The sequence below is a fragment of the Nilaparvata lugens genome, chromosome X (genome assembly GCF_014356525.2).
Source record: "Nilaparvata lugens isolate BPH chromosome X, ASM1435652v1, whole genome shotgun sequence".
NCBI lineage: Eukaryota > Metazoa > Arthropoda > Insecta > Hemiptera > Delphacidae > Nilaparvata > Nilaparvata lugens.
The window spans coordinates 24,522,511-24,594,599 of record NC_052518.1 but is presented as its reverse complement, the minus strand read 5'-3'; the positions used below and the strand labels follow the sequence as shown (position 1 = coordinate 24,594,599).

General features: G+C 33.4%; 1 long non-coding RNA gene across 1 annotated transcript; it reads left to right on the top strand.

Annotated features, from left to right (window-relative positions):
- Window positions 1-14,631: 14,631 nt before the first annotated feature.
- Window positions 14,632-59,817, top strand: LOC120354922. The gene is made up of 3 exons (XR_005573304.1): window positions 14,632-14,816; window positions 52,311-52,372; window positions 59,336-59,817. It is a non-coding gene; the product is annotated as an uncharacterized LOC120354922 (long non-coding RNA).
- Window positions 59,818-72,089: the final 12,272 nt, after the last annotated feature.

Genomic DNA, 72,089 nt, shown 5'->3' with positions numbered 1-72,089 from the left:
TTGGCAAAAGTGAAAATTTTAGCCACCGACTACTGTCAATTTTCACAAATCTCTCTTTCTCAAACCGAGAAATTTTGGATGAAAATTATTGTTGTTTAGGCCTATGTCTAGACTAGACGATTTTTGTGAAGAATATGAACAACATAATAGAGGATAGCTTTTGAAGAAGTTTCACTTTTTGTGTTGTAGTTGAGGTGATATTGTAATAGTAATCCATCTGTATTTATGAAAGTGATATTGAATAAAACGACTTGTAGTACAATCATTATTTATCAAATTCGCCTTAATGACTATACCAGAGATTGTCAATGGTCCAATAACCGAAACCGGTATTTCGTTATTTAAATAAACTTGTGCTAGTGATAATTTCCTAGTTTAATCCAATTCACAGTTTCATTTTACTGTATATTGGATGTAGATGTCGTTGCAGATTAGTATATATTATGTAGATGGTCAGTTACAGGAAAAATCTTGGAATTGCAGCGGCGTAATGACATCTAAGCTTGTATAACCCATGTATAACTCAAAATGCTCTTATCAACTTATCAACTGATAAACCTATTTACGACTGATGGTGACGGTGATTATGATTACTATTGTATATTAATTGCTATTTTATCATAACAATGAATCACAATAACATCACCAAACTTCATATGTTAATAATACTTTTCTTTTATTCGTATTTATATGAATCGACTTTGTAATGAGAATAAATGTTAGATTATCAAAATTTTCCAAAGAAAACGACTTTTAATAGAGTTTAAATAACCGACAGATTCCTATAATGATTCTAGAGATGCCCTTCATGAACTGATAATATTAAAGAGGTTTCATGACCGTTTAATATTGAAGAGGTTTTGAAGTGACTACAAAAATGAAGTTACTAGTTATGTTCTATAAAAAGGTATAATAAAACATTCAAGCTCTGGCCATTCAGTGAACAGAAAGGCTGTTAGTGAAAATAATAGAGATTACTAGGTTTCCTACAACTCCTAAACTCATGTTATATGAGTTCATGGACAAATTTCGAGTGAACGGGTGGTTAGTAAGAGGGTGTGGTACAGGACACAAGCCATTACAGGTGGGTGTCAACAATATTTTTCGCCATACGTCGACACATTGTCTGGATGACAACTGAAAAATAAGACAGCTGTCTTACGATGTGTCTTTTGTTGAGAATAAAACGCAAGCGACTACAACACAACATTCGATCAAACTGGTCTTTTGTTGTCATCACAAACTGACACTATCAATACACGTCATTCAACCTCTCACTCCTCCTAAACTGATAATACTAGTGCTCATCAAGTGAGTTGACTTCCACCTTTACATTACACTATTGCTTACGTTTATGCTAATTATAGTGCTATGATAATATCCCTCAACAATTGTTTGACTTCGTACACGTCTGTGGTCACCTGAAACTCGAAAAAAACAATGGATTATTCTCCAATTAGGAGCCTGACTCAAGAATATTATAAAAATTCAAAAATTGGAGCAGTCGAGGCAATATTTAAGTTCACGTCCGATATTCAACACATAATTTTCAATGGTGATACATACACAACTACATTCAAAAACTGGTTCATTATGGCATTGCTGGTAGCAAATTAAATAAAATTTTCGCCTCTTTCCTCAGTGACCGAAAACAAATTGTTTGCATAGGAAAGGAAAAATCTCAAGTGAATGAGATAAAAAGTGGGGTTCCGCAGGGATCGGTCTTGGGTCCATTATTGTTCATATTGATAATGAATGATCTGCCACTCTGTACAAGCAATGCTGATACTATAATTTATGCGGATGATACAACTTTTATTAATGTAAGCTCAAATTTCGAAATCCTCCAGAATGAAGCTAAGAACAGTTTGTCTGAGGCTTCAAAGTGGTTCAGAGCCAATGGTTTTTCACTCAATGAGGATAAAACTCAAGAAAATATTTTTAGCTTGAAGAGTTTACCTATGGAGAGCCGTTTGGGTAATGTCAAATTTCTAGGTGTTTTTATTGACAGCAAATTTTCATGGGAGCCTCACATTAAATATATTACTTCCAAATTATCCAGAGTGGTATACTTGCTGAGAAATTTGATAGGCTGTGTCCCCACGTCTTATGTCAGATCAGCATACTTTGCTTTTTTCCAGAGTGTAATCGCGTATGGGCTTTTACTCTGGGGGAATAGTCCACATGTTCAAGATATATTGATAATTCAAAAAAAAGTTATAAGAATAATCACAAATTCTGAAAGATTGGCTCATTGTAAACCGTTATTCGCTCAAATAGGTATACTGACAGTAATAAACCTGTAAGCTTATATTTTTACTTGTCTCCTATATACGAAAAATAACTTGCCTAATAATCTGCTAAGGAGAAATATACATTCCCACAACACTAGGAGTAACGGAAATATAGAAATACCTTTCTGTAGGCTGACTAAATCTCAGGATAGCTATGAAGTTGTTGGAATGAGAATGTTTAATAAATTACCACATGAGTGGATAGAAGCTCCATTTCAATTATTCAGAAATAGGCTACATAGCTGGTTAATTAGAAATCCTTTTTATAGTGTGAAAGAGTTTTTCGAATTTCAACAAATTATTCTTTAAGATGAACTATTTTATACTATTATTTCTAGTATTCATGTTATTTCTTCTATGTAATATTTTACGTGTATGTTATTTTGACTGGTGTTTCTTACATTAACCCTCCATGTTATAATATAGGTTGACTATGTTTGCTAAACAATAATTTCTGACGTTGTCCATAACTATTTGTAATGTTGAGCGGCAATAAAATTATATTTATTTATTTATTTATTTACAATCAGCACATTCGAAATATCATGACAAGGAAGCTCATTTTTTCAGTGTGACAAAAATTATTTTCAATTACATATAATATGTTAACTTTCTAGAGCAATAAAGGAGGCAGTTGTTAAGTGTTAACCAGTTGCTATCGAAGAGACAGTAAATTTATTGATATACTAATATCTTAAGAGATAACTTACTCTATCTTTTCTCTTCGATTAAATTCTCTCATCTTCTCAATAGTCCATGAATTCTACTACGTATTAGGTTGAACATAATCTAGAATATAGATGATTCAAAACGCGTTATGAGCAAGTGAAGATTGTTTTGCAACTGTGGAAAGCATAATAAAACGCAGATGATAAGTAGTCTGATGGTGGACATGACAACATACAGCTATTAGATGATGAATGTCATCATGATGCCAGAGCTAGCAAGGCTAAACGATTTACTTCATCATAACTTTAGTTGACATATTTCAACTCAAATCCACATACATAAGACTCGTTTATACCACTAAATTAATGTTTAGGTTATACATAAACATACATTTGAATAAAAGTTACCTTGATTTTTCAATTTTCACATAAAAATGTGTATTTTTATTGATTTGATATTGATAGATTATTATCAATATGAATGGAAATGATTGAACAATATTCAATTAAATAATGCTAAATCAATTGTGTAGTAGTGCGTTTGTTATTGAATTTAAAATTTCAAGTGAAGATGGAAGTGCAAGTTACAAAGTTGAATGCCGTCACTTTGAAAAAGTATTCACACAAGATAATGTTACATGAGCATGATAGTGTTCTCAAAGATGCTTACTTTTGTTCTTATTCAAACAGCCTACCAAATTCTATAAATATTGAAAATACTTGGGACTCTGTTAGACACTTCAATCAAATTAATTTATTCAAATAGGGCGTATTTCAATAAATGGATGTAATAATTCAAAATCATTTCATCCAATACATACCTCTATCATAATATCCGTCACTACGAGTAGACTACATAATGAAGTGGTGATCAACATTATCTTGCAGCAGCTATTTTTTATAGTTGTCATGGAAACTTTTGGCCATTTTGAATCGAGGAACCTTCCATCTCAATATCGATTAGTTTCAGTTTATAGGTTTTAGAATTCATAGTGTATTGTTATCTAACATAATATTGTGATATGTCTCCATGGAGCTGCAGCAATTGATAGGAAAATGAAAATATTTAAGTACCCTTTTGAAATGTTTCAAAAACACCAACCAACCTTCAATTCACCAATCATATTGGAAGAAAATTATTCTTTCGAAGACCTTATTGGTGGAAGTGAGCGGACTCAGGTGCAGAATAAACCCGAAATGTTGCTCAGATAGTCGGTATATTGTCTATATATACATAGTCTATAGTCGGTACATTGCAACTGTAACGGTCATAAGACAAAACAGAGGAGTATCGACGAGTCCTTGGCTTGCACGTTCTATTGCCATTATAGTGAGATTGTCGTCAAACTGCCAGCACGTTTTGTGAATAACATCAATGTCTAACATTCAACAAATTCTGACCGTTCGAAGTGAATCTCACAATAGAAAAAGAGAAGCAAGCAGCGAGAGAGTCAGGTTTTACAATGTAATAAAACTCCAGAAGAATACGTCGGCCGGCAGTCGTCGGTAATGACAAAATAGCAAGGCCAGCCTATTCGAAATGGGTTGGTTGGCTACAAAGTATATGTGTGTGGGTGTGTGTGTGTGTGAGCCTAATGACAGCCTACGAGGAACATCTCTGTTGTTGGTAGACATCCTCTAGCGAGTTGGCACTTACCGGGAGCCGGGCGTCGGGCGTCTTCGTGTACTAAGAAGCCGAATGTCGACCATGTCTCTCTCGAGACCTCTCCGTCGCCCAAGGGCTTACAAGCTTCTTCACAACATGCATACATATTAATGACTCACCTTATCGACCTTCTGTTCAGACCGCTGCTGCCTTTTCTGGTCCAAGGATTTCTTCTATCTTTTTTGTCACGTACTATCGGCCGGGAATAGTATATTTCGCACCTAGGGCCGAAAATGAGATATTTCCGGCTCGAAATCGGTTTTTAAGTCCGAGGCCGTAGGCCGATATATTTTTTCGCCACACCAAAAAAAACTTCCCAATATATAAGAAATTAAAAAATAAATAAAATTCAAACAGCCTATTTTGATAGTTTGAATCTTGGTTATGACAACTTTCACTGTCAATTAATTTCAATATTACTAATTAATAATTTACAATAGTGACAATATTTTTATACTATTAATATTTCAAATAATTGTTTGAATTTTTATAGCTCGCGCTTTGCGCCTGGTGCAATATCTCATGGATAGATGGATGAATAGAATTTTCATTACTATTTTGAAAGAATGTGATTAAAAAATTAATATAATTGCATATTTCACAGTTTTGTCTCAAAATATATCTAAAAAATTGATTGAAATTTAAATTACAGTGACTAATATAAAAAGTAGCTAATAAAAGTCGAAATTCATCGACAAAAAAAAATGTCACTGACCGAGGTTCGAACTTAGATCATGTTTGTAATTCACTGAGCTTTGAGTTCTGATGTATTACGCCTTTACGCTCTCGGCCATTGCATATTTTTGATCGAAGAGGCCTGTAAGTCAGGTAACGTATGTAGGCTACTATAATATAGTGTATAGCGGCAAACTTGAAGCCGGTTTGCCGGCATTTTCACAACAAAATATTGCTCTGAAAATAGTTAAATCATAGAGAAAACATTCGAAGATTCAATCTTGAGTGGGCCTAATGTTTTCTCTATATGGTTTGATATTGAAGAAAAATTATCTAAAAGTTTTAATAATGAATTACGGAAAAATTACTAGGAATTTTCCAGTCAAGGCTGAGTTTCACCAGTAGGCTTACCTTAAACTTTAGATCTCTGCTGTATTTTCCTATTATTATTCTTGATTGTATTGCATTAAGAAGTGGAATTCGATAATAAAAAAGAAAAAATTATTACTCTACCTCACTTTTAAATATTGATACAATTATTGTACTTTGATTTCAAATTTGATTCTTCACTTTTAAATACTTGTGATATGTACCTTTCTGACAATGGACAATGCAGCCAACATTATATTGTTGAGGCTATGGAGATATCATCGTATTCTATTGTTTGATATCAAAAACACAATAATAAATATTAAATTATGAAACAGTAATTCATAAAATATATTATAGACATGATACCGCGATTCACGATACATAATTATATAGATTATTACAGTCGTTATGAGATTATCTCTATGATTTTTGTGAGATCGGACACGATCAGCTGTTATTCAAGGTCATTTTACAGCCCTAGGGCCGTAAAGTTTTACCGGCCTGGTCGGAAAACAATCACTTTCGGCCACCATATGACGCACGTAAACCAGCTCATTACATCCAAGTGTGGCGAAAAAATTTTTCTGCACTCCAGATTTGCAACATGGCAACGCAAAATACTTAGTAGGTTATATGGAGCAACAGTGCAGCAAAATCAAAATGAAGTTGGTAACAGTGACTGCTGTGGCTGCTATAGTGAGCAGAGGTGCAACGAAGCACAACGCGCTAATTATTAAGTAGATATTATAACCAAGGACAACGAGGACTTTAGGATTTTAGGATTAAGGTTTTTATCAATAATAAAATTACACAGAAAAACATTTGATGCATTTCAGGCAATTTTTCCCATAATTACCCACTTTTCATATTCAATGGTAACTGTAGGAAAAACTTAATGTGAAATACGTGCGCAAAGTTCCTCTGCTGCACTCAAGAAACCATTCCGGTTTCGTTTCTTTCGGTGCAGCAAACTGTCACTTTGCGCACTAGTTGCACAAATAACTATTTTGCCACACTTGGATGTAATGAGCTGGTTTATGTGCGTCATATGGAGGCCGAAAGTGATTGTTTTCCGACCAGGCCAATAAAACTTTACGGCCCTAGGGCTGTAAAATGACCTTGAATAACAGCTGATTCTGATTTGATATGAACGGGTTTACGAAATAGTTTATGAAACAGAATCAGTTTATGCTTCTAGAATTGAATAAAGTATTTTGCAATAAGATACTATCATTTCATTTGGATGAATGAAATACAAATAAGATATTATAAACTACTCAAATTCAATTTTCAGAGTATAATAGAATCTAACCTCAAACCTCATAGTACTGCGTTTATCACAAAACCTGGTGGATAGTTTTGGAACTACTTGGGCAATATCCATGGTGCTGAACGTTTTAACAAATAGTTTATGAGACAGAATCAGTTTATGCTTCAAGAATTGAATAAAGTATTCTGCAGTAATATACTATCATTTTATTTGGATGAATGAAATAGAGGTAAGATATCTTCTTCTTCTATATAATAAGAGAGAGTGGGGTTGTGTTTGTTCGCATCAAAACATGTCAACTTGTGGATTGCATACCGGAAAAACGGGAATGATTTAGATCTCCAAATTTTGAACATAGATTCTAAAAATATCAATCTCGTGCACCTGGAAGCCCAAATTTCTATTTTCCTTCTATATTTTTCAGAATATTAATGTTCAAATTCATCTATGCTACCGTAGGCTAATTGAAGTTCCATAGCCCAAAGTCTCATTTTCGGCCCTAGGTGCGAAATATACTATTCCCGCACTAGAGCGGAAAAGTGATTCTTTGCGTTCTGTAATCAGTGCAGCAATGGCCACTTTTCAACGTAACTGTAGGAAAAAAATTTTCCCGCACTAGAGCGGAAAAGTGATTCTTCGCGTTCTGTAATCAGTGCAGCAATGGCCACTTTTCAACGTAACTGTAGGAAAAAATATTTTTGCGGCCGCTGAGTTCAACTCGAGAGACCTCACAAAAAATATCTCTGAAAAATGACTCCTACATTTGGATCCAACAAAGGAAAAAAGTATTTTATACTTTATAATATTATGAAACATTATATATTCTGTTTATGAAACTAAAAAATATACATTATACATATTAATAGTGTATGTTCTAACCCGTACATGTTTGCCTCTTTTCAAGACATTCTGCAACTTTTGATACAGCGTCTATCAATCAATTTATTATATTATCAATTATATTATCCATTTATATTTAAATTTATTTTCATCTATAACATTATTCACCTATTGATATTTATATTTCAATGCAGGGGTTGTCACCCCTGTGGGCAGGGGGGAAAAAGTAGAGTCGAACAAGGTAGACTCAGTACTCAAGTTAAAGGGAAGAATTCACCCACAGTATCTTCTGCTTGTCGTAAGAGGCGACTAAAAGGGGACCCTCTTCTTCCAGAGCCCTTACTCTCACTCCCCTCTTCTTCTTCAACATGCTCTGGATTTTTATCTCTTTGGAATGAACGTTTTCCTATTGACTTGGCTTTGTATCATTCTTTCTTTACTCATCTTTTATCTTCCTGTCTGGCCTTCCTTGGTCAAGCTCTTGCCTTTCAAGCCCTGGTCCTTAAACTACACGTTGGGGTCTGAGGGCTTATTTTTTATTTCGCATCAATTTTCTAACATGCTAGGCTATCAACCACATGTAGTGTAGTCGAACAGCTACATGTATGCCGCTATATGTATGTCCTCTATTACACACTCCAGAGCGGACAGGCAAAATAGCATAAGCCATAGGACACAGATCTGTTTCTATACCCTTTTGTGTCCTTATAAACGCTTGGCGGTGGGGATGGTATTGGTTAGTAGATTAGTAATGATTGCATAAATAAACGAGGTACTTCCAGAGAAGTTTGTACACTGTCTTAGTTCGGTTGGCGACCAGACTAGCTTTGCTCTCCTGGTCAATATTAGAGCACACACAAACACAAGAAGAAGTAGTGGAATGATTTTTAGAAACAGCTCTTATCAGAGCTACACAAGGAAACTAGGGCCTATAATTCGAATCTGCCAGATTAATGTCGAAGGTATTAGCAGACCAACTTGGACATTCAAGTTTGACTTGATTCTTTCCTATTTCCTTGTGAATATATACACTTTTCTTTGTCATATATTTTTGTTTGTATTCTATAACCTAGATAGATGGTTTTATATATATATTTTTTCAAGCTGACAAAGGTCAAAGACCTGCATATTTTTGTGAATTCATGTGTGTGTATGTGTGTGTCTATGTGTTTGCCATACGCTAATAATATATAATTTCAATGTTGTATTATTTCTAATATAACTGTGTTTTTTAAAAGTTGAGGAGCTTCGTGATAGGAGCACCGAGCGCTCTACAAAAAGTTGATTTATTTGAACTGAAGAGAGGGCTGCGATCATATTTCCCAATTGGTGCTATGCACAATTGCAGATACATAAGTAGGCCTACGCTTCTGAATCAGGAGAAAGTTTTGAATCAAGAGCACGACACCTTCATATTATTGCATCTCATCTTCTCGTCGTTGAATGTTTCAGCAATGTACCAGTTTTTCTTCCTAATAGGATTGTTTTGTCTAAAAAACCATCAACAAAACAAACTTTCATGAATTATTATAGTAGTGGTATAAACTCTAATTAGAGTGATGTCTAAATTGTTTATTGGAATGAATAATCCAAAATTTGATTTTGATATCTGATCAAAAACTTCTTAAAAGTTAAATATTATGTTTGAGCTGCGATCATCATTTTCTAGAAACTTGAGAGTCCTCGACCCCATAAGTTCAGTGAGAAATATCATAGTATCTTGCTTTGTGATGTTCGCTATTTGGGGCCAAATCTACAGCTGAAATCCTCTAATCGAACTATACATACAATTCATTCACATAATAGTATGAAATATATTGTGTTTATTAGAAATATATACGCTTCAAGAAGAGGTATTACCAAGTGTCTTGGATAATAAGTGTTCCAAAATAATAAGAAATAGTTCCAAAATAGAATTCAGGAAGAGAGTTTCATAAATTATTCACAATAACTTTTCAGCTATTGACCAGATTGTATATAATACAGCTACTGCTGCCCTCTACTGGTAGATTTACAAGTTACAGTCAATTCAGATTTTCAACCAATTGGAAGAGAGTAGGCGGAGTCAAGAAGTGTTTGTCGGGTTGAGCTTGCTTTTAATTTTTCGATCGGAGCTGAATTTGTAGAACCTTCATGAACACAAGATGTTTTGGAGATCTCTCATGATAAATTCAAATGCAGAAACAAAATAATTGTTTTCATACAAATCATTGGATCACTTATTTATCAAGGAATCACAATTTTCTGTGGAGGAACACGATGCTATGAATTCTAAACTTTTTTCTCAAATTTCAACAACAAAGTCATTCCTGAATATTCGGAATAATATTCCAGATTCAACATTAGTTTCTCTACATATTTCAATATTTGAAAACATGAAGCCTATTTAATTCTTCAGTCCATTCATTCCAAATGTATATTTCCTATTCTAGTCTACATGATATGGTTACTTCGAATTTAGATGAGAATCTCAGCTTCTATAAAACTATTTTTCATAGAATATTCAATACTTTTTCATTTAATACTAAATAATCACTAGTGTGAAAAAGGTCAATTTTCCAATCGATTAAATTAATATGGAGAGAGATTATGTCTAAAATGAGATTATGTTGAGAAGGTTTTGAAGCGGAGCTCAATTCACTCATTAACTCAATAATATTTCACCAAAAAATCATTCTATACAATAGCAATGAATAACACGATGAAGGATTCAAATTTTGAAAGAATTCTTCTTAATATTTGTTTCAGGCTGAAGTTTGCAATATTCATTCGTATCATTGCGTGCTGCAATGTTCAGAAAAAGGTGAATCAACGTGTGCCGTCATCTTAAATATTGTGTGCATAGTTGTGATTTTCTATCTCAGGAAAATTGGCTCTGGAATCGATGAAATAAGAACCTGAGAAAGATTGGTTGTTGTTGTTGTTTATTATTTCTCTGTCCATGTATCCTCAAACCTCAGCACTTCAAGTTTGGCAACAATAATAAATAATGATGCTCATCTAATGCATATCCCGGGACAAGCGAACGCTGTGTTATTTACACCATCTCAAGGTTCTTCCCTCAGCTCGATGTCATTAATTACTTACATAAGTCATGACGCAATCACGACCTGGAATTAAAAATATCTACGAATTACCCAGTGGTTTTTGCAATCATGTATGTACTGGCAACAGGCTTGATTAGAGGTTTCAACGAACAAGTTGTGAAAATTATGAAAAATAAAAAGTGATTTGTCGAATCCAATAATTGTAGGAATCGAAGAAACAAGTATTATTCTGTCTTTGAGTTGGCTTCCAGGCCTCAAATCTGACCACCATGGATCAATCACGTGCTGTCATTAGAACGTACCGAGATTATTGATTATACGTTTAACTTTCACGTGCCCATAATACTATTACTACTATTGTTCTGTTCAAGGGATTTCTAATTATAAAACATGTACTTATAGGGATTATTGTTTATCAAAGCCCCCCAGTTACTAAAAAAATTAGTTTGTACTCCATGTAAGAAACATCGAAGATAGTCCGAATTCAATCTTGTCTAAACGTATTTTCACGGACGATGAGAAAAATCTATGTACAAATGTAAGCCTAAGAATTATGACGGTACAAATATTTTCAAGGGTATTTGAAATGAATACGTGGAAACGTTAACAATGTATAGTTCTTTATAATATGATATTTTTAATAAATTCATTATAATAGGGTAGAATATTTGGAATTATAGTAGGACACTACTGTATATTTCTTTTATTGTTATTTTGAACTCTAATTAGACTTATCATGTTTTTCCAAATGTAATTAGAATGTATCGTCAATGCGAAATTTCAACTGAATTCACAAAACTTGTGCTGCCCAATGTTTATGATATACAAGTTTGCATCAATGTAAGTTTTTGCTAATAGGCCTATTCATTGAGTATTATTTAAAATGCATCAACATGTTCTTTATATGTGCATTGACAAATTCAAGAAAAGCTTACTCTTTGGTGATCTACAAAGAATAATTAAAATATGCTCCGTATAAATAATAAACAAATTAAAACTTCCATTGAACAATACATGATAACTTCCAAAATACAGTTCCAATTGAATAATTTGAGAAGTTATTTAAGCATGTTGTACTATTGCAGTAAGTTGAATTGGGTTTCACGTTTTTTATTAAATCAGTCAATGATGAACATATCTCAAAGGATAAGTGACATGTATAAGCATAGTTTAACTTGCATGAAGTGGAGACATCTGCATTGCAGGAGATCCGTTTGAATTGAGGTATATTTGAATCTTACCATTCACAATGGAAAAAATATTATAACATCGATTTTTTCCATTAGTCATAGGTATATAAAATCAGTTTATGAATTAATTAATATCGTAGGGTATTCCATAGGTATTGAAATTTGCACTGAAGTACCACGTGAATATTTTCTCAAACTAACATTTGTATGAACAAAATAAAATATCACTCTTTCGAAGATAACTTGGAGTTCTATGATAACCTTATCATTATTTGTCCTCAATTTCCTTTTATATGACATATGATAGATGTCATATGGATATCAAGGTTTGGAAACCTCCTAGATTCATCTTATAGTCGACTCTTTACATTAATGACACTCTAGAATTCATAAAGGACGTCATTCACAAGCAAAAAGAAAAGATTTCACGAGAAGCACATAATAGCTCTACACATCACAATCCTTTTTTTCATAAATTTAGTTTTATTGGATGTTTTGTTTTGTCATTAGTCTATCTGACGCAATGCCAGGAGCATTGACAGGACAGATGTGAGACTATCAATTGCAAGTGTATTCTCAAGTATAATTTCAAGAGCGGAAGGAAAGAGAAGGAGTGAGAAGAGGAGAGAAAAGGGTAATTATGAGCAGAGAAGACAGAAGACTGGCTTCTGTGTTACACCGTACACGCCATTGAGTGCGTGTAAGGCCTGCAGGCTTTTTGTCTACTCAGCATGCCTCTGTTTCTTGTGCCTTGTGCCACTGGCAAAATGCCTAATGTATTACGGTAGGATTGCTTTTACCTTTTGTAGCTCCAACATCGTCAACACTAGTTTAATTTGAATAATTTCTACATATAAACCCTCGTTCCCGTAAAAAATAGAGGAGACAGAACGCGAGCGCAGTAGTCCTTCTTTTCTCAGGAAAACGACGGAATTATGTTGACTTGTAATGGTTAACAGGAAATTTATGCTAACTCTGATGAGGATCGGTTGGCCTCCGGCGTCTTGCCTCAGTCTCACTCAGCACACGTTATTAGCTTCAACTCATTTTCATTTTCGTTTTCTCACTTGGTCATTACTTTGCTACTGTTCAATCATCTGTTTCACGTTCATAGTATCTTTCCAATCACATTATGAACTTGGCCATTTCAACTTATTTCTCTTCTTCCACCAAGTGACATTACATGTGTAATTGCATTACTTGCAAAGGGTATTGTCCACACTATCTCTAGGATGAGCGTGGGTGATGAGAAGTGAGTGGACTTACAGCTTTAGGTGGGTCCCGAACCACCAGGAAGCGATTCAAAACTCTCAGATGATAAAACTAGAGGAGTCGGCTCTTCAAGTGGGCCACACTTATTACAATGAGAGTAGCAGGCGCATGCGCATCTAAACTTCTATTATCTTTCATCCTGTTTCATCTGCTGTGTCACGGCTCATGGATCTACCTAATAAACAATAATACAAACCAATACATTTCAATTTATTTCTCTTTTCTCACTCAGTCATTCCTAACATTCTGTTAAATGCTCTGTTTTACCTTTCTTAGTATTCCTATCTTCCCAACCATGACATTTTCACATCATATTATAGATTGTATGATGAAATAGATTACATGAAGGTGATAAGATTATTTTAAAGAAATTTATGAATCAAGTCTCACAATGTCAATACAAACATTACAATTCAAATTCAATTGTATTGATAGGCTCTACACGTGTCATACTACACTTGTTCATTTCTTAAATGAAAAATATCAGCTCTGATTGAAATTAGAAACAACTTAGAACAACTTTATTACCATGGCGTGAGACAAATTTGCAATAAATATATTTCAAAGAAGGAAAAGTTTGGAGAATATTATATATTTGTAATTCATTGGATGATGTTATAACAATAAACGACGCACGACGCGAAATAGTTGACCAAAGAAAGGTCAAACTATTGCTGTTATTATATTCACAATGATGGGAAAAATCTAGACAACCCTGTAACAAACTCCTAGACTAGTGGGTGGAAGTCAAAGTTTCGGAGACTATCCAGTTGCCGACCTATCATTTCCAAAGTTCGGCCACTTCTATCGCATTTTCCGACTATCATTATAGAAATAATAAACGTCATCGTCATTATTGTCATCATCATCGATTTTTTATCACATCATTATTACCTGCGCCCCCTACATCTTGCTTTGATGTGTTTTTTTTAAGAAATGTTAGTTTTTTCTTTGGGTTGCCGAAAGCGGTTTGAAGGGTAGGAGGAAATGACACGTAGTGTTAGTAGCCGGCTTAATGGGGCCGAGGCGCCGGGAAACAGCCCGCGGGATGCTAGGCTCCTACCGATCGTCACCCCTTCACATTAGCATCAGACATTGGCCATTAGGCTGCTACAGATGCCATCCAGCTACCTGAGTCCAACTCACCACGCACAAATTAACATTATAATAATAATTATAAACGAAACAAACACAGAACGTCCGTCTGTCGAAGCATGATTGCCGCCTCTCTTCATTTTCATTTTTCTCCTGGTCACTATAACCCTCAGTTTTCGACTCCTTTGATCTTCGACGTTTCAACATGTTTATTCATTCTTGTGCTGTGGAATCACCACCGATAATTCCTCGGGCAGTAGGTAAAAGAAACTGCCCCAGGCCAAATTACGGGGTCCAGTGGCTGTATGGAATTCATCGATTGCTTCAGTCTGGAAATACTAAAACTCTTTTATGAGACATTCTCCTAAGGTTTTACTGGCCGGTTGCAACTTTGAAGTATGAGATGTTGCTGTCTGATTATATTTTGGTAAGTTGAAATCTTGCCAGTTTCCTATTATTTTATGAATTAATTGTGCTTCTTTCAATGAGTGAGTATCAAAACAAGAATAATTAATTTTCTTCGAATACCCACATTTCAAAGTAACTATGTACCGCATGACAGAACATCAGTGGAAATCGTGTGTTTCAACTTTTTTATGATCAAAAATTAGCTAAAACTTGATCATGATGATGTTAGAGTAGAATCAGTAGTATAGTCTTGGCATGAGAGAAATATATAGTTACTCTATATTATATTCGTAGGATTGGAAAATATAATTTGTTTGGACCAATCCATGATAAGTGCCAATGTGAATGCATGTTCAGGATAATAATTAATCTCGTTCAACTCATATTAAAAGCATTTTTCCGTTCGGTTAACAATAATGTAAAAATTCCATAAGAAGCAGAAATAGAACAAGTTGCCCATTACAAGAATCACTAGTTCACAATGTACTACCAGAGACAAATAATCTAATTGAACGGTATCTTTACTCTATGGTACTACTTATTAGCATAGCTGCTATGTTACTCCATAGCATCGTAATAATAAACTCATTTTATGGCAGGTTCGATGTTTGGTGCCAGTTCGAAATTCATGCCGGATCAATAAGCCTACTGTTATTTCCGTTTTCAAGATGGCTGATGCTATTTCAATCTGTGAGAGAATCCTGTTCATGATAGCCTATATCTCTCTCCTCTATATTCAATTATTACTAGCCTGTCCCTGTAATATTCCCATTTCATAGAAACTTACAGCTTTCTCGATTGAGTCAGAAAATCCAAAGAAATACTGTGTATTTGTCATAATCAGGCCCAATTTCACTAAGGCCAGTTAAATTGTAATCATGATTAAATTCCGCGAGGACTATTCGGAAAAGGTATTTTTAAGAGGAAGGCTTCTCTGATTGATTCTCGTGGCAATTAATCGGGATTAAAGTTCAGACTTTTGTCCAGCTTGGTTTTAGTGGAATGTTTTTGGTTTGAAGTGATACTTCTAAATTGAGATACTCTCATTGGTTGATGCTCAGAAAGAAAGATTTTTTATTGTTTGAAAAATCGATGAGCTTCATGTTTTCCCAAGCTGTAGAAACTTACAACGACCAGCGAACAAGTATATAGCCGGTATAGATGGTTGTTTTTGCTTGAAGAACGAAGCTAATGCTAGACAGGCAACTACAAAGAGAGCTGAGAAAAGCGAAGCAATGAATACTTAGCACGGGTCTGCAGGAGGTGAGTTGTGGCTTTGTTGTTGTACGGGGGTCGGTACCTTTACTCGATGCATATTTGAATGGGTACCAGCACCGCCGTGCTGAGAAAGGGATAGGATAGCAGCTAGAAAAGGACAGTGAGCCGTACAATACCTAATTGCAGGCCAGAAAATTATAATGCGTTGGTGCCTTGACGCGCGAGAGGGCTTCATTTCAAAATGGTGGCCTGACTGAGTCTAGTCTGTATGAGAACACCACCATTTTCACCCTTATTGATCCCTAGGCTCGGCGATAGGAAGGGGGCCGCTGCCTGGGGGGTGTTGAGAGGGGGGAGATTTGCCGCCCCAACTGTCAATACACCAGCCACGAATGTCAAACGGATTCACTGTAGCAAAATCCACCCAGTACAAATAATAGCAATGCCAACGTTCAATCAATAGTTTGTCTCATTCGATGAATGGTGTAGCCTATCTGTTTGGAAAAGCTACCTCCCGACGTCGATGGAGTGAAATTTTAATGGCAAGATAAGGGTGCAACCTTCAACTGGCATATAATCATTAATTTAATGCTTGTCACTCTGTGTAATGTCTAACAGACACTGGCAACCCACTTTCTTTTGTTTTCAACAAAAGAGCTTCTCCGCCCCAGAATACAAATAAAAGATTACCGTCCAATAAAATATTTATTCACTGTCCAATAACAAACCGTGGAGGTCCAAAACTGTACTTCCCTGCTATCATGATTACTTATTGGATTTTATTTATTCATCTAATTTGTGCATATTAATACAAGGATAATAGAAGAAAATAGTATTTTTCCGATTATCATACATTCCATTCTTTTAGAAGTAATTAGCGAAATGGGTGTCTTATTTGGAACAATGAAGGCCCATATACATATTCGTTCAAACAGAGATTAATCAGTTGTTTGTTTAAATTCGGAATGTGTATTATTATAAATACGACCATATTTTCTAGTGAACCTAGATTAGCATTACACGTAGACAGTGCATATTGGCCTAAATGAGATTAATATGTGTCATAGACCAATAAAACCAATATGAATTTAAAAAATGAATAAGATGTTGTAAACATTTAGATTTACGACTCATGAATAGCTTGATAAATTATACAACCATGATTGGTCATCAGTTCTCAATGTTATAGTTAGCAATCAATGTAAAGTTTAATTTCAGACCGACAGGCGAACAGTGAGTGTCCTGTAGCAGCTGAAAGAGCACATAAACTTCTGGTCTACTGCACACTAACGCGAACGAAGTGACTGCCACTAACGTTCTAGTTCCCAACTGTACAGTCGTTTCGTACATGTGAAATGTTATATAAGCGACTAGCATAAGGAGTTGAATGAATTTTTTTCTTGACCTACCTATCAACCCGTATATATTAATATATCAACCCCTTGCATTAATTCTAAATTTAAAAAAAATGTCTGTGTAGATAATGTCTTAACCTGTTGTAAAGAAATGATTAATGAAAAATCATTCTCATTTCGGGGCAAAAAACAAATCGATCCATAAATGAATCACCATGCACTGTAAAAATATATTTTTTTACATTGGCGTTTCCCATTTTCAATTTTGAATCAGTTCACAAGGTATGACACATTTCTAACCTCAGTATCAACTGGTTTTGCTTGTGTTGGAGATTTCCCGCATATGCATAGGGATGGTAGAAAAATAATCAATTATCATAAAATTTGGTATAAATGAATGGTAGAAAGTAAATTGAGTTGTTTCAACTATTAAATCTTACATAAATATCTTGATGAGAAACCGAAATATGATTATGAATATAATTCATGAGTTGTAAAGTCGCTTCCCGGCTCGAAACCCACCTAAAACTGTAGGTCATTATCATGTTGAAGTATTTCAAAAGTAAAGAATCTGATTCATAAAATGTAACACTATGCAGTGGGAATATTTTTCAATTTACAACTACCACAACACTATAAGTTTGTATTATGTTTGTATTATAAATACAAACTGATCCATATATGAATCACTATGCAGTGAAAGGTTCAGCTCCGGGCTTATGTGTGGGTAATGAGGAGATGACAATATTAGATCAGATTAGATTAGAGTTCTTTATTCATGTATTTTACAATAGGGATGAGTGTGTGTGATGTATGTGAAGATAAGGGATAAGTGTACAGCGTGAGGTGGATTCCAAACCACCGGGAAGTGCTTTTCCAACACATGAATGTCATTGAGCGAAATCAGCTCCAATTTAGTCAGCTATCCAATCGGTGTGGCAGGCAGGCGCATGATTGATAGGTTCAGGTGGATTGACATTCTAAGCGACCATTTCAACTTGTATTTTCAAGTGCTATTTGAGCCTTGAACTTATTCAACTCTCCTTCAGGTTTTACTTGATGTTTCCAATCAACCTCATCACACAAACTTAACGAGAATCCATCTACAAGGAAATCAAGTTGCTTGTGGTGAGTTTTATTGTTGATGACCCTCTGATGGATGCGACGCAAAAATTAACTTCCACCTGCAAATCACTTCAATAAGTTGTATGTGTTTCCTGATTAATCCGTAACGGAAATCTCGATCTGTTTATTTGCTGCGCTTAGTAACGAGTACAAAATCGTCTATGCCATTAGTGGAGTGTACAAACCAAGCTATGCAACTATGTACTTAACTGAACATATTTCTACTCTTAGTTTTGCGATTTGAAATTCAAGTAGGTACTCGTTATTTTAAAATAATTCTGCACAACTAATGACAGTCAGTGTACCTATCTATTGAATTTCTTCTTCTCCATTGAATGATTTTTCATTGTAGCATTTTCATGTGGGTTATGCAAAACTAAAGTTAGCGTTCCTACATGACGTGTAAGCTCTACATAGGTTTTTAAGTTTTATATGAAATTAGCCCTCTTCAAATTAGACTTGAATTCCTTTCAGATTCTGGTAGAAGTCACGTTGTTTTATCAAAGAATTATTAATAAACTTTCTTTCAGATTCTGGTAGAAGTTGCGTTGGTATATATATATATATATTATATATATATATATATATTATAGATAATAATCTATAATTATGATAGAGGAAACAACTGGCTTATACACGTACGGGTTAGGAAATTCACGAATCATCACGTCTGAACTACTGGACTGATTAAATTGAAATTTCACATGTAGATTTTTAATTCACCGAGGATGGTTATAGGTTCGTTTTAAATTCTTCAAGTTTTCAGTTTGTCAAGTTTTTTATTGGACCCTTGCAAAGTACAAGTTGCCTGCTAGTCTATAATAGGCCTATCATAAAGGAAATAATTGAATATACTTATACTTATATATTAAGAGTAATGCTTGAAATTAATTTTCTAAATCGGGCTTTGGTACGACTAGTATTCAATTATCAACTTACACGGTTCACAGACTTTCCAACTACAGTAGGCTCTATATTTTCAAATAGAGTATTGACCATAAAAGTTTCAAAGTGGACAGGATTTTCTAAAAATACTCATCGACTTCCCAACCGACTATCTCACTCCCACCCATAGATGCAGGAAAATAAAATCTATACAGATGCAATATCAGACAAATAACAGTAACAGATATTTCAAGACACATGTAACTGATTAACAGTTGAGTACAGGTAGCAGTTCTTCGTAGGAAACGCCACGTTTAATGAAGGGTACATAGGAAACGCCACCGTAGGAAGTGCCAAGAAGACGGATGAGGCTGGATGATACTCTCTCGAAAATGATGAGGTGTTCTTTAGCAATTTCCTCTTTTCTCAGAATATGAATTGTGTCACTTTTCAGTTTTCAATAGTAGATACTTTGATAATCAAGTGAGATTCATAGCAGGTATAATATTGTACTGAGAATATAGATATGTACTCACATACATGAGAAATTAATGAAGAGAAAGTATAGTAGTCTTTCCAATTTTTCTACCACTTCAATAGAATTTAGACTAGCTCAAGAGATATTATATGTGATCTTTTTTTATATTCAGATATACAAGATATCAACAGAACTGAATAATTTTAGATTGTCAAATGAGAATATCGGCTATTGGCTTTATAACTATGTCTTCTGAAATTGAGTTCATTAGTTCAATTAGAAAATCATTTTATGTTCCCCCATGGAAAAAGTCACATGATGTTTTGTCCCTCCACCTCGGTATGTCGATGAAATGAGAAATACAAAATCAGTGGCAATATATTCAGTGGAAAAAGATAAATTGAGAGAAGCATGAATTAGGCTATTCGGCCACTGCATAATGTTAACAGTGTTGCTGGTGACAAGCTTATTGAACATTTGCTATGAATTTTCTGAAATTTTGTTGGAGTTCGCTTACAGTCTTGTTATTTAATTTTTAATCTGCAATCAATAAATCTATTTGAAATTGAGACATCTTTGGTAAGAATTGAAAACAAAATATGATGTCAATTCCCGCTAAATACTATGCTAAATTAAGTCTTGAAGGTCTATGTGTAATAGAGGGATGATGATGTGAGAAATAAAATTAAAATGCTTAAGGAAACATGAAACTAGACAAAATCCATGTGAAAAACAATAAACATACGCAGTATACGAATAATAATGTAATAATACCACTTTAAAATAAGTTTATTTATAATTATATTATAATGACTGAGAATCGGAAGGATCAGTTTATGAATTTGAATAATCTTTTGGATTTCGAGTTTGCATAAAAATGCCTCTTCGTAATTGAGAGAATATTATAATTTTTTTTCGACAATTTCTTAGTATTTTTCATATCATATTATGAAAATAAACAAGTTAGATAAATAATACTCTCCCACTTTGGAATTCAAGCGATTTTCACAAATATCTTATTCAATTCTACACAAATTTACACTATAATCATCCTGTACTTATTTTGAATACATAGGCGATTGAAGTTTGGGAGATCTTTTAACATGCTTTTCCATCCTCACAGCGGTCCTCCAGACTCTTCACATTTCCAACTCAAGGATTTACAACCCAACAATTTATTTATTTTATTGGAAATTTACAATGATATTCCATCATATTCTGATATACTCAGTAGTAGGCCTTTCACGAATGGATGTTAATATACATCATCCACTTCTGAACATAGTAGAAATTAGACTATAAAATTAAATCGAAATCAATCAGCTGTCACCTGAATTATTGATTATCCGCAATGCTATCCAGATTGATTAATTATGCTATCCATAACTGATTATGATGGCAGTGGCAGTACTTGATTAATTATGCTATCCATAACTGATTATGATGGCAGTGGCAGTGGCAGTACTTGATTAATTATGCTATCCATAACTGATTATGATGGCAGTGGCAGTGGCAGTACTTGATTAATTATGCTATCCATAACTGATTATGATGGCAGTGGCAGTGGCAGTACTTGATTAATTATGCTATCCATAACTGATTATGATGGCAGTGGCAGTGGCAGTACTTGATTAACAAGAGTGTTGCTATAATTCGACAAAACAGATATCGCTATCCTTTTCTAACTCCGCAAAGTTGCCACATAGTTTTCAAAAGTGTAGTTATATAATTGATTGACAGAATATTTAATCTCGATTATGAAAATGCTATCCTATAAAGAAGGCAGTGGCAAGGCAGAGAATCAGCAACGCTGTTCTTCTACCTTCCTCCACTGCCGTTATAACGTGGTCCTCACTATAGGACATGTAATTTCATTAGAGGAGGCTGAGGTCTAAAGTTAACAGAGTTTCTTGTGCATTCATGGTGTTTATATGAGTACTTGAATGTTTCAGAAGAACAATAAATCTTTATCAATTCGTTCATCCTCATAGACTTTCGCCAAAGAAATGCCTATCAATGAATCTATATAAATATAGATCAATGAATTATATAAAAGCGAAATGGCACTCACTTACTGACTGACTGACTGACTGACTGACTGACTCACTCACTCGCAGAACTAAAAATGTACCGGACCAAAAACGTTCAAATTTGGTAGGTATGTTCAGTTGGCCCTTTAGAGGCGCACTAAGAAATCTTTTGGCAATATTTTAACTCTAAGGGTCGTTTTTAAAGGTTTAAAGTTCGTCTTTTAGCATGTATATTCTTCTTCCCCCAATCTCTTAATAATTATAATTGAAATTTCCATATCATATGTTACTATAGAACTATAATCTAGGTAGAGTAACTCTTCGAAACAGTTGTTAACTGGCAACTAAATTAATAATTTTGTCAGGTTGGCATTAAGTTGAGTTGACTTTTTTAGGTTGGCACCAAGTTGAAGATTTAAATGCATTTATCGCGGAAAAATTGATTGGGCACTGCTACTTCAATCCTGGGAATATTATATTACTAGCCGTCATGTTCACTTCGCTCGCCATATCCGTTTAGCCAGACGTTTAGTCTGGACCCCCGACTGGATTGTCCTAACATAATATTTATGATAAAAATGCTCAAATTGAAAATGCAGGCGAGCGAAGCGAGCCTGCTGATCTCATTCTTGGACGATCCAGTCGGGGGTCCAGACGGATATGGCGAGCGAAGCGAGCCTGACGGCTAGTCAGTAATATTTGGTTGATTTTCAAGCTATTTGTGTTAAAACAAAGATTAGCTTTCCAGTTTATGGAGGTTTAATGTCCACCTGGGTAGTTCCAGTAGCGTATCCAGGGGGGGAGGATATGGGGATGTATCCCCCCCCGCGAAATGGAACCTGAATTTTTTTATGAATTTTTTGATCAGCCACAAAAATTAGCATCCAATACCATATTTCCGTTATATTGTACTATGTAAGTTGAGAAATATATAAGGGATGAGAGAATAGCATAGCAATGATGATAATAATAATAATGAGATATTTTCTTATAGACAGTGATGAGTAGTCTAGTGCGTAGGGACTAGATAGCAGGGGATAGAGGTCATACAGATAGCACTTCAAAGTTAGATCACTTTTCACCATCTACTCTATTATAAAGAAATTTAATATAGCTTATATTGCTCTAGTGAATTATAGTTTATTGAGTTCCATGCATAACCTTGAACAAAGCTACAGCAGCTTCTACTAGAGAGTACCCCCAAAAATTTCAGTTATGATGAAAGGGCGTAGTTTCTATTGTGGACAGGAGGGACACGTCCCTCTAATATTTGAAAAGGATGTTTTATCCCCCCCCCCTAAAACAATGTAAGTTTGAATACTCAAGTAAGAATCAAGTGAATTTTTAATCAAGTTGAAACTAAGCTTATAAAGTTGGTTGAAAAAGTGCTTTATTGGAGCCAAAATTTAAGCATTCTAGCTTGTTATCAGAACAATAATGAATAGGCCTTCTACAAAATCATTATTTTTTAAACAATTGAATTACAAATAAAATTCCACTCCGTTCCATTCTATTTGTTATCAAATCAAAGACAAATAGGCCTATGAAATTTTCAAGGGGAAATCGAAATAATAAGTGGCCTACCGATCACCAAAAACATTTGAATTGGAATGTTTGTATTCAATTTGAAATTGCTTAAAATCGCACCAAATTGAAGACATATTTTCAAACATTTTCCGGGGGAGACCCCCGGACCCCCCTTTGATGGGGTGTATGCCATACCACCCACATCCCTCCGGTGTCTCCCTCAAAGTTTAAGTGCCTTCTACTATAATGTTATGATCCCCCCCTCGAATTGTTTTCCTGGCTAAGCCACTGGATAGTTCAAAGATCTATTTCTATTCATAAATTAAATATGGTTAGGAATTGAAAGTGGTGCAGTCATAGACTTGTGGCTATAGACTTGACTAAATGGCGTGGCTTATAGACGGAACAGCTTGGATTATGAAGTATGAGACCTGGCTATAAAAATATAACGGGAGACTACTTGAGGAGCTGACATTGTTGAATTATGATTCATGTGATTTATGAATTTAGACGACGCTTTCCGGTGGTTTGAATCCAATCATATCTCATCATCACCTTTTTCTCATTAGCCTAGAGAATCTAATTTCAATTCATTATAAAAATTCACAAATTCATTAAGTAGGTATCTCACTCAGAAAAAAATACCCTACCAAGTAAGGCGTCGAATTTGAAAAACCAAGCGCTGTAGAGACTCAGGCTAGTTTTTTATGTTTGGTTCTCTGGTACAAACTCGTAGTTGTGTTGTAGTAAAAATAGTAAGAGAAAAAAGCAATATTCAAATGGGCTGTTTGTTATTCATGGCAAGCGGCTACCGGTGTTGGATTTTCCTTTTGACGACCGCCAGACAAGTGAGAGCAACATGCAGATCAGTCTGAATATTTTACGGCAACGATTCATTAGGAGAATGGAACGAGTCACCGCGACCCGCTGGCTTATGTAAGTAAAGTTTATTAACTCCGCGTTAGGGGGGGTTAGGGGGTGAGGGGGCGTGGTTCTGGTTCAAAAAACGAGGGGAAATTAGTGTCCAGCGTCGGCGCCAGGGGTCCGAGGGGGTGACGAGGGGGGGCGTGTCTGAAAGCGGATGCCCTCGGGCGCCTGACGTGCTCGCCTGGCGCCAAACACCCCCACACCCCCTCCCCGACAAACCCCTCATCCACCTACCCTGAATTTGTCAAATCATCGTAACCCACCGGCTTCAGAGAGAGCACTGAAAAAATAATACTCGGCCTGAAAGCTTCCGAAAACCGACAGCCTCAAGCGACTCGACCCTACATGCTGTTTGAGTGGCTACCGGATTGTGCTTTTTTGAGCAACATGCTTCACTTGACGCTTATTTAATGTATCAAAGTTAATGGATGAAAGGCTAAGGAGATCAAAATCAGAATTTAGAAAAATTAATACAAACTATAAATAAAATCCGTCGTTAATTTTCTGGAAAGCTATAATTCCCTTAAAAATTAGCTAACATTGAATTGAATTTTCTTAAAAAATAAGTGAAAGCTCACAGCAATAGACGGACGTATGCAGACAGACGGAGGAAAACTCTCTCCCCAGGTGTTTGAATGTTGCAACCCAACAGACGTCCGTCTGTCGACATAATTATGTATACCCAATTACCCATGGCTGTAGAAGTTTGATTTTTTCCGTCTGTTGCTGTTCACTCATACGGTAGTAGTGCAAGAAAAGTTGGAATGCTACATTGTAAATAGCTGTAGTGAACGGATTGGGTTTGAATATTGAAATCTCTTCCAATTGTGGTAGGGTACTGGTTACCTATTTCATTGTCCGTTACAATTTATATTTTACAGTACATTACAATGCAGCCTTCACAAGGGGTCGCAATGAAGTTGTAGCCTTCACAAGGGGCCATATGAATAAAGTTGAGCATTTGCTTATACTTCTAAAATATGGAGCATTTGCTTCATTTTCTATGAATAAACGTGAGCAAAACCATTAGCTCATGCTCATCAAAAAAATAGTTTGAACATTTGCTCAAAAGTAAAAGCTTTTGCTCAAAATTGTATGAATAAACTGGAGCAAATGCTCCAAAAAAGGTGAGTCTAGTCTAGAGCAGCTTATCACCTTTGCTCATAGTAAAATGGCTCAACTAATCCGTATGAGGAAGAGGAAACTATACCAGATACGATCACAACCAATAGTTTAGAACTATAAAGCTCTTATCAGATTCCTAGAATAGGAGATAGGCATTTAAGAAGATGAGAGTGTGGACGATTATAAGAAGGCTATTGATATTATAAGAATATGCTGAAGATTGTTATAGAGATGACATTTTTTCACGCTATTATTTCAAAATTCTAAACTCAACTAACCTAAAACTTTATTCATAAATAGAAAACAGAGCAGACGACTCAAACACAAGCGGTGCACCCTACTTGCATATTTAGCGTTTCCGTGAGCTGTAAAAACAAACTAAGGCTACAAAAGCGAATCAGCTGATGAAAAATCTCTAAAATACATGAGCATTAGAAAATAATGAAATGCAAAGGTAACTTCAGTACTTGGGAAGAAGTAATTGCTTAGAGTATCTAAAGATTTTCCTGACTGTAGTACTGTAGTATCTCAAGGTTAAGTACTAGGTCCTTCAGTTTCATGTTTAAAAATCTGGTGAGGCGCACTCACACTACTTTCCTTGCCGTTATGAAAATTGATCACCTGACGCTTGTGTTCCCGCGCATCTCAAGTCTACTATTCTAAGATCTTAGCCAGCTGGTGACAGGACAATAACGCTGGAGACACACGATGTGTGCTTGTGCTATCTCTTCATAGTGGATGATTTAATAGAATCAACGGTTGCCAACAGTTTGCAATTGAATAATCACATTTTCTCGAATTTCGAGCTTATTTTTAATTTTAGGTGAAAATGTTACGAAACATTAATTGTAGAGATTTTTATGCTGAATCTTTTTCACTTGATTTTTTTTTTTTGTTTAAATTGTATCTGAAGCCTGATGATTGGGAATCTAAAATCAAACTTTGTATAGATGAGGCGGAGCTCCTGAAATTTTTACAGATATGGGACTTGTGGCAGTTGATAGAGTTGATTAATGAATATTTTAGGTATAAATTTGATCAAAATCGTTGGAGCCGTTTTCGATAAAATCGCGAAGACCACTTTTTTGGACTCATGGGACCTTGAAACGTATAGAAATTTAGAAATTGGGATACCTTAATTTTTTTCGGAAAGCAATAGTTTCCTTACTATTATATATAAAATAGGGCAAGGAAAGTGAAAATAAACAAATGACTTTATTATCCTCAGAGTCACATTAGATTTGCAATCGTACATCATCAATTCTTTCGATTAAATTGTATACTTTCAACGATAAACATATACTGCTTGAACTTAATAGAAAAATACCAGTAACAAAAAGAAAACTTTTCTATTCTGATAACTTGATAGTATCCAAATCGAGAGAAATATCACCAGTGAAAAGTTGTTTTTGCTCTTACAGCTTTGAGATTGAATGTATGATACTACACTTATGTAAAGTATTACATGAATCAGGGTAATTATTAAATTTACTCCATTAGATAAAATTAGACACCTAACGTGACTTGGACATGAACGGTCAATCGAACAGCTCCTATGATAAATGGCACGGAAGCGAAAGCAGGGATGGGTAAAATATGTGTGGAGAGCTGCTAATGTGGGAATAGATACTTGTGCAACTAGTGCACAGATTGACGCTGCACAGAGTGATGCTGCACCAAAAGAAACGTTTACGCACGAGTCGTAGGCGTGTGCGGAATGGTTTCTCCAGTGCAGCAAAGGAGCTTTGCGCACGTATTTCGCATTAAATTTTTCCTCCAGTTACCATTGTATGTGAAAAGTGAGTAATTATGAGTTAAATGTCCTGAAATCCTTCAAATGTTTGTTTGTGTGACTTTGTAATTAAAAACAAATAAAATTAATTTTTAAATTGATAATTCAATGAAAAAATTATAATTGATAATTTATTTGAATTAATGATTCAATTGATTGAATCAATTTCAATTTTTTAATAGTTTATCAACCAATTAATTGAAAAAATATTGAAAATAATGATAATTGAAGATATTTTTAATATTCTCTTATAAAATATTATTTTGAATATAATATGTGTATCTATCTATTATTGATTAATAATAAATTAATAATTCAACCAATTTCAATTTTTAAATTTTTAATTTTTTAATTTGAAAGTCTTTAAATTTATAATTCTTGTATTCTTATAAATTTAAATTTTTTATTTCAATATTTTATAATTGATTTTTAATATTTATTTTGTCAAAAAATTACATGAATAATTTTCATTGAAGTTGAATATTCTCAGCCAAAAAAAGAAATAGTGGAAGGATTCGAACTCCCAACCTCATCAACGGGAAAGTTTTTTCTAAACGGATGTTTTTGAGATAAATTTGATGCAGCTGTTTCACATCCACCATATTATTATACAGAGTTTGTGAAGATGGAAATATTTATTTATCATCAAAACAATACTATTATTAATTCTATATTTAAAATAAAAATATTATTAGAAATATTTATCAATTATCAAAACAATATTATTGAGGTTACGTGGTATCAGGTAGAAAGCAATAATACAGAAATAAAGAAACAGTGATGTTCCTTTTTTAATTCCAACCATATGATTTGGTGATTTTTTTTAAAAAATCGTATGTACTATTAATGAAGTTTGAAGATTAATTCTGAAAAATCTAGAAGGAAAATTGAAATTTGGGCTTCCTGGTGCACGAGATTGATATTTTTAGAATCTATGTTCAAAATTTGGAGATCTAAATCATTCCCGATTTTCCGGTATGCAATCCACAAGTTGACATGTTTTGATGCGAACAAACGAACACACAAACAAACGAACAAACACAACCCTACTCTCTCTTATTATATAGATAGTGAGGTCCACGTTATAATGACAGTGAATAAAGATAGAAGAATAGCGATGCCGATTCTCTGCATCAATTAATCATATTTCTACACTGTCAAAAACATAATTGGCACCGTTGTGGACCTAGAAAGGATAGTAACAACGGCTTTGTCGAATGATAGACAAGGATAGCAAAATCAAAGTTGATCAAATACTGTCATTATAACGTGAACCTCACTATACTATTTTGCGTTGTCAAGCTGCAAATCTGGAGTACGCAAAGTACTTACTTTGCGCACTGGTGCGGAAAAGTGAGTCTTTGCGGCCTGCAATCAGTACAGAAATGGTCACTTTTCAAGGTATCTGTAGTAAAAACCTATATCTGACTGAATAGCTTTATGAATCATGATCTATCAGTCAACTTAGCATGACGTTCAACTCAAATATAGTCCTTTGACACTTGGTAATTGAAAATATGATACAAACATCGTAATACGATAAATATCAAATGTAATGCAAAATTTACATCCTGACGCGTTGATTTATTGGATGTTATTTACTCATTTTATAGAATAGCTAGCTATTGAAATCAGAATAGAATCCAAAGATAAAACTAATTAAACATGGAACTTGCAACCCTTCTAGCTAAATGATTTTAAATGACATTATAGACTCAGAATTCGAAATAAATGAGAAACAAACATAGTTACAGGATGAAGTATTAGAAAATCTGATACAATATTTTCATGCTTCTTAGTTTTTCTATGCTCACGTAATTCCATATGACTTGTGTGTGGTACAATGAATAATATTGAATCTGGAATTAAAATATTCATGGCGAATAGTGATAAAACATACGAGTGAAACAGATATAGGAACAAAGTAGAAGAAATTTGAGCTTTTTAGACAGTAGACAGACTTTTCTTTTAAAATTTCCAATATCACTTTCTCTTTAGGTTCAGATTTATCTTCTTATTTACAGTAGATATAATAAACAAGAGAAATGTAGTCTATTTATCTATTCTGCACCGATTGTAATGACGTCTAGAATTGATGGTCTCACATGTACTTTATCTATGACAGTGTATATTATATCTATATTGTAGACTCCATTGCGCAAGTTTAATTCTGAACACATATCCACATCATCATTCGTTAGAGCGGAATACTTCAAAATCGAAACAGTTGCCTTACGAATCTTTCATATTTTCATCATTAAGGATGTGCAAAGGGTAAAAATAAACTTTTTACATGTGATATTTTTCAAAGTTTTTCTATTTGTATACTATCAAGCTATCAAAATGAAAAAGTTTTCTCAGGAAAACATTTTTTTCCCGATCATTACTTTTTGAGATATGAGCGCCCAAAGTTTAAATTTTTGGGACAGAACTTTTCAAATTCGGTAAGAGATAAAACTATGAGATTTAGAGGATAGATTCTTCATGGTATTTTTGATATAGTAAAACAAAAAATTCCTGAAAATATCAATTTTTGAGAAAGTTATTCAATTTACTAAAAATGACCAAAAATAACTTTTAGTTGAGTCTTATTATATTCAAGCTGCAGAGACAAAAAATTCACAGCCAATACGGCTGATTGTCACGGAGTTATTTTTGGTCATTTTTGGTAAATTGAATAACTTTCTCAAAAATTGCTAGTTTCAGAAATTTTTTATTATACTATATCAACAATACCGTGAAGAATTTATCCTCTAGATTTCATGAATTTATCTCTTACCGAATTTGAATGGTTGTGTCCCAAAATTTAAACTTTAGGCATTATATACTTTAACATTCATATCTCAAAAAGTAATGATCGAAAAAAATGTTTTCCTGAAAATACTTATTAATTTTGATAGCTTGATAGTATACAATTAGAAAAAATATCACCAGTAAGAAGTTTATTTTTAGCCTTTGCACAGCCTTACTACTCTGGATTAATTGTACTAGTCAAAATAAATGTGAAAAACAAACTTCAAGCTAATATCAATATACCTGTACTATGAATCAATGGAAGAAAATGTTATTTTCAAACTTTGAATAGTCTATTGTTGTTAGCTGATTGGAGAAATAAAATCCCAAGCTGTTCTGTTCTAATCATGATATTACAACTTTTTTGTCGATAGAAGTGGTGCATTATTATAGCTTTACAAACTTACACTTTTAGGTTTGATACCAGAGAGTATAGAATGTAAAAGAATTACATTCTATCCTCACTGTGTGATATAGAGTGCTTATTATTACTCTTGAATCTCATTTTTATGATACTATAATGAAAACTACTGAATTATATTATGCATGAGAAAATCACATCGCAACAACAGCAACACATTAATAAAGTGGTCGAGATTTTTCACTGCAATATTTCCATTGAGAGCTTCAATATTTCATCTATGCATCTCCTAGTTATCAACTATTCATCGATAAATCCACCTGAGGCTGATCTACAGGATATCTCATCTGCAAATATAAGGTTCATCTTGAAAAACCATCTGCTGGCAAACAAAAACCTGTAATGAGTCAGAATAAAATAACCTACTGATAGTCAATAGTCAAAATTTTGATGTGTAATTCCTACATTACAATCTAGGAATAGAGTAATAATAAAGGTAATGTCAAGGCAAATGTTTTTGAAAGGAAGAATTATCAATTATCCCACAAGTCGTATTGGTATGTTTTTTTCCAATCATTGAGAAAATTACAGGATGGGCGGTAATGAATAGATTCTTTCCATGAAATATGTGTGCAGCACAAAGGATCCAATCCATTAATGGATTCGTCGAAGTGTCTCTTCTTTTGAGGGGTTTCCTACTGTTTGTCGTTCATGACGACTACTGTCACCTTTTCCTTAGTGATCATTCTTTTCTCTCCTGGGTAGAAATACTTTTCCAGGATAATGTGAACAGGCTTTCAAGTAATGGCTTTGAATAATGTATTGTGGTGGCTGGGGGACCATCTAATTTCAATCTGGGCCTGTAGAGAGAGAGAGAGATGCTATTGGTATTGGTATTGGTTTAGAACTCTTGCAGAAGGTTTGCTGGTGAAAAGACAAATCAATATGGAGGAGAATAAACAAGTGGGTAAGTGTTTGGTAGGGGGAGGGGGGTAAGGGCGCATGCGTCACCCTACACCCTTCCTAGTCCTTTCAGCTCTAGCCCTAACACTAGGGCTTCCATCCGCCATTACTAGTCACCCTACACAGCACAATACCTTAGATATTATTTTGCTTGGAAAACTCCTCAATAACCTGATCTTGTAGGCCTATCAATCGATGGGCAATAACTAATTCAAATTCGCTTATATAGACATTGTATCATTGTATCACCTATATTTTAACATGTTGTTCACTACACCTACTTGAAACCACTGTACTATTATGTTCACGATAAGTTCATACTGTAATTATGAACTGGATCATTTCATATCTGATGTCTTTCTTTTTCTTTCTCTCTTCCTTCTCATTGATCGTTTCCTTCAGCTTCTTCATGCTTCGCCTCTATCCATATATCTTCTTTGTCTCCTCTAATTCTCTTCTTTTTTCCAATTATATTATCTTCTTCTTGTCAGCCTATACATTCCTCATAATTCACTTCTTCTATGGGTCACTCCCCAATTGTTTCTCTGATAGGTTTTATTGGAGTTAGAACTAATTGCTTAATAAATATGAAGCCTATAACTATCTTCAGTAAAATCAGAATCTTCATGTAAAATTTCAAGTATATCAGTTCAGATCATTAGAAACTGTGAATGAAAAATAATAATAGGTGAGCTGATGCACACACAATAAAAATTATAAAACGTATTATTCCTTGGTATAATATTATAGTCCAGTCACTATATACATTGGTGCATGCAATTTATATTGTAGTTCTGATTTTCCAAAAAAATATTTGGAGATAGAGAGTTCCGAATGATCTCATTTTATTCTGAATTTTATGATCCAAAAAAAAGTCAAGAGTAAATTTTTCTGTCCGATTACGAGATTTGGCAGAAATAGCTGAGAACTGGAAAATGAGCCGAAAATACAAGATTTTTGGGCCATTCTGTATCTAGCACAAGGAAATTTTGCATGAAGGAATTGGTTCTGGACTTCTCTTATGTACCCAAATAATGTATTAAAAAATCAGAACTACAATATAAATTGCAAGCACACCCCCTTTTTTATGTCTATATTGACTGGACTATTAGATCAATACTTGAAATTGAAAAACATATCCTTGCTCTGAACTGAAATATATATGATCATTACATTTTATAGACTAAACATATTTAGTACATGTATTTTGCTTATGCACACTCCGTCTTTCATTATGCTATTGAAGTTTGGGGAGCAACCTTTATCACTCATTTTAAATACTTTTTACCTAACAAAGCATATTATGAGAACAACGCTAGGTAGATCTAAATCTAAACTATACCCTGGCAAACTGATATTAAAGAACTAAACGCCCTCACGTTAAGACAGACGTATCTAAAAGGTTTAACTATTTTCATCAACAGAAATAAAATCTATTCACAATCCGTTAAACACCATACATAATATTCATCAATCAGCCTCAAATATCTATCTATAAAAGCGAAATGGCACTGATTCATTCACTCATTCATAATCAACAGAACTAATAATATACTGGACCAAATACGTTTCTGGACTTCTAGAGGCGCATTAAGAATCTGTTTGGATAAAAAACAATGATATACCCAAAATCTGCGGTTTCCTAGCTTTTCTCTGCGCTTTATCAAGAACTAATTAGCAAAAAATGTTCAAATTTGGATCACAGGCGCAGCTGAGGTGAAAAGTGTTGTAATGTATGAGTTTTGAAATAACGCCTAAGTTTCGCCCATGATCAGTTTTTTAGAAAGGTGGTTTTCCAGCGTTTTCCCTGCGTTTTCCCTGCGTTTTCTAGGCCTGCTCAACAACCAATTGAAACATCATTCTCAAATTTGATGCACAAGTTCAACAAGGGTCTATAGTGAGGTCCACGTTATAATGGCAGTGGATAAAGATAGGAGAATAGCGATGTCGATTCTCTGCATTAATGAATTATATTTCTGCACTGTCAAAAACATAATTGGCATCGTTGTGGACCTAGAAAAGGATAGTACCACCGGCTTTGTCGAATGATAGACAAGGATAGCAAAACCAAAGTTGAACAAATACTGTCATTATAACGTGGACCTAACTATAGGATTTTTTCTTGGAAGTCTCATGAAATTTGTCGTAAGGAAGCAAGTTCAGTTCAAATGAAAAATTCATATGAGCGAAGCGAGCCTGCTGATCCCATTTCTAGTTTATCGAGCCAGGGGTGGATAGCTCCGAGCCCCCTGACTAGACGGATAAGGACTATCCGGCTACTTTACAACTAGTAGTTCTGCAAACAGTAGACCTCGCTCATGAATACAACTTTCTAATGAGAAGGGCCAGTACAGTAAGTACAGTATATTGTGAAGATTTAGCCATGTCATCTATTATTTTCTCCATTGAAAGTGCTAGAGACACTGTTTGCAGGGACACCGGACTTATCAAGGAGGTACCTTTACATCGTCTCCATATTTACAATATAAACATATATTACAACTTTTCTAATAATTAATTATAAGAAATCGGTCAACTGACGGAAAAATGGAATATGCAGTAGGCAATTTAGATGATGAATCGTCTCACAGACGATGGTGAGATGAAAAATGATTCTAAATAAGATGAGTTTGTTGGTGACAATGACATTAGGTTGCTAATGATGTTTTCGATGAAAAGTGGATTCAATGTTAAGGCTTGTTATGCCTATGCAGAATGTTAATGCTCACAAATCGGTTTCCGATCTCACATCTAAAGGAAAACAAAAGACTTGACACTGTAGAGCGACACAAAAATGCACAAAAAATGCATACACTACAATAATTATTGTACCTGATAAACAGAAAATTCAATTAAAAAATAACTAAAATAATAACTGATAGTTATGAATAAAAGAAGTTGGAGATTAAAGAAATGTTTATGATGTTAAATATTTTCTACAACTGGAATAGTTATTGATTTATTAGTTGACTAATTTTATGATTATGAAAATTGTCCACAACTAAAATAGTTGAGTTATCTGTAACATAGATAATAATAGTTATTTATGTATTGATATCAAACATTTTTTAAAATAATTTATCCAATTAATTTGATAAATCAATTTAATAATAAGATGATTCAATTCAATTATTCTATATAGTAATAATAATAATAATTTTAAAATGATATATTATTAGAATAAGATAAAACAATTAGTATCGTCTGCAAAAAATAACTGGGTGGAACGAGATTTGAACCTGGGTCCCACAGTATATTAAACTACACTCTAACCGTCTTGGACACCATGCCCTGGTAATAGTGGATGCGAAAAAGTAGGAACATGAATTGCTGTATCTTCAAAGATACGAAAAAGTGACTTTTGAGGTTAGTTTAGGGTTTTTTAAATATTACAAAAAGAACTGGAGATCTTAACAAAAATTGTTACACATAAGTTTCTGCGCCTTGTTTCAAAGAGCTTGCATACCAAATTTCATCCAAATCGGACAATAACTGCGACTGTAACTGCGGTACAAACAAACAAACAGACAAAATCCGATCGAGTCGACACTAAGACCTCAGTTTCGCTTGAGTCGATAAAATCAGGATAGATTTATCAATCAACCGTCATCAAAAATATTGTTCCATTACAGTCGTCAGCCGAACGCGGTAGAGTAGACATCGTAGTGCCAGCGTAGTCTTACTGTAGAATTAACAAACAGTATTCTAGCCGTCAGCAATAATAAAATTATTGTCTTTAAACTATAACAGTTGAAAAGTATTCGTAGTGTTATGAAGTGTATTTCCATAAAAAACTTCAATTATGGATAGTTCGGGATCTCAATTCCGTACACCGGTGAAATTGCCGCCTCTTGTAGCTCCAGAGTTTGAGGAGGAAGATGCAGCTTCATCAACTTGGAGGATCAGAATGCGAGCAGAATCATAGACCAGAGTTTACTGGAAGACGTGGGAACTATTCACGATCTTTACTCCGATCTCATTAAATGGGGCAGTGAGACATTTGAAAAAAAAAAGCTATCTCGAGCGGATTTTGATCAATACAGTGCTCTGTGCAACAAGCTGGCATTGATCATAACCAGAGTTGAAACGAGGAAAAAACCCAGGAGAAAGAAAAGAACGAAGTTCTATGCAGACTGGACACATTGGAAAAAAGCATAAACCAGCTCTCATCGGACTTCAAGAGAGGACAGCCACCCACTACTACTGCTACAAGATCATTTGCAGAAGTAGTGCAAGTTCCAATTAAAATAAATAAACAGCAGCAGCAACAGCAGCAACAATTGACTGGAAAAAAATTAGTGCGCAAGATAACCGAGAAGAAGAACATCATGATAGTGAAGCCTGCAGTGGTAACAGGAAGTGATAGTGAAAGCAGTGCAAAAGTCAGAGAAACTTTGAAAAAAAACAATTCCGAAAGAAAAATCACTGAAAATAAAAAAATCGGTAAACGTACGTGGAGGTGGAGTGTTATTGGTGATGGACCCATCCGAGGACAAGGTAAAAGTTCTAGGAAACAAACTAATTAATGATAAAGATTTAGAAATTAGTACTCCTTCGTTGAAAAAACCTAGAGTAATTATATATAATGTATCTAAAGAATTGAGCCAGAGTGATTTAAGTATAGAAATATTCAACAGGAATTTCTCATACACAATAAATAAAGAAAAATTTGATAAAGAATTCAACCCATTATTTAAAGTAGGTAAGAAAGAGAGAGAGTGCACCCATTGGGTAATCGAATGTTCTCCTGATATTCGACGAGAAATAATTAATAAGGGACGAATCTATGTAGATTGGACCTCTTGTCGAGTCAAAGATTACACATCAGTAACTCGTTGCTTCAAATGCTTGAAATTTGGCCACACCTCAAAATTTTGTAAAGCAGAAACCACAATCTGTGGTTTCTGTGCTCAAGAGAATCACGAATACAAAACTTGCCCTAACAAATCACAGGCGCCTATATGTGCCAATTGCAAGAACAATAAAAAGGATGATAAACATCTAGTAAATGATACAACTTGTCCCTGCTATATTAGAGCAATTCAAAGTTTAATAGATAAAACAGACTATGGCCAATAAAGTATTGTATTTAGAGCAGAGGTCAAAAACCTTTTATATCACTACACTTATTAAGAGCCAACTCGAAATTGTGTCATTCAAACATAAATACGAAAACCTTAACATTTTGCTGGCTCATCACATATCAAAAACAATTGACTCTCATTTTTCACTACTGTTTAACAGATTAGTTTCTGGAGCCTTTTACCTTATTGTGATAAATTTATTTTTACTCTATAAATATGACGAATGATTTAATAAATAATTTTGAAAATGAAATCTCAGTTGAGTCATACAATACAATTCAAGTAGATGATATTTTCAATTTCAAACCGCAAATTTATACCATTGAGCCATGTAGATTTGTGAATATTTGTCACATGAATATGAGAAGTATGAATAGAAACTTTGATAACTTAGCATATATTCTAGGGAATTGTGATACTAAATTTGATTTTATAGCACTCAGTGAAACTTGGATTAACGATAGCACAATTAATTACAGTTTGAATGATTATTCAATTTATAGTGTACCAGGTAGACTGAATAAATGCGATGGAGTTTGTATTTTTACTAGGAACACATTCAATGTTGAAAACATAAATTTTCTTATACTCGAATGTAATTCTCTAATACTGAGTGTCAGTATACCTGATGAAAATATTAAATTCACAATAGTTACTATTTACCGTTCACCTTCTTCTAATTTGCAAATTTTTCTCAATAGTCTGAATGATTGCATTGATTACTTGAAACATGAAAATAGTCAAAACATAATAATCATCGGTGATACAAACATAGATATAAACAGTAACACAAACTTTGTTAATGAATATTTCAATCTTTTGTCATCAAATGGTTTTAAATCTTACATTAATAAACCTACTCGAGAAATAAACGGATCCCAATCATGTATTGATCACATATTTTACAGAAAAACAAACAATGTTTGTGAGTCTATTATTGGATCAATAATGAAAACAAGTATTACTGACCACTATCTGACTTGTATAAACATTGGTCTTGGAGAAAATACTGGTAGAACTGAACCAAGTGTTAACACTAGAAAATCTATAAACTACCATGATTTGATAAATAATCTTAAGAAGTACAATTGGTCCGAGGTTGCATCACAACTTGATTTAAATATTGAAAATGCTGTTGAATTATTCGTTGATGCATTATCCACTGAGATAGGAAATGCAACCCAAATAAAAATTGTACCACACAAACTAAAGCCTCTCAAGCCTTGGATAACTGCAGGATTAATAACGTCAATAAGAAAACGAGATAAAATGCATCAGAAATTAAAAAAAAGCCTCAAAAACTACGGAAACACATTAAACAACATGATAAAAAAATCCAAGTATGACTACTATAATAATATACTACTCCAAAGCAGAGGCAATTCGAAAAAGACATGGGAGTGTATCAATGATTTTTGAATATAAAACGAGATAAAAAAATACCCAATATAGATCCCGAAGTTCTAAACCACCATTTCACGCATGTAGGTCAATTATATGCTAATAAAATAATAAATAACAGCTCTAGACAACGTACTCATGCCGATTCGTCAATCCCCTCATTCAATTCATTTTATTTGGCTGATACAAACAATGATGAAATAATAGACACAATCAGTTCTCTCAGAAGTAACTCTTCTCCTGGAGTAGACAATTTGAGTTCCGCCTGTCTGAAAAAAATAGCTTCCTATATCGTAGAGCCTCTTAAAATGATAATAAATAAATGTTTTTTGGTAGGTTATTTTCCTAAACTATTTAAAGTTGCTAAAGTTGTTCCTCTTTTTAAATCAGGTGATAAATCAAACCCCTCAAATTATCGCCCAATAAGTTTAATAAATAATTTAGCTAAAATAATGGAGAAAATTATACAGAGGAGACTAGTAAGTTATTTGAATAAACATAGAATTATCAATAGAAATCAGTATGGATTTAAGAGTGGCATATCAACAGAAGATGCAATATCCGACTTTTTGGAAAGAATAATTGAAAACTTCAACAGTAAAAAGAAAACTTTAACAACTTTCTTAGACTTGGCAAAGGCTTTTGACACTGTATCTCAGTCAAGATTATTAGAGAAGATAGAACACCTTGGAATCAGAGGCTCACCTCTCAAACTATTCAATAGTTATCTAACTCAACTACTTACGCTGAATACTTTATCAAGTAATAAAAAACTTACTGAATATGGTTTGCCTCAAGTCACTGTTTTATCACCAATACTTTTCCAAATTTATATTAATGATTTTCTTAAAGTTGACATTGGGGAACTGCTCAATCGTATCCTTTGCTGATGATACCGCTCTCACTTTCACTGGCAATTCCTGGGAGGACGTGCGCCTTAGCGCAGAAAATGGTCTCAGAGTAGCACAATCATGGCTCGATGAACATCTGCTTACTTTAAATGCTTCTAAAAGCGTATTCATGACTTTTTCACCCAATGCCCAAACACAACCTCATGAAATAGAAAGTATTAAAATACACCAAGTATTTATTGTATATCAAGTTGTATATCAACAAATCACTGCTTTTGTCCTGAAATTCGAAAAAAGGACCGAGTAAAATACCTGGGAATACTGTTGGATCCGTATCTGAGATGGAATATTCATATAAACAGCATGTGTTTGAAAATAAAATTTCTAATATATAAATTTCATCAAATTAGAGAACTAAATAACTTGAAAATAGCTCGATTAATCTACTTCTCTTATGCACAAGCTGTCTTACAATATGGAATAAGAGCTTGGGGTGGAGCCTTGAACACACATTTTGAAAAACTTTTCATAATTCAAAAATATATTATTAAAAAAATTCTAGACAAACCCAGACTTTATCCTACAAGCGATCTTTTCAATGAATTCAAAGTACTAACTGTTCGACAGCTGTACATAAAAAATTTGATAATATATATTAAGAAGAATAAAAATAAATTTCTTCTTCGTGAAAGAAACTTGAATTTAAATTTACGTCCTATTAGAGAAACATTCCATCAAGACAGGATGGATTTGAATGTATGTAGAAGACAATTCACTTACTTATCACACAGGATAATAAATCTTGTTCCTACTCATTTTGTTGCCAATACAAGCCGGAGCAAAAAACTAAATTGCGAGATTGAGGAATGGATAAGATCAAATAAAACTGAAGAAAAAATCTTCTAAGCACCAACTGTTTCTTGTTTTTATGTTTTGTTTTTTATCATAGAATAATAATTATTGTGTTTTACTAACTTTCATCTAATTTAATCTACAAATTTATATTTGTGTGTAAGTTCCACTAATCTTTGTTCTTATTTTGGTTTAATTTCTTAGTTTATATTGAATAAATATATTACTGCAACTTAGGTCTACGCACAGGTTTTACCTTGTAGGCTACTCCTTAAACATAGATGGACATAAAAAAATATACTGCAGTTTTGGGATCATTTTATATATTTAATAGTATTTTTCTTGTATTATTTTTAGATGTTATAATATTAAATTATTATAATTGTGTATGTTTTTTGAGAAATAAATTTGAATTTGAATTTGAATTACAGTAATCTCCTTACAAACAAATCACCTAACGATTTCATCAACAACAAAATCACCGGAAACAGAGACAACCAAAATTATAAATGGATTAAAGAAAATCTTTTTATTTTGATTTGGGAATATGAAATACTTATAATACATATTTCTTTGTACCAGCCATTTCTGACTATCACATTGTTATCTACTTTGCATTCTTATTTTTAACAATATGGGAAAAACTCTCAAGTTTATATTCCACATAAACTCACACTTAGAATCTCTATTCAATTCTTCTGTACTTTATGTGGATATTCTGCTTTTTATAACAATAAAATAATACTATCGGCTAGCGCACAAGTTTTATCTTATGCTAGTTGAGCCACAATTAATGGACCATACTTGTATTTACATTCGACATTTTTTCAAAGTTGTAGGCCTACATTATTATTATTCCATATTTTGAGTTATATTGAGTTAGTTATTATTGAGAAATGATATGTTTATGGATTTATTTATACTTCACTCCATTTTGTCTACTTGATAGTAATTTTATGGCGAAAAAAGTTGTTCAGAAGTGATAATGCATCAAACATGTATTTTCTATCCCGTATAATGTTAATTCAAATCCCTTACTTCATAATATGGTATGGTTTTTCTTTACTTCCTCCTTCATTTTCTTTTTTACACTTCCTTTCTCCTCCTCCTTCATGTTTCTCGTCTTCCTTTTTCTGCTTCATCTTATCGGATCTTTCTCTTTTCGTCTTTCTATATTTTCCCCATCCTGATTTTCTTGATTCTTTCTGCTTCTTGATATACTCATTCCATCAATTTGTTCTTATTTCCTTGTCTCTAATTTTTTTTCTCTTCATTCTCATCTTGCTCTCTGTTTTGCTTTTATTTTATTATCCCAATTTCCCCCTCTCTCCTCATTCTGCTCCTTCTGATGTTCATTTCTGCTCAAGTTTCTTTTTTAAACACTCTTATTAATAATAATCAATTGAAAAAACAACCATTGTTCTTTTTGATATTTCACTATGCGTCCTTCTTGTGTTGATTTTTCTATTCTTTCGATTCCTCCCCTCTTATTTTATTACTATTGGACTATTATTCTCAGGAAGTATTCCCTTTTATTCATTGTTTTATCCTTTTTAAACTTTTCCCTGTTCTTCTTTCACTAGCTCCCTCTACCTCCTCCTCCCACTCCTTCTCCTATTCAGCCTCCTTTTCCAACGCCTCCTCCTCTTCTTTCCCAACCTCTTCCTCCTCTTCCAACTTCTCCTTCTCCACCCCTCATCATCACCACCGGCTACTTCCGTCTCCACAGTTTTTCCAAACATCATTCCCCATATTTGAGGAACGGTGTAGATTACATGAGACTTACCCTAGTACAGGCTCTTATGTTAATTTTAATTTACATATAAATTGAAAGCAACATCTAGCAAAGAGCTGTCCTCAACATTCAACCAGTGATAGGCTATCGGCTCAACGAATCAGAAATCCAGGTTCCAGCCTGGTTTGATTGGATTCCAGCGTTTTATATGTAAATTATGTTGAAAATACATTAAAAAAACCAGTAGAAATCATGGAGTTGGATGAAATTTATCAGTTCTGACTCTCTCCAACAAATCTCACCATTTGAAGAAGAAATAACCTACTATTTCATAAAATAAATAACTTTTCACAATTGAATTATATTACGATATTGGGTAAGATAAATAATGGCAGATGTATAGAGAAGAATAGAGCTGATAACAGAGAAATTCGAATGAGTTTTAGTGTGATTGTTTCTTCACAATTATTAAAAAGATACTCAAAGCATCACATGTAAGCACAAGCCATGAAAATATATACCATTCATAATTCATCCTTTTGATGCGTAACATAATCTTCGACATGCCTATTTTACTGAAAGTGGCGAGGGAAATAATTTTATTTGATTTTTCACAATGTTCTTATTGAGGACTTATGATAATTGAAAAAAGTAAGCGGGAACCATATAAGAACAAATTTCCGAAAAAAATCCTCATTAATTTACGGTAGAATTATGTATGGAACTACTTAGTACTTTTGTTTTAACCCTGAAAAATCAATTTTCTCTATTATTTGTTGGATATTTGAGACTTCGACGACATAGAATTGATGTGTAACATTATCTGGTATGTGTAATATGAGAGAGAAAATTTCATTAGATGTCTAACACTTACTATTCTCGTTTTTGAAAAGGTTGTATGAAATTTGAGTGATTGACAAGCTAATATGAATTTACTTGCACTATTAGGCAATAAAAGGCTCAGCAAGTTTATAAATCAGCTGTGAAAATGATGATAAAATAATGTATTATATCCAGATATCACATTTCCAATTCTTTCATAACTATAATTTGACGATTGATTCATAGTATTAACGACAAATATATGACATTTATTTATATCTAAACATATATACATACAATTTCCGGTCCACTTCAAAAGAAAGCACCACCTACTCCTCTATTCAGTTTATTAAGCTTTTATGGGGCTTCCTGGTCAATAATTATATTTTAGTCGTTTTACTCAATAATAAATGGAGCTATATCGTCAGTGGAGGTTTACCGGGTTATTAACTATGAATTTATAACAACGATCATAATACTTCGACCAAGACAATAGGCTAGTTGAGTGCAATAATAGTAGGCTACGACTCAATAACACAAAGCTGGTGTTGGTAAGTTCTTTTTTGATCGCACTCTTCAATAAATAAAAGCATTTGTAAAAATGCAAACTGCCCGTTTCGGTTTTAGTGACTTGACTTTGTTCGGCCGGTTTAATGTGACTCATTCGTACACCATTTGCCATTGTTCACTACAATACCCAAAAATACAACAGAAATAAATATAGCTGGGTCGTCTTTACAGGTCTGGTGTGAATAGAAATGCGTTCCAATTCAAAAAAAGCATCAATTAACAATTCCTGATCATATTGATCTCTTGAGAAATTCTCTTTTGAGTTGGACAATGCTGATTTTTCAATAATTGAATTGAACAATGTCAAGTTTCAATGGTTTATGATTCAAGTCAACAATGCCAGTTTGGAATAGATACCTAATCGAAAAAAGCATTGATAATTTCTAATGCAAAATTAAATTCATCTGCTTGAATGAGTTTTTCGTTTTTCGCACTCTTCTATCACATCTCACAGGCCTCATCTGCTGAATTCATTTAATCTATTAATTTCTCCGTCAAGCAGCTCCACTAAAGATATTTGAATTTAAAATTTGAAATTTTCGATTTCCCTAGCTGTAAATATCACTCAATTCAAATTCAAATGAATTTTGTCTCATGGAAGCTACTGATGTGTTAAAAAGAAATTGATTAAAGTTAAAGAGAATTGATTTGAAGTTCTCGATTTAATTTCATTACCAAGAGACAAAACTTTCCACCGTTGCACATGAAGATGATATGAGAATTTTTGTCATTTTATTTGATTAGAAGTATTTAAATTGTTCGCTTGCCATGAATGGAAATTCTACGATTCATTATAAGTTCTCATCAATTCTAATCCGTTGATTATTATCCTTCAGAAGTGATGAAACCATCTGGAAATGATAAAAGTCTTCTAGCCACAGAACACAGAATTAATATTCAAACTTTACATCTTTCAAGCTGTTTACAACCCTTACAATAAATTTTCCACAATCCTTTTACCCTTCTATGATTTACCATATTATTTTCAACGTCGAATGAATCACAATAACCTAGAATAATATCTTGTCTGAATAATATAGAAAGAGTGAATTATATAGCAATAACTAGAATATATCTCTACAATTCAGAGGAAGTGCGGCAGTCTCCTTTACGAATTCAAGAAACTTATGAAAATTCCAAGATATATCATATGTAAACTGAAAGTCTGTAACAATTATTAATATTTTCAAATTCGAGAATATTAATATGAATATTATTCGTGTATTTCCTCAGTGAAACCCAGTATTCTTGCATACCGTATTGATGTAGGCTAGCCCTACATCATGTTATCATGTTATCATGTTAGCACGGTTGCCAAGGTGACTGTTTTAGCCACGAACGTTTACAAGTAAATAACTAGTTAGAGTTTCATGAGAGATGTTCAAAGATGATGATTTATTTTATTTTTATCTTGTTCATAAATGTAAACTTTTGATGAATAAAGTGTTAATTACAAAAACACAATTTACAACATTCGTGTCAGAAGTGAGATTTAATCATAAAAAATAATTGTGCTAAAAGTTTGTTACACAAAAAAAGTTTCACGTGAAAACAAGAGCAAGATCAAAAAGGGAGATGGAAGCACTCAACGAGATGGTAAATTCGATGAAAAAATAAGGTATGCTAAAATTAGTATCTAATATGGAACACAATTTGCAACAGGAAATCGAGGAAAGTTTTAAAAACGTTTGGGATTATTTATTTCAGTGTTGATGACTTTTAGAAGAAGAATCATGACCATTGGTTTGCTCTAGACTTTGACCAGCCTATTAGGTTGGCTCTGAGATATATGTACTGTATAACATTGTTAGTGTGCCACAAGTTATAGTGATTTACTCACAGGGGAGTCTGATCACGTGGAAAGAGGCTTACAAGAGATTCAGGCAATTGGAGTCAATATTCTTGTAACCTGGTCTGACTGATTTGAAAATTTTATGACTTTTAAAACAAGATTTTATCAATTTGAATTTCTTTATCTGATTAATGGAGAATGATTTCAATCAAATAGACAAACTGGGAATTTATGACTTGTCACACATAGGGTGTGGGCACAGGTAACTGCCTAGGGTGTGCAGGTTACGACATGCATTAGGATTAGGGTGAGAGGAAGCACGGCTGTCCGGAACTGCAGAAGCATGGCTGTCTGGCGGGGAGGAATTGTGTCTGTCCTGAGATATGACTGAGCAGAGTATTGTTCGATTTAGAGGTTTGAGACATCGTTGATGGGGACGCGATGAAGCCCACAAGGTTGAGGATCAAATGCTGCTATACCTAATTGTTCAAGATTCATTGGAAATCAGGAGAATCCAAATTATTTGTTATTTGGCCAAGAATTGAATTTTGCAATTTAAAAAAATGTTTGCTCAAAATTAGAAAGAGCAAGGAAAGACCTGTACTACATTGTGAAGAGGTTAATTGTGTACAGGATTAAGAAAACTGAAGGGAGACCAAACCAAAAGTTGTACACATTAATCGTCTACCATCTTATCAAGAAAATCTGTATGTTGGGGACCAACATCCCTAAGGGGGGAATACTGATGTAGGCTAGCCCTACATGGATACTTATCATGTGAGCACGGTTGCCAAGGTCACTGTTTCAGCCACGAACGTTTACAAGTGAATAACTAGTTGCAGTTTTATGAGAGATGTTCAAAGATGATGAAGTATTTTATTTTCATTTTGTTCATGAATGTAAACTTTTAATGAATAGAGTTTTAATTACAAAAACCCAATTTACAACAGTATTATGATTCTCAATCAACTTGAGTTGAAAAATAATAAAAATAAAATACTTTCCAATATGATACGGAATAATTGTACGAGTAAAGAGAAAAAAATAGAAGAAAGATTGAATCAGGTGATAGAGAAGAAATATGAATGGACTGGAGTCTTTCATATCTGGAATGACAAAGTTAGGACACAGCTTGTTCTCTCTCATTTAACATATACTAGCACTAGTTTTCAAGTGAAAACTTGAACTACTGAAATCTTGAAGAATTCAAAATAGGCCTATAACCAATTAACCATCCTCAATAAATGAATATGCAAAATTTCAAGTAAATCAGTCCAGTAGTTCAGATGTGATAATGCGTCATTCGTGAATTTCCTATTCTGTACGTGTATAAGTCAATTCTTTCCTTTATTGAATGAGCGAAGCGAATTCTTTGTTTCAAGTCAATCGGTGTTTGTCTGTTTGTTTGTACCGCAGTTACAGTCGCAGTAATGGTCCGATTTGCATAAAATTTGGTATACGAGTAGGTTGAAACAAGGCGCAGAGACCCATTTATTTAAAATTTCAAAATGCATCCCTGTTTCAAGATGGCGGCACTTTATTTGGAAATGTTACCCTAAAAATCAAACCAACTTTTCAATACTTTATAGGATCAGGTTGAAATTGGGCTCATTCTTCTCAGCGCTTCAAATCGGTATTATTTCATGTTCAAAATGTTTGAATTTGAATTTTTTTCAAGTCCCAATCCAAGTTTCAGATTTTTTATCTTTTCAACCGTGCTTCCGAGCTCGAAAGTGTAGATGGCCTTTATTCTTCAGCGCTTCAAGGTGGTCTCATTTAATATATAAAACTTTCAAAATTTCTTTTAAATTAGAAATTGATAATTTTTTTAGTTCCAAATTTCAAGTTTCAGATATTTTATCTCTTCAACCGCGCATCCTAGCTCAAAAGTATAAGAGACTTTTATTCTCCAGCGCTCCAAGGCGGTCTTATTTCATACATCAAATGATAGAAATTTTGAATTTTTTATATTTCGATCATTTTTTTCCAGTCTCACATTTCAAGTTTTAGATTTTTATCTCTTCAACCGTGCATCCTAGCTCAAAAGTGAAAAAAAAACTTTTATTTCTTAGCGTTCTCCACCGATCCTATTGCATGTATCATCATACTCTAAATTCAATTTGTATATGTGTTTGTGTGTGAATAGGCGGGTGTATGTGAGTAGTGAAGTTAGTGAGTGTAGCGAATTCTACTGTTCTCCGAACTACCAGTTATATTGAAGATAATACTCAACCCTTATTCACAATTCCATATATGGATACAAAAATATAGAGATGAGGCAAAATCAACTCATTGATTATGGTAATAAAATAAAAAAACTGTTGGGAAATTAAGAGGTCAGTTGAAAATAATAAGTTTTAACTTGATTCAACTTGATGACAAGTGAATGACAAGTTATCAACCGGAAGAATCACATGGAATCGGATTCCATTCATCCCAGCTGAATACAATGTTGTCAAATAAAATCAGTCAATCAATATTACGTTAGTATTGAAGACGAGAACACAAGATTTTCCTAAATGACAAAGAGCGAAGAATGGGCGGAAAGAGAGGTAAGGACTAAAGAGATAGGAGATGTGGTTGAACAAAATAGTAATTGAGAAATAGGAAACATGAAGTGGAACACAGAGATGAAGGACTGCGGGTAACCGGGGTGGCTCCCCTTTATGAGCAGTGCTCTCCATATTAGGCAAGTAGAGCGCAGCATTGTGAGCAAGTAGTAGATTTCCTACCGATCGAGCTTTTCTACTTTTCTTTCTTTTGCACACTACACAAGACCCACAAGACCGCATCTGTTGCGATTGGCGTCAGTCAACGCAACTGTCTGACGACAGGCCTTTTCTTCCATCACTGGCTTGAAACAAAAGTTGCTACTTGCTCGGAGTGCCACTACAACAACAATGGGGTAGGCCATCTGTGCATTTCACCCCTATCTCCACTGAAAATCTGATTTAGATCTATAATAGTGGTAAGTAACAGGCTCCAAAAAAGTAACTTGGATGTGAATCTGGATCTGATTGATCGAACAAAGTGAGTTCCAACTGATGACTGAAGCCTCGATTCGTCCGTTTGTATGTTTGTTCGACAATTACTTCCATAAACTTTCAACATTGAAACATTATACAGATTGACTCACTCCTTCATCCTTTTTGAGAATGTTAGAGGAGAAAAATATTGCATAAGAAGAAAAATGCAGTGACAAATCATCCAGCTGACTGCTGGGGAGTTCTCACACAATGTCTGACCATTATGCGTCTGTCTAGACATTTGATTCTGAAATCAGAATCAATCGGTTGAGTTCTGAGTAATAAACGCACTATAATATTTTTAATCGAAATCAATCATAACTATTAAACTTTTGAAACTTCAATAGGGGATTTTATCAATGGGAAATGTAATACAATATAACTTGGGAGGGGTTATTGAAGGGAATAACCAACATGTTGAATATTGATTGATTGAACTCCATATTAGGCCCATCATATCTGGGGAGTATCTGTCAGTATAGAGTTATTACTGAAGGGACTCTCTTTTCAAAGATGTTCTGATCTGGGAACAAAAAAATACATTGACAATAGACTTTGGTGGGGCCATATAATTATATTATCTAGCAGTTGCCGATGATATAGTTCCAATTCCAAACAAACATAACGCCAATTACCTTCAAAAATCAATATCCCGGCAGAATAAAATTCGAAGAGCTTGTTTTTATCTGCTCATTATGATCGAACTCCAACATCCGCAACAGGATTTCAATTGTGAACGAGGAATATTCATTAAGAATTGCATTTTTCCTGATTATCTAAAATTACTGGCATTCCGAGATGTCTGTAGCATTATTATTACTTTGTGCACACCCGGCACAGCCTTGATGTGGAAACCTTGGATAACGCATTGATTATAGAGGAGGCTTCTGATTACTGTCTCTGACCTTCTACTTTCTCTGACGTGGAATCAAACAAGAGAAACAGAGATGCCTGACTTACAGTAGCTTCTCGATGTTTGGTGAGGGCTGAGAGGACATGTTGCACCATCATGACTTGTGATAGCCCTGAAGAAAAACTTGAAAAAATCAAAGAAATCTATACTATTGGAGAAATATGTGAAGATTGATTGATGAGATATGTAAATGATAATTCAAGTATGTGAGACTGACAAAAATTTAGAGCTGTAAAAACTAAACAATAACCGTTGTAATTGGAGTAATGAAGGAAATCCCCCCCTTCTCACCACAAAGCCGGAAGAACAATATTGGAATACAGTTTTATTGCTTCATCCTTTTAAAGTGCTTTTCCAATGGTGAAAAAAAATCGCTGTATTAGGGGACAATATTTTCCCTTTGTTTTGATTAAACCATTTTGGAACTAGTCTGAGATGTTCTATAAATTTCAGAGTGACAGCTAACAAACATTTAGAACAACATTATTAAAACATTTAATAATTTCATTATTACCGATAGAAATTGAAATTGTAGATTGAAATGGTGACGGATTCATTAAAATATATTATGATAATCATGTATGAAGTATGAAACAAATTCTATGACTGAAAACGTCGTTTAACTTTATCACGAATATTTATTTTGTAGATAATTTCAATTGTTCACACTGCATGCATCATTATGTGTGTTGCGAAGATTAATGTTACGTATTCAACAACATTTTTTTATTCTCATCCCTCCAGCTTTTGAGACCTAGCAACATGATAGCTATAAAATTGATATCATATCCATTTCCCCCAATCTCCCTTCTACTGAATCTCTCTCCAGCTTCACCCTTCTCCGTCTTCTCCCTCAGAAAGAGGCAAAGTGCACTGACGACCTCTTCATTAGTTGCCCATTCAAATCAACCCCTACTTCCAGCTTCATTCCCCTGCCATACTGAAGCACCTTCCGAGCACGAGAGTAGGAGAGTAGTGAGTTCTCATCCGCTAGCGTAATTTGCTTGTTCAAAACAATGAATACGTGACTACATGTTACTTCAACTCAAGGGTGTGCTTCAATGTCACTCATTCTCGTTCAATTCCGATCAGTACCACATGATTTGTGCTTCCAGTTTTCATTCTTGTCTGGTTGGTTCGATGCTTAAATTTGAAAAATATATATTCTTTAAGATTTAATTCATCAAATAATAATAACTATATTTTGTAAGTCTATCAATCCTAATGAGGAGCTCATTAAGCTGAAAATAACTTGTTCACATGTGAATTTATGTTAACCACGTGGATTGGATGGATGAACAATAATCCAACCCTGAATAATGCAGATTTAATTATTAATTGCAAGGAAGTTAAAATTTCTCTAAGCTCTGGAGTTCATAGAGGTGTGATATGAATCAACTTTCTGGCGACGCCAGACAACTTTCTGGCATAGCCTATTATGTAAAGTTTCCCTATAATCTTAACTTTCATTTAGATTAAATAAACTCTTGTTTCAAGCTACATTCTTCTGAAATCACGACGAAATTATGCTGATTGGCCTTTTATAAATTATACAGTATGTGGATGAAAGTCTGATTTTCATTGCAAATAAATTCACCTCACAAAAACCTCTTCTATTATGGCTGTTCTCATTTGAAAGTGAGTATTTGTTCTAATCATTTGATGAAGCAGCTTTCACAACCCAAGTAAACAGTTACAAACGTAACATCGAATTGGAGATAAAGTGTACTTGCACATTTTTGCATATGGTTGAGTAAATTTTTGCATTGTTCTTGATTTTATGTGCAGCATTCCACTACAATTGTACCAGACATTTGTGCCTTTCTCTCCTTTTATATACAAACATTACATTTTCAAAATTGAAGTATTCCAACAGCAGTTGTTATTCGTAATTAGTGCACCATACCTCGAAAATCGTTTCTTGTAGCTGTTTGTGGATCTGTAACATTACTTTCAACATTCACAATTGAGAAACCGGGCTTATGCTCTAATTTATTCATTCATACATGAAATAGGAGAAGTAGAACATACTAAACCTGAGAATATTCTCATCCTAAATCTATATGGATAGTCTTTGTAGTGGAAATGAAAATTCTGTGGTAGAGATAGACATTTGCGAATTGATGTGATTGCTTCAATCAATAAAATTTTCATTGATAATGAATTTGAAGAATAAATATTGAGTGACGAAACTTGATGAGGAATGCTATTTCTTGTATTGTATTATTAAATATGTAAAGTGTTTTTCTTTTTTATCCAATAAAATTTTAATTTGAAAAAAAATTGTTTGGGGTGAAAGTTCACCTCCTCTATCACAATATGGGTATTATAATATCAAAATGGATAACGCTGGGTTTTCGTTTCTGCGTAAATGCCGTCGTCGACCATGACAGGGTGAGGATCTCAGATTGGGTAGATTTCAATTCGTCTATATAACCTAAAAGATGATTTTCAATTATATTCTAATGAAGGAGGTTGAATTTATACTTTTATGTTTTCAAATGGCAATATATTGATATTATTAGAAATGTTTTGATTCTTGAATAATAAATACAAATAATGAAGACTTATTTTATCAGCTGTTTTAGCACACTTGGAATTTGGACAATATAAATGTCAACAATGCTTGTCGTCGTCGACTGCGGAAGTTTGCGCACAAACAAAAATGCACCTCATCCGGATATTAGAATAATATTGAAATTATTGAACTTTGATAACAAAATGTGAACTATAGCCGTTTACTAGGTACTCACTTTTGTTCTTAGGGCTACTTTCATGCCTTGTGATAGATATAAGGGTACTTGATAACTTCAATTGTGTTACGTTTACTAAGGTTTAAAAGTGAAGATTTTTCTCGTTGTTTAATTGTTGGTGAAATTAGTTATTGTGAACATTATTTGATCAAATGTGAATTTTAACCACATCACTTTCACTACTACTCCTCCAACACATAAACACCTGAAAACACCAGCAGTTATTTTACAAGTCCAATCTGTCTAATCTTATATCAAGAAAGTCATTCAACAATAAGTCAAAACTTAACTTCAATTTCGAAATAGTCTTTCTATTCAATGTTTGAATCTCTTAGGAATTTGAACATCACTATTCAATAATTTGATTACGAATATTTGATTATTGGCTTCTCTGTATTTACTAGATGGAATGCAAAATATTCAACAGAAGATAAAATGTCAAGCGAAACCTCAAAATCAGATTTATTACTTCAAATGTCTTGTTAATTTTCTATGAAATTCTCAAAATTTTGTTCAATATTGGATCTCTCAAAAATATTCCATAAAATTCAACAACACTTTTTGACACTATTTGACTCATAAAAGCTAGGAGATATTCCGATCACTTCTATTCGGTGGAATTTTGATCGTGTACTTACAAACTCAGGTGATATGTGAGAAAACATAATTCCTACAAATATACAATTTACAGATATAGATACAACCTCTTATGATTCCTAGATAAGAAACAAATTCTTATTAGTTGGATTCTCTTGCAATGTGATTGTGTTGACCTGAGCCTAGCTGAATGACTGAATGACTGAATGACTGAATGACGTTCCTATTGAATTGTAGTAGGTAATGCAAATAGCACGTGATTTCCCAGGCTACGATTCTCATAGGAATATTGATACTTCTATGCAAGGATACCGATGAAAACATCTAACAATCGAATTCTGCGTCATTCACAGATGCGGAAACTCAATGGAGACAAAAAATCTAAAAAAATCTCTTTCTACAGTTGGCGTCCTCCGTGGAATTATCTCTGTGAGAAAAATTCATGCGCTAGCAAAGTACAATAATGATAGTATAGAAAGGTTATTCGTGTCATTAAAACAGAAGAAATAATAAAGCTGATATTTTCTTTGCTTTACAGGCTGATGACAATGGAAGATTTATCCAATACAAGCTGAGTTGAGTAACTGAACTGGAGGGGAGGTGAGTTGATTTATAGTTAGAAGTGACTAGTAGTTGAGAGCTACATCACCTACACAATAAGATAGGCTTCTATCTTCAACATCTATTCAACTATCAGAAATCACATTGATATTCATATATAATATTCTTCAATAACGTAGCCTACTCGTTTAATTTTTCTACAAAATGTTTTCAAAGGACAAGGTGAATTAATATAAATGTCTATATGAAGAGTGAAAACCTGATGAGAACGGAATCAGCATGAACTCACTTTATAAATAATCTCCTAACAATCAAGTGAAATATTATAACCAATATTATTGAATAAAACTGGTATTTTCAAATATAGTTTTCACTTCAAATTCTATTGAATAATTCACTAATTCTTCAATCCATTCTACATTCAATCTATCTCTCAATTCACAGCGAGTCTGAAAGCACAAATTGACTGACATTTCCAAAACTTCAATTCTTTCCAATCAGCCTATTCAAAATTTACAACTCTAGTTATTGATGACTAATTTCAATATTGGTGATGGTAATCATTCATTGTTATAAGTCCGTCGTTAATATCCCGTCATAAGTCAGTTGAAAAAATCACAAACCATCACCATTGTTGAACGTTTCATTCAGGTTTTTCAACACATTCACTCCATGATTTTGTTGCATATCTTGGAGCAAATTGTAAAATGAATACATTACAATTCATAGCAAATGTATTTGTCATTTTGACAATTCATAAGTGAATGATTCGAAAGATGAGAATAATTTACTTAATGGTCTAGCAAAATCTTTGCACTCAACTATAATTGAGCTACCAATTTTTTCTCTCTATTTGTCTCTACCACATCGCGGTCGTGTGTTGATGGGAAGAGTAATTATTTTATATCCTTTTCAGATAATCGACAATTATTTGTTGAACAGGGGTGCCCACAAGGGGGGGGGCATGGCGCAATTTGCGCCATCAACATTTTTGGGGGGGGGCATGATTTTTTGTATATTTTATGTCAACATTTTGAATTATGATTAAAAAATCAAGGTATTAAATAGAGATATCCTAATGTAGTTAATTTTTCCCACCTTTACAATGTTATATTTTGCTAAGTGTAACTCAATATAAAGCATAAGCACAATTGATAATGTTTTGTATGCAGGAATTTTAGTAATTTTAAGCCTATGAGTTTGAAGGTAAATCTTTGACAAAAATAAATTATAACTTCATCATTAACTATTATTCTGATCTCCTTTGTTTCATTTTAATTTTTAATGGTCCTGTGTTTGAGTTTCCTTGCTGTTGCAAGAAATATGCAATATTTTTCTCATTTTCACAGTCTCGACAGTTTTTCGATTTAAACAGTAATGCAAGATCAATTTAGGGCAACTCAGCTTATAGAGCATGGAATTTTCTCTCATTTAAGACCAATTGCAAGTTTCTATCATGTATTGTACTCATTTTAGAGACTCTTTAATAACAGTAAAATCGCAAGAAAAATGAGAAAATAAAGATCATCATTCAATTGGCTGTAACTTTTCAACGGTATTGAAAACAGAAGTATAATTCATGGGAGTGAAAAGAGGAGAATATTCATCACAACCTCGACTAATTTTTGGATTTTTTATCTGAAGGGTTCCACAAGATACGCAACGTTGCATATGCGAGACTGTGAAAATGGGGGAAATATCACAAATTTCTCGCACATTCAAAGTTAGTTGTGTATCTTGTGGAACACTTCAGATAAAAAATCCAAAGAGTAGTCCTGCGCGACCAGTCAATTCATTGGAAATTTTATTATCTTTAATATTATAAGAGAATGCTTTTACTCGATAAATTCAAGGTTCTCGAGATTTAATGGAAAACTTAAAAAAAGTCCAAAATTTTGGGGGTGAAGTCGCCCTCTGGCGTGTCAGAAAATTTCAGATTAGAATTGAGCGCCCCAAAATACAGATAGAACCATCGAAAAAAATTCTTTCGGGGCTGTTTCCTGAAAAACGATCATTTGACTGGACTATAAGTTGTTATCCTGTTATATTAAGCGAGCAATTTCTGTATATCTCTTTATATTTTTCTATTTTTTATCTGGCTATCTCGTTATATGGTTATTTATGTTCAACAGATCTCGGAAACGGCTCTAACGATTTTCACGAAATTCGGAATATAGTAGGTTTATGATATCAAAATTCGATTGCACTAGGTCTCATCCCTGAGAAAACTCCCTGAAGGACATGGAAAGGATAATTCATCCTTGGAAAAAGAGATGATGATTTCTTCTGTGAATAAATCACAGACGAAATATATTTTTCGTAGTGAATAAATCAAAATTTGGGTAAGTAACAGTTTTGGGCTGTGCCTGTTAGTACTTCCCCAATCATTTTAAAGAAATGATTATCAATGAAAAAAATCTGTTTATCAATGAATAAATAACGAGCAAAGCTCGGTGCCCCGATATTTGGTATTAATAGATAGAATTTACAAAATGTACTTGTTCAGATGATATCTTTATTCCAAAAACCAAACCATTTAAAGATACATTTTGTTCGACTTGTGTTATTTACTCCTGTAATGTTAAAAAGTAAATACTACCAGCAACCCAGCAACACAACATCAGTGACAACCTATTCCAATTCATGATAAATATCGGGGCACCGAGCTCCGCTCTAGAGTACATACAAATGCATATAAAAATTATTACGAAAGAAGAAATTATACTAAATATTCATAGTTCATACAGAAAGGTTCTATCTAATCACAGTCGATTGAGATTAATTCGCAGAGGAATGCAAACATTTCTGTCACAAAAGCATGTTAAATTTTAATCCTGATTCATTTCACGTGAACCAAATAACAGAAGACCATCTCAAAAAGATAGCTTATCTGATTGGTTCTACTGGAATTAATCAGGATTAAAATTTAACCGGCTTTTGTACAACTGTCACTAAGTACCTGATTGAATTATGTACAAAAGTTCAACAGCTGAGTCATAATTTTGTCTCAGTCCCACACACATGCACTCGCTCACTCACTTCCATCATCAACAGATGCCGAAATTATCAGCTGTTTTTCCAAGGATGAATAAATTCTTTTAATGTCCTTCAGCGAGTTTCCCCAGGGATGAGACCTAGGGTAATCGAATTTTCATATTATAAACCTACTATGTTCTGAATTTCGTGAGAATCGTTAGAGCCGTTTTCGAGATCCGGTGAAATACAAACATATAAACATCTAAAAATTTAAACATCAAAACATCTAAACAGAAATTGCTCGTTTGATTGTATAGGATTTAGAATACCTAAACTTTATTTATTTATTTATTTATTGATATACATATACATATAAAGACTCACAGACAATACCATTAAGAGCCTTTTTTACACAATTAATAGATAACCATACTACATAATAATAAAAACTTAAAAGATGAAAAATATTATGGAAAAAAATAAAGAAGAGAATAAGATAAAAAGTAAATCAAAAATTGAAATAATAATAAAAATTAATAATAAAGATGAAGAAAACAAAAAGAGTTTCAGCCAGAGCTCATAACATTTCATGACTCAAACGAGCTACAAGATAAATTCATTTCACAATTTTTCTTAAAGACATTAAATGAGTTCGAAAACGGATCTATATGTTCATTCAAAGTATTATATAATCTTAGACTTTTAATAAGAAATGAATTATAGTGATAAGTAGTTATCACAAAAGGGATGTTGAACAATATATTTTTTCTAGGTCTAGCATAAGGTACATTGAAATTCAATAAATTTATGACTGATGGAATATGAACTTTATGATTTAAAATGTTGAATAATAGCAATAGAGCATTTACAGATCTGCGTAATTCTAGAGAGTGCACTTTAAATATCGATCTTAACTCACTAGTTGGAAAATTAAAGGGACAAAAGCAATCAAATTTTTTTATGTATAAATGTCTCAGAATTCTATTTTGAATTTTTTCAATTTCATGAATGTCTGTCACATTATAAGGCCCCCAAACTACTGCAGCATATTCAAGTTTACTGCGAACTAGTGCATTGAATATTCTTAAACTAACATCACAATTAGTGAATGGTTTGGTATTGCGAAATATAAAACCCAGTAATTTATTAGCACTACCTAGGGTATAGTTAATGTGGCTCTTGAAATCAAGCCTTGGGTCCATGATAACTCCAAGATCTCGGATGTTATTAACACACTCAAGATTGTCACCTCCCAATGTATATAAATGGTGCTGAAAATTTATCTGCCTTGTATACACCATGAATTTAGTTTTAGATACATTTAACTTGAGTCTGTTCTGACAACACCAAAGGTTAACTCGATCAAGATCGTCCTGCAATCTGACACAATCATCAATGCTTTTTATTGACCTGTAAAGTTTTACATCATCTGCAAATATCAGGATTTCAGATTCTTTAATGCAATGCAATGCAACTTGCCGACATTATATATTGTATGAATAAAATCGTTCCAAATTTGTATGAATGTTTACCAAGATTGCTATGCAATATTCTTTTGCAATAAAGAATTATCAATGATATTATTATTCAACTTTTTATAAGTAACCTTAACATTTAAAAAGCAAGGCCTCCCTTACTTATCTTTTAATATCCTATTAAAATATGTGTCATGTAGTTTTTCCTGATGTAATGAAGTTCTTTCTAGTCCTCCCGAACAAGAACGGGTGCACTGCTAGTCTCAAAAATAATATCAAAAAGATACTTTATTTCTATTTTAAAGAGATAAGAAACGATGGTATATATTTTTACAATATTATGAAAACAGAAAGAATTTCTCACAAGACCAAAGGTAAATAATGTCCTATGGAAGATTAGAATGTAGAGGTGCGTACAGATATACGCGCCGCGAACATGAGCAATTCACTTTTAATCAGCTGATTATATCTGTATTTTTACAGAAACGGTAAAATACAGATATAAAAAGCTTGGCATCAGCTGATTAAAAGTGAATTGCTCATGTTCGCGGCGCGTATATCTGTAAGAACCTTTAGATGTGAATTTTATTGTCATACACTGACTAATGTTAAAAACTAAAGAGTTGGGAGTTGGGGTACTTTGGGGGGGGGGTTATTACACATGGATTAGGGGGGGGGGGGCATTACACTTGAATTGGGGGGGGGGCATGCGCCATTGGCCTTGGGGGGGCTGGGCACCCCTGTGTTGAAACACCGCTGATTTATGAAGTTACATCACAATATTATACAATCGTTATTCAAATTGCATTCAATCTTTATTCTCGTTGATTAATTTCTCATACTTTGTAAAATTCGTTGAATAATTAGCAATACGGTAGTCATTTAATGTGAATTAGTGTATAAGCAGGTAAATATAGTATATAAATTTATTTATGTGTAACATAAATAAATGAAGAACTATAATCTAATCTAATCTGTTTTATTCGTCTATATACAAATATCGTATAGGCCTATGTCTCTAAATGCTGTTTTACCCTGAACTTCTCTCCTCTTATAATGAATAATGATCATTCACACCTATCCATATTATCCTCACTTGTCCACCTTCGAAGACTTCGTATAGGAACTTCATTCAACAATTTTCTATAAAACATTCAACAAAAAAATACTGTATGAAATGTATATTGATAATCTTACAGATTAATGAGTTGAGTATAGCCTAATCAAAACCATATTTGTGTATATGTGACCCGTTCTATGAAAAGGGACCTTATGGTCAAACAGTAAATTTCGCAGGAGAGCAGAAAATATGAATGTTGGTTGAAAGTGTCGATTTATAGTTATCAGCTGATTATGATGCATTTATTTCTCCTCTACTTGTTGAACAGAACAGTATTGCGTTCTCTATGCTCTATATAATTGTATTTTATAGATTTCCAAGACACTGCAACTTGACTAAAAGGGACGTTTGGGTTAGATTTAACCCGAAGGTCCCTTTTATTTCTTAGTGCTCTGTAATTTTTGTACACTATTTAAGGTTATGTTACACTGTTCTGAATGAGATGTTTCGTCTATTGTGAGTTTGATTTCAGTAATAAGAATGAATTTAGAAGAAAAACTTTCAAGTAATTTCTATATAAATTCAGTTTTCAGTTAGATTTTTACTTTTAAGTAAGATTTAGTTTAGATTTATGAAGAAAAATGGTGTTATTCTTGTGTGATTTACCAAATTGAATTTCAAGCAATCTTACAAGTAGCCTATCAGCTAATTTGTATTGGCTAAAAATTTACCTATTTCATTAATTTATATAAAATTATCCAACTGAAAATTGAATTTTTACTTCTAAGTAAGTGTTTGTCAAGATTTACACACAAATAGATGAAATATTTCAAATGTAGCTTGTAGTTATGTTATTGAACACCTTATTCTCACTGTAAAAAAGTGCAATTTTCGAATGCGATTTCTCAAAAAACACTTTTTTGATATGCATACTTTGAAAAATCATGAAAAAGTCATTTTTTGAGATACAGAGATGGAAAAATATGGAAATTCTCAGCAGATTGTCCTCTGTTGAATAATATTGGAAAAGCATTTTCAAAATTTATTCTAACCCTAAGGTCCCCTTTCATAGAATGGGTCAAATATAAACATTCATTGAATAAAACACCTGGAAAAGTGAAATCACTTTCGCCGATCTAATCAAATGCCAGAGCCTTCATTGTGTCTAATATAATAATAAACATTTGTGTGCTTCATAAAAACTTTTAACAAGACTACCTCTCAAACAATCATCTTTGATTCTCTGTTATTCTCTTTTTATAGCTTGTTTTCAAGTAGTCCGATAAGCAAATTTATTTGCAGAGACCAAACAACGTTAATTATTTTAAATTGTACTTGTCAACAGGTAGGATCAACGATCTCATTAGTGAGGTTTAAGGTAAGTCATCGTTCTAATGCCGGTGCGATAGTAATAAGCATCATAAAAGCTCAATTTTTATGTCAAGATCCATCACGCAAGATAGATGTAACAGACCAACCGTATGATTGCAGATGAGTGAGTGAGGAAGGGAAACTATCGCACCAGACATGTGCTGCTATCTAGTGGCGCGAAAAACAAACGAACCAGTCCGATCTCCAGACCATGGATCGATATAAAACAGTTTCCAACTTTGGAGTTTCGACTATAGATCGCGCTCAGCCTATATTACACAGAAAAGGAATCACATTCCTTCACTGTAGCCTACACTGCATTGTGCTTTGGAAGTGTAGAAAAACCACCTCAGACCTGAAGAACAATATTTTTCATTGAAGATTTATTTATCTTCACCATTTATGTCAATATGATTTTCTAAGACCTAAATTATTCATGACTGTAACCTATCAAATTTTAGCCCATTGGCTGTTGACTATGTAACACATTCGAATATATAAATATTATAATTTATAAATTTATAGCATGTGTACTATTTTACAATGACCACAGAATATTACATTTAAGAAGCATGAACAAATTATACGTTTACAGTGAAGAGTGTTATTGACAAGTAGCGACTTTCATTCTCTTCCTTGACGTGCCCCTCTTCCTTGTGATCTAGGTGGTGAAATAAAAATGAAATGAAATGAAAGAATGAAATTCCCACTCTAAAATGAAATATTAAAAATAAAATATTTTTCGCCCCACTTGGATGTAATGAGCTGGTTTACGTGCGTCATATGGAGGCCGAAAGTGATTGTTTTCTGACCAGGCCGGTAAAATTTTTACGGCCCTAGGGCTGTAAAATAACCTTGAAGTCAGCTGATTCTGATTTGATGTGAACGTGTTTACAAAATAGTTTATGAAACGGAATCAGTTTATGCTTCTAGAATTGAATAAAGTTTTTGCAATAAGATACTATAATGTTATTTGGATGAATGGAATACAAATGAGATATTATAAACTTTTCAAATTCAATTTTCAGAGTATAATAGAATCTAACCTCAAACTTCCTAGTTACAGCGTTTATCACGGAACATGGTGGATAAACGGAATCATTTTATGCTTCTAGAATTCTGCAATAACATACTATCATTTTATTTGGATGAATAAAATACAGATAAGATATATATTATAAACTATTCAATTAATTCGATTTTCAGAGTAGGATAGAACTTCTAACCTAAACTTCCGTTGGCCAAATTTCAAGTGTACTAAAACAGCTGATCAAAAACTTTTCATTATTTGTGTTTATCATTCAATAATTAAAACATTTATAATAATATCATCTTATTGTCATTTGAAAGAATAAAAAGTATAAACTCAACCTCTTACATAATCTTTTAGACAAATCATAATAAAAAATAAAAATACTTGGACAATTTCTTGATATTCAGATTACCTCAGATTTGCTAGAGCTATGACCTTCCACTTTTGCTTTTGGAAGTGCTTATAATAGACAATTATTCTCATATGTATATTGTTTATTTTTCTGTGTGGCGAAAAATAACGTTCTCACCATGGGCAAAAATGTTTTTCCGGCTCTCAATCTTTTCTAGTCCTCGGCCTACGGCCTCGGACTTGAAAACCGATTTCGAGCCAGAAAAGTCTCATTTTCGGCCCTAGGTGCGAAATATACTATTGTGATTACATTAGGCTATTGTAAAACGTCGTTAGATGGATCCCGTTTGACTCGAAAGTCCCGATCTCCCGATGATAATCCTGATCGATTTCTGGAAAGATTTAATTTTACAATCTTTAATTAAAGCGCATAGTAAGTAAATAGTACATTAGGCCTACACTGCACATCTGTGATGACGAAAATCGAATGTGGCCAAAACTTTTTCGGCTGTTTTATTATGCAGTGTTTTATTGTGCTGTGTTAAGTATAAATGTTTCTTCAATTGCGCAAAAGGTATTGTCTTGTGTTCTGAATATATAATAATTTGACATTTTGCTTTTGCGAGTATGTTTTGATACGATGGAGCATATGAATAAAGTTGAGCGTTTGTTTATAGGCCTACCTCTTAAATATTGATAATATTTTATTCATTTTCTATGAATAAACGTGAGCAACACTTTCTGCTCATGCCATGCTCATCAAAAACATAGTTTGATCATTTGCTCAAAAGTAAAGCCTATGCTCAGAATTGTATGAATAAACTAGAGCATATTTGCTCAACTTTTGAAACAAATGCTTCAAAAAAAGGTAAGTCTAGTCTAGAGCTCAACGAGTTCGTGTGAGGAAGAGGAATCTATACCAGATAAAATCACAACCAATAGTTGAGAACTATAAAACTATTTTTAGACTCAACCATGAAAATGTTCAACGTATGGCTGATATGGCTGCTTTGTTGATGTTCAACGTATGGCTGAACATTTCAGGAAATATAAATGAAAAGAAAGGAGAAGCTTTAACATCCACACAAAAGTTGCAATTGTTTTTGAGGTTAGTATAAATAATAATTAAAGCAAAATTGACTGATTTTTTAATAGATGTGATAGCATTCAAACAAGTTAAATTCTAATTGGATTTTTTATCAAAAGTGATATATATCACCATTATTCCTACAAAAATGAATACAAAAGATACCTATCGGATGGAGTTCCAATAAAGCTGAGCCCTAGTTATCATGTTACTTCTATTTTTGCTGCCATCACAGAATAGGAAATAGGCATTTGAGAAGATTTGAGTGTAGAAGATTTTAAAAAGGCTATTAAGATTATAAGATTATGCTGGATATTATTATAGAGATGACATTTTTCACACCATTATTTCACAATTCAGAACTCAACTAACCTAAAACTCAATTTTTAGATAGAGAACAGAGCAGACGACCAAACACAAGCGGTGTTATAAAAACAAAGTAAGACGAATGATGAATCAGCTGATGAAAAATCTTCAAAATACGTGAGCATTTGCTCCAGAGTTCAGAAGCATAAGGTAAAGCTTTCTCATATAAAAATGAGTAAATGCTTAATATGCTTTTACCTAATGCTCATGACCGAAACCTTATACTCCATGCTCATGCTCATGAGCATATGCTCAGTTTTTATTTATACGACCCAGAGAGTACAGAATGTTACGTTCTAAACTCTCTTGTTTCACCTCATTCTCAGATCAACCCAGATTTTCCAACAAGTTTAGAAAATTCCATCTATAATAATCAATCTCCAAACTTTTTCAAGCTATTGTTCTTATCATGAATTCATAAGCGGAGACGTATGACAAGCTCTTTGATTGAGTGAGCTTGTAAGCCTTAATTTGTCTATAAATGCTAGTGCCATTGAGCGAAATCTCTGTTCAACTAAGGTAGACTACTGATTTTGGCCAAATAGGGGTACTCAATTTTACCCAATTATGGGTGAGTGAGTACTCGAACAGCTGATAGATTTTCATCTCATTCAAAGGTATACAATATGTTCAGTTCTAGAGATTAAAATATCTTCCAGAGATATCAGAATGAATGTTTCCCGATTGAGTGAAACACTATTAGTTTTTTACCATATAAAATTGATATATCTGATGTTTCCATAGGTATTTTAAAATCTGACGACGATTTGGAATATTCAACCAGATATCACTTGAATACCTCTCTAATAAGATTGAGAACACTTGTATTTTACATGCGCTTGTAATTGGATCGAGTTAACAACGAGAAAGCCTAATGATTGAATGGAAACATACTCCATAATTTAAGCAATTATCAACAAAATATTGTATTTTATAATGACAATTGAAGAACTTAAATATTGAGAACAGAAAATTTACGATAATTAAACATATGTTTGGTGGGTTGTTGTCAGACAGAACTCATTCAGTTCAGTTTAGCTGTAAAATTTTCCATATTGAAGGTTATAAGAGCTGTGAAGCAAAGGACTACATAAAACAAAAGGACTACAAATTGAAACAGTGTGACATTGTTGTCATAATTCAAGATCAAACCAGGCAAATCACAAAATTCATCTATTTGATGTTTTTTTTTAGATGATGCTAATATTTTCTGGAAAAGGGTCATTGAGTGATGGGTTCACTTTTTAAATGTTGTGCACTTGTTGAGCGTCAATGATTTGTGTTGCATTTGAAACCTGCATACCTTGACTTATCTTAATGTGAGTTGTGTGTGAGTAAATGCTCGCTCGCGCATGCTCATACGAGTGCGAGTGCTGGCACTTGATAGATTACTTCATTTATATCCTGTCAAACGAGAGAGAAAAAATTACGAAGGCCCTTACTACCAATGCATTGGAACTGCTATTATGCTACCAGTTTAGGTACCCATATTACCAACTTACGTAGACTCATCTGTTTGCTGCCATTATCATTCTTCTTGGACTCGGTAGCAATAAAATTCCTCATCAAAGCAAACAGTTAGTTATCGTTGAAGAAGTGAGATGCTGGAGAAGAGTATGATAGTATGATCAAGGTTTTCCACATCACTTTCGGTTCTGAGATCCAAGCAGCGCTTTTTCATCCATGAAACACCTCACAAGAAATTTAATGAGACTTCGGATGAGTTTTTTGAATACAAGAATAATTCCACAATTTGCAGCGTCCCACTCAGAATCAGAAACCAGAGGTCATCTATCACAAAGTAAAAATAACAATTTGAAGACCAATCATCCGGACCAAATTCGTACTCTTCTTAGAATTCTGCTTCTATTATTGATAAGAACAGCAAGATATTAGCTGTAGACAGAAATGCTTAGGAAAATCCTTACAATGACCATGAACACAGTGTTGATTCTGCGACACTCAAGCAAAATCAGCTACTATAACCTGTTCGATTCTTAAAATGTACTATCTATGGTAATTGGTCCTTGAAATATCTGAATCTTTGTTGACTAAAGATTTTTGATATTTCATGTAACATCATAGAAATAGCTCAAAAGATTCAATGATAGCTCAATTACATACATTGAGCTGTTATTCAATAATTATAATAATGAATTATTAGTAGGTTAATGATTCATTTGAATCTAGAGTTGAATATATATATATATATATATATGTATATATATATATATATAATATATATATATATATATATATATATATATACCAAAGACATACATGTTATTATCTTATATTAAAAAACTTCACAGATATGTTGAAATTCGATCATAGCCGGGCCAGCGACATGCACGTCTAGAAACTTGAGAATCAGTCACTTAGACCACATTGATTTATCTGTTCAGAACATTTCTGATATACGTATTTTCGATAGTAAATAGCTCAATAATATAACTAGTAGAGTTCTTCAATTTTTATTTTTATTATGAAAATTGAAAATCACCTTCGTATTACAGAATTTAAGTTTTCCTTATATTAGAATAGAATAGTTTTTAGCTTTTTCCCCTGATAATTAGTCGACCTGTCTAAAAGTTGGAGCGGCATTTTGAATTTCAAAAGAGGTCTCTCGTGGATCATCTTACAAATTTGAATAACGTTTGAATGAATATGGAAAAGGAACAACACTAAAACTTAATTGACTACTTAGAATTGGTTGGAAATGAGAAGTTGAACTTTCGAAATACTGTAGTCTTTAGAGCTAGATAAGAGCTCAATAAATGATCATAGAACACGAATGTTTCATGAATAGTGAGTGTCTACTCTTCACATATTTCTAGCTCCAAAATGTTCAGCTTCTAGACAGAGACTTGAACAAACTATCAATTACATTAAATTCCATTTCATTTCCAATTCCATTTCTATCAATTACATTAAATTCCGAATCTTTTAAATCCAATGTTATATGCTAAAACCAAGTGCTACGTATGAATCTTCTCAGTTCATGTATAGAATTATCAGTAATACTACACTGCTAATACACTGAAAGTCAGATAGGAATTATTCATTATTCCAGATAGTCATTAGATAGCTAATTCAGATAGTCATTCATTAGAAAATGCCTACTTCAATTAGAAATTTGTAGAATCTGAGTATGATTGAAATGGGATTTGAATGAAATAACATTCAACTTGACAAATTAAGAATAAACCAATGATTGAAGGTATGTTGTCCTAGTTGCAGTAATATCTTACTCAAGCCGTAAGCCGATTACTGTCGACTACTATCTATTATAACTGCTTTGGCTGTGTGAGAATAAACCAATGATTGAAGATATGTCTTGTTTTGTTTTTAGCAAATGAATAAATTCATTCATTCATTCAATAATGTTGTCCTAGCTGCAGTAAATTCTTCCTCAAGCCGCTTACTGTCGACTGCTATCCATTATTACTGTTTTGGCCTCGTGAGAGTGTAAAAACGACACAGTATGAGAGACTACCAGCGTCACACAGCTTCACGAAAATAACTACTAGAACTATCGGCTTGAGTTAACAGTGAAATTTGGAACAAAATCGCCCTATATACCATGGGATATCTATTTGTACTTTCTATTCACTATGGCTATATTTTTACAATAAACAAAGCACTTTGGTGGTGAAAAGGCTACCGTTAAGCTCACTAGTTAAAACATACTTCTATAGGGTTACTGCAAGCTGTAGCTGTGTACGTTTAAACCACCTTGGACATCTCTCTCAAATAAGATTCATTCGAAATACAAAGAAAAATAAATATCTCTCTACCCTCTTTGAATTATTTAATAACAACATGTTTCAACATTGATGCCATTTTCAAGAGAAATGAGGTAAGTAAATAAATACTGTTGGAAGATTCTTATTTTGATCATATGTTAGTGTATTCATATGATTTTATGAGCTAGGACTGTAAATTTTGGATTTAAATGTGTCTAATTGGATTAAGTTTATTATTTTATCTCTGTTCAATTTTGCCTCAATTTTGCTTCATAAATATGAAATTCTTCTCATAAATAATAAACTTAATCCAATTAGACACCAATAACCCCATTTTTGATAGAATCATGCAAATTTGAATCCAAAATTTACAGTCCTAGCTCATAAAATCATATGAATACACTAACATATGATCAAAATAAGAATCTTCCAGCAGAATTCCTTTATTTACTTTATTTCACTTAAAAATGGCATCAATGTTGAAACATGTTGTGATTAAATAATTCAAAAAGGGTACTGAGATTTTTATTTTTCTTTCTATTTTTAATAAAAGTAGCCCCATATAGAAAAGAGATAAATAAGATTCATTCGAATTCAGTCACTTTTAGAGATGTGACTGGTACTGACAAATATATCATGTATTGATGGATTTGCTGGAAATAAGTAAATACAACACCATTTTGAATCCGATAGAGTTTATTTCGTCAAAATGATTCGATGATTGTAAAATCTCAAACAGGGTATAATAATGCTTGCAGTACAAATACAACAGCAGTGTAAAATATTACTTGAGACATCATGACATTTGGAGTAAAATAATAAGTTTATATAATAGTAATAAAGCTTTTCATTTCTTATTATTCTTGAACGAAAATCCAAATTAAATGCTGTAAAATTCACCCCGAATTTAGCAGGGTAAATTTACCCTATAGCAGGGTAAACAGCTATAGTGAGGTCCACGTTATAATAGTATTTGATCAACTTTTGTTTTGATATCCTTGTCTATCATTCGACAAAGCCGATGGTACTACCCACTTCTAGGTCCACAACGATGCCAATTATATTTTTGACAGTGTAGAAATATAATTAATTAATTCAGAGAATCGGCATCGCTATTTTTCTATCTTTATCCACTGTCATTATAACGTGGACCTCACTATAGATGGAAATTCGATGAGCGCTACTATACAACAATTATTTGTCAGCTCGGGAACAAACAATAAATATAAACATATTACTAAACAATAAATATTGATATAAATAAACTATTTTAGGCTATATGGTTGACATCTGAGTACAATTGCACTGCTTAGCAAAGATACTGTACCTTAATTAATGAAATAATAACTACCCACATAGGCCTATTAAGCCTGTTCGTGAGTCAATTGATAATAATATTGATGAATAATGTCCTGTACCTGAGAAATTGATAAATGAGAATATTGTCTACAGAATGAATCAGCAAGTGAATCAAACTTGGGACTGAAAAGTCCTAATTGACAGTACAAGTAGTGTGATTAAGAATATCCATTTTACGTCGTTGTAATTGCAACAATCAAAGCTACCCAATTAAACTCGAAAACAATATCAATAGTATTGAAGATGCAAAATGAGCGCATCTAACACTACTGTACCATCATCATAAGCCACTTCCCTCTGGAGCAGTCTTCATCCGATTAGAATTATTGTTGCATCCGTTTGCATCCACGTCTTCAATCTAACTCAGGGAACTCAGCTAGCTGAGCTGTTACGTCTTGTAGATGGGCTATACTGCTCCCTCCACTCACCACTGACCACTCCACAGTCCGGCCAACACTTGCTGTAATCTCTATTTGAAAACAACACTGGTTCAATACATATAATTAGCAATCCACTGTATTTGAATTCATGTATTTTATTTACATCATTAACAATTGAATATGTCTGTGATAATAATGTAAAATATTTCTTCTATATTTGGTTTTGAAGCATCTACATTTAAAAATCTGCATAAATAATTTATGAAACTTTTGTGAAGTGAAGAACTGCAAGACTTAGTGCCGGATGGCGGTTGCACAAAAGCCGGTTTAATCTTAATCGTGATTAATTTCACGAAAACCAATCAGAGAAGCCTTCTTTTCAAAAAAGCTTTCTCTGATTATTCTCGTGAAATTAATCACAATTAAAATTTAACCGGCTTTTGTGCAACCGGGTCTTAACTTATTTCGGACTAATTTTAACCTTATCTAAATTTGGGAGAAGAATAGCACAAGGTTACCTTATTTTCCTGTCCCTATCATTTTGATGATGTTCTTATTGTTTGAATGAAGAATAAAGAATTGAGCGCAAAATAGAATCTGAAGGAACTAATAATTTAATTGAGCAGGCAGTGTTTCGACTAATTTGGCCAGGTTGAATTTTTAAGCGGCAAAGCAGCTAAGTTGGCATTCAGTGAAGCATCAACCTATATTCTATTTTATTCACAAGGCAGTTCATTGAGTATGTTTCTATAATACAAATTTAGGTTGAAATGAATGAAAATAAAAAATAGTGGAAATTTTTTCTAGAAAATAAAATTCAATTTTAAATTAAAATAGGATAAAAACCTCCCAGTACAGCACACTTTTATATTTTACGTATAACAATGTTGACTCTTATTAGTGAAAATTGTTCTCTATGAGAAAAATGAGTTATGAGTATTAAGTATTAATGAGTTAATACTTAACGCTCTATACTATATAATTCAATTTAAACTTTTCCCAATTATAAATTTGAATTTTATAAATTGAAAATTATTTCAACTTTCATTCGAAGTGAAACCTTGTATAGTTGATACTTCACTGAGTGCCAACCTTTGCAAAACTATGCCGTACGTGGTTGCATTACAACGTTGAAGAATAGGTTTATCGTTTTTGAATAATATCAATGTCATCAACACTAGGATGGACTTCAAATTAATTTTATTATTTCTTTTGTAAAAAAATTATTCGATGAGCTCTCTGAATAACTCCGTATCAGGCATATGCCCAAGTACAAATTGGTTAATTGAATATGTGGCGAATCATCTGATATTTGCCACCTGTGATTAACAACCTGTTTTCAACTGGCATTAGTTTGTTTATTAATTGTATCAGTTTATTTAATATTTACACAGTTCAATTCTGTCATCCCTACATTAAACCATCAAAATTACTACGTCAAATTACTAATCATTCATCCAGTTTTATTTAACCTATTTTATCATAGGAAATCCACAAACCAAATTTCCTATAAATATTCTCTCCCTTGAAGTATGAAGAATGAACAAAAAACAATATTTCTTCTGTTTAATAGAGATTAGATAGAGATTCTGTTAGTTATATTGATAAGCGCCCTATGCTGGTGAGTGGATGATGGAAGGGATAATCTTCAGTTCGATGAACAATGAATCTCTAGTTTCGGATGGGTTTCAAACCACCTATAGTGACGTTCATGTTGAAAAGTTAGAGTAAATGGTATGAACGCATTGTTGCTACTTTTCCTTTTCTAACTTATTCAATAGTATTTAGCCAATAGTACTTATATAATCCAATATTAATTGTTGATTCTTGTTTATAATGATCAATTCCATCTCAAATATATTTTATTTGTCAAGAAAATGTATTTTTTCATGATTTTATAATACATTTCAATGATTGGGATTGAATATTTTGTTACTTATTATTATTTATATTCTACAAACGATTTCATTGCGGTGCGGAACTAGAAAAGGATGAAGCTATCTGCCTTGTCTGATGACAGACAAGAATAGCAAATTAATGTTAATCAGGTGCCGATTATAATATGAATCTCACTATAGAAGAGATTCCGTGCAGACTCTTGAGAGGTGAAGTTCAGTTCAGCTTAATTAATATGGAATACAATGAAAATTATTATCCACACCTATGGTTTCATATGATCTGATTATCAATAAAATGATTATCACACCCATAGTTATTTCAACAATTCACTTGAAAAATCTTTATTTCAAACGTTTTTCTTATTCGAGTAGGTATCTCTTTTTTCTCGTAGTTACAGCCGCTTTTTGCATACTCCTTCCTTCTTGCACTTCCCAGATTGATTGTTAGATTATCGAGGATTAAAATAAATGTTGATTAATCACTCAATTATCGACATTGAAAAAGAATTCGGGCAGTCTTCCTTTGATTAGCCTACTATTCTTACCACTAGTATTGTATTCATATTGATGTCATCCATTGATTCTCAAGTTATTATAATTTATTGTTGAATACAGATAGTAGCCCATACTCTCTCTGCTCGGAAGTGTTCCTCCCTTAGATATAATTGTTTAAACTACAAAGGAGGAATAGTCAACAAACCAAATTCAGGTTTAACTAACACTTCTACTTTATCAAAAATATCATGCTGCAGATCTATAGAAAAATTGAATATTTCAAATAATTCAAGTGGAATAGTAACTGCAGAAGACTATATATAATATAGTGGTTTTATATATATATATATATATATATATATATATATATATATATATATTATATATATATATATATTAGCCGTGGTTGTCTTCATTGTCTCGTTGGAAGGGTGGCTGACTGAGGTTAGTCGCACTCATTGAGAGAGTAACAAGCTTAAAAGTCACGAAATTGCTTTGGAATCCACCTAAAACTATATGACCATGCAATCACTAATTTGCTAAAAATCATTCATCGGCAAGTAATGATAAACATTCACATTAAGATGACTAAATTATTGGATTTCGTATCATTGTTTTGATAATTAAACAATCACGTAGTTAATGCTCCATCAAAAGTGAGAAAGCCTACATTTTCCATCTCTCAATGACATGAAATGAAAAAAATCTTTATTAGGCGGAGTTAGGACTTTCAAGTCCTCTCTACCACTCAACCTCGGATTGATATAGAATTGAATTGAATTTATTGCCAAAAATTGCAAATACTTTTACAATACAATATAAATAACATTAATTGTAACTTAAGTGCAGCAATAATATTTGGCACTGCCAACATGAGATTCCTTGTGTGTTGGCAGTGAGTTGAAGTTTACTTATTCTGCTTCAATTCAGGTCAGTATGAATTAATATAGGCTATATATAAATTTAATAATGCTAAAGAAGCTATACCTATTATACAAAAAATCGCACAGGCTCAGAGAAAAACAAAACTTGAGAATAATACTAACTATACTATGATAAAGTTTCAATCTAATAATCAATGACTGCGACATCTTGAGACCTTCATGACAGTGAATCTTTCAAAATTAAAAGAAACAAATGGAATGATACAAAAAAATAAGTTCCTTTAATGTGACTCGGGCCAATTACATACCTAACTCTGTTAGGTATACATATAACTCGGTTTATCCTAAAACAATATACCTTACAATCTAGAAAATGTTTGCCATTTTACTCCTAGTCTTATCTAACTAAATAATCCTCCTTCTATCATACTCTCCATACTCTCCCATACATTGATTTTATACACCAGCAAAAAAGTCACATGTATACTACGTATCATTCTCTGCAACAACTAACCTAAATTCAATTTATCAAAAGCTCAAGTATTCATCATCCTCAGAAAAACCGTCTTCAAGATAACCTCAATTTTCAAATCTGTTTCAAGTTTCAGATTTGACTTGATTGGTTGAAAGGGGATTCAAACCCAGTGTCACTTCACGAGTGAGTGAACGACTTGAGGCGTAACGTACAAGGTGTACCACAGTAATGTTTTCTCAAAGAAACTACATCCTTTTCTATTGAACTACTGTAAAAAGTTGGTTCACTTGTTACTATTGTTGTTTGATGTATGTGAGTGTGAGAGAACGGAAGAACCGCCACCAACAGAGTGTCACTGCAGACGTGAGGTGAGCGCGGTGCAAGGACATGTATGTAGTACAGCAACAACCTAGAACGACTCGGACACCTAGTCAGTGGGCGAGTGCTGGATACGGCGCGTGTGTGTGTGTGCTCGTTGTCTGGGGCCGTTGTGACAAGAAGATGTTGATTGGCTCTGATTGTCAGAATTGCCACTTCCGCTTCCTCCAGCCTTGAAGACACGACTTTTGACTTGAGCCTCCACTCCAGTCGATATCACTCCACTCTCCACTCGGCACTACGCACTACTCCACAAACAATTTCAAAAGCAGCATCGATCATGGGATACCACTCTTTAATCAATACAATCTTAATCTACATGATAATCTGAGTCAACACTGGTCTAATAGTAATTTTTGATGAGCTGCACAGAATTATCTTTGACACTATATGAATACAATCTCCATCAATTTAAATTTAAA